A 72,089-nucleotide genomic window follows, 5' to 3' on the forward strand; every position below is an offset into this window, starting at 1 on the left:
TTCTAGTTGTACTTCCTTCTGTGCTGTACCATCTTTGACTCACGCCCTTATTGTCCTATCCCCAGCCAGGGGCACACCTGTCTGGCTTTCCTGTAGACATCACTCCTAATAGTGTGTTTCCTGGCAACCCAGTGCCATCCCTCGAACCATTCCAATGCCACTCTGGCATCAGAAAGGTCCGTGTCTTCCCTCTGTCATGAAATGCAGCTTTCTCTTAATGCTTTTTTAACAGTGTCAAAGCTGAACCTATGTTTTTGCACCATAAGGATCAAATCCCAGAATGATTTTATTTCAGTGTTTTCATGGTGTAGCTCGCTTGCTTTCTGGTTGCTTTCAGGAACACCTTACTTTCATGATAATTGAAGATTCAAGCCAAAATCGTCCTTGGTTTGGGGAGGGACTTCTGTCCTGTGAACACGCTCAACAAAGGCAAAGTTGGACATTCCTTTTGGTTTGGGAGTATTAAGGATTCAGACCTCCATGAGAAGCTCTACACTTGGACCCTCCACTCTCTCCGGAGCCCATACGCCGGTTCAATGCTAGTTCTTCTTCGTGGTCCTCCAGTCTTGCTCGCATCACAGTACTGTCCTGTTAGAGCTAGTCACCTTCATTTTCCAGAATTTGTATTCCAGCCTTCAGTGTGGTTAGCGACTTTTCATGCTCCTAACGCCTTTTAGGGTATCATTTATATTGAGATATAATACAAATGTGACTGAGTCAATCGTAGACCCAGGTGAGCTTTTGGTGTCTCGTACTGTGAATATATTGTCTTTTAAGGGGGTTCTTCTTCTTCTTTTGTCAGTGTTGGCTCTGCATCAGCACCTTTATCTACTGCCTCATTAGCACCACTATCACCTCGACCTTGCAGAAAGGCATACTTGCACATTTGCTTTGCTGGTTAAGCCTTGATCCCTGTCTGCACTCATTAAGCAGTTGTTCATTTTCCAAGTAGTCACACACAACCCTGAACATTTCCAGAGGTTTCTTTTTCATGTGTTCCCAAGTCCCGGTCAATCTCTAAATCATCAGGATATCACGTCAAGAGTGCTCCTGGGCCCAGTTCTGGTAATTGCCACTTCCTACCTAAGGAAGACCTCCCCTTCAGCAGCTCTCACCTTGTAAGCAGACGGGTTTCCATTCTACCACTGCCCTGCATCATGATCTGCAAATCCTATCCTTCCTTACTGATTCCAGTGAACAAGTGCTTGTCTAGCTACACCACTGGGGTAATAATATACATAGCCCAGGGTCAGATTAGGAAGGCGAGCAGCCGGGAAAAATTGAGTGATGGGCCAGTGCTTCAGGGGCACCTGTGGTTCTTTTTTTAAGAACTTCTATATACCGGCCCAAGAGACTTACTGTCTTCCCCAGTCCTCGTCAGGCCACTGTAATGTGGCTCCAGCATTATTGGCACTCCTGACATGATGTAAATTGAGGCTTGGAGCCTGGTGTTGCTCTGGCGTTTAGGGCATCTCACCTCGGCCACCTGCCTGAGTGGCCTCCCGGGCCAGAAGCAGTGCCACCCCACCAAACCATCACGTTCAGGTGCCCCCTGGAGCAGCAGCAGCTTTGTGCTTTTCTTAACCCTTCTCCTGCCAGGTCATCGCCCTGAGGCTATAGTAGGCTGGGGAGGGGGTAAAAGAAGCAGCCTCCCTAGAGGCCAGATGTTGTCACCTCGGTCCCAGTGTCTTTTAGCCTTGTTGGGGTTGTGCGCTTAAATAATTGGATGTGATATTATGGTCAGAGCTGCCAGGTTCGAGTTGGGCGTCAGCTCAACATCCTGTGATTCTGGTCAAATAACTCCCTACCTTAAATAAAATGAATTTAATCTTGTGTAATGAAAATGGTGTTCATGTGAATTGCTCCAATGCCTTTGGGTCGAGTTACCACTGTAACAAACTACAAGAAAAATAACAACAAAACACTAGCCAAATCCTGCAAATGCTGGACAATAATATTTAAAGAAGACTCTCTATATACACGAAGTCCCTATTCCTTTTCAAACACGTATTTTCTGACTTTGTTTAGTTTAACTACCAGTCACAACCCATTAAGGCATCTTTAGAACATATTTTAAAGTGCTTTCGCTTTTATTTACTATTCAAAAGTACATACTGGGGGGTGTGGCTTGAACGCCGAGGGAAGATGGCAGACCCTGCTTGAGCTCCGCTTCGTCGCAGGACTCGGAACCTGCTAATACCGTCGTTTCGGCAGTGGTGCTGCTGTGAGGGACTGCAAGGCAATGGGGACATCGCGGTGAGTCTTTTGACCGCCTCCGCTCCAAATTTCCACACATTTGGCGGCTTTTCTTCGCATCGGCGGTTTCCCTTCCTCAGAGATGCGAGCGGCCGCCAATTTGTTCCGTTTTTTGCAGCGCTCGCTTCTCCCTCTCCAGACTTTGTCGACTGCTAAATTGAGGCTGTGTTGCCTCCAACCAGTTTTTTTTGTGATGCCTGAAGCCCACCTCTGGATGTATTATTGCTATTTTTAGCCGTTTTTCACCTCTTCCTGATACTACAGTGCACTGGCCCGCCTCCTACTTCAATATGCAGTGCTTCTCCTCACATGTGCTGTACTTCATGAGGTGCCCTTGCGGTTAGTGTTTTCTCCAATTTCTGCTGCTTTTGCCAGGTGCTCTTTGCCTATTATTGATGGACTACTTTCATTCAAGGCTTGGGTCCACTGTTTTTTATTACTTACATCAGTGCATTGTCCTTGGGGTACCTCGATCCTGTTCAAGCCCAAGCTCAGTCCATTTCCAATCGCCAATTCCTGAGTTGATTCAGCGCACCTGCGTGAGTGGCGTACTTACCTCCTTACATTGCAGTTTCGTCAAAAATTTTGCTGCTTTGGATTTACTTTCTCGTTTAACTTTCTGGTTTGACTTTCTGTTGTTTTTGATGAAGGCTAGCGATCCCCACTTGTCCAGACCATCGGTTTCTGGCACAAAACCGAAAAGGCACAAAAAAGATCCACCTTCACCAATTTTATCATCGCAAAATCCAATCCTGGATACCATTTTGGATGAGGTTCGAGGCCTTCAGCCCTTCATGACTGCCACCAATGACAAGCTTAAGCAAATTGAGGAAAGATGGATTCTTATGGAAAGTAAAGTTCTTGATCTTGAGCAACGAGTTAGTGACATTCAAGATATCTCTACAAAGATTCCTCTTCTTGAACAAGAAATTTTGAAACTAAAACTCCACACTGAGGATCATGAAAATCGCAATCGTAGAAACAACTTACGCCTTTTTGGCCTGCCGGAAAATGTTGAAGGGTCTGACCTAGTCTCATTTCTACAGAAATTTCTTCCAGAGCTTTTGGACCTTCAGTCATTGTCTAATCCTCTCAACATACAAAGAGCGCACCGCTTGGGTCGGCTTCAGCCATCTGCTAATAAACCTCGTGGTATTATAATGTTGTTCTTGGAATTCACCGAACTCATGCAAGTTTTGAAGGCTGTCAGATTTAAACGTCGCCTTATTTGGTCTGGTCATAACATTTTCATTTCTCAAGATATATCTAATGCTACAAACGCCAGACGCAAAGAATTCCTTGCTCTTCGGCCTCAATTGCGGCAACTCAACATTCAATATGGAATCCTTCATCCCTGCCTCTGCAAAATCACTCATGAGGGTCGCTCTCGCTCCTTTGAGGATCCGGATAAACTCAAACTTTTTCTTCATAACTTTTCTTCGCATGGCATGGATACTGGTTCTTGATTTCATTTACATTATTGGATTGTTCCTGCTTTAATGGTTTTATTGACTTGCCTGTTTTCTTATGTTGATTTTCTGTCCTTCTTTATTCTTGTGAGGCTTATAGCCCATTTCTTATTTTTTCTTCTGCCCCTGCTTTCATTGTGGTCCGCGTCCTTCGGTGTCACTACGTTTCCCTGCTCTTAGATCTTCTTTCTTTTTTCAGAACTGGATGTTCTTCCTTGGTCTGTTTATTTTTCTCTTCTTCCCTCTTTCACACCTCTTTCCTCTTCCTCTTCCTTCTTTCTATTTTTCTTTTCTTCGTTCTTCCTCATTTTTAATCTTGTTATCTAGGTCTGGATTATTTCATAAGACTTATTGTAACATGTCTTTCCTTTTTTCTTCTTGTCAATCCTGCAGTTTTATGGTCCTATGTTCGTACGTTCCCCTGTTCCCGGAAATATGGTTAATGTCGTGTCGTGGAATGTTCGTGGTCTGGGCCACCCCGTCAAGCGTAAAAAGGTATTGTCTCATCTAGCTAAACTTAACACCCAGGTTGCTTTTTTACAGGAAACTCATTGCAATGATAAAGAATCACTTAAACTTAAACGTCAATGGGTCAATCAGATTGTTTTCTCTCCTGCTAATGACCGACACGGTGGTGTCGCTATTTTATTTCATAAATCCACTAATGCTCAAATCTTATCATCTGAGTGTGATCCGAATGGTCGATGGATATTGGCTGAGGTTATCATTAATAAACGACAACTGACTTTTTTTCAATATTTACGGGCCTGTTAAACCAGACATTGATTTTTGGAATTCTATAAAATTGAAATTATTATCAATTCCCAATTCTAATATTGTGATTGGTGGTGATTTTAATAATTGGTTGGATCCGTTCACTGATAGGCAATCCAAATACAAGTTCAAACCTGACAAATCCCACAAATCCTTTCAAACAGCCATTTCCTCTCGTCCGCTATTCGATACTTGGAAAACATGTAACCCTGATACCTCAGAATTTACTTTCTTTTCACCTGTACATCATACTAGATCTCGTATTGATTATATTCTTATTTTTAAATCACTGCTACCTTGTCTCCAGTCATCTGAGATTGGATCTATTTTTATTTCTGACCATGCTCCTGTCTCCACCCATATTGACTTATCTCTCTCCACTTGCAAACAAGGTAGATGGCGTTTCAATAACTTTCTTCTATCAGATCGCACTTTTATTTCAGAAGCGACCTCTTTTATTAAGGAATTTTTTTCTTTTAATAAATCTTTAGACACCTCCCTACACAACAATTGGGATGCTTTTAAAGCATCTTTCAGAGCTTTTACTATTGCCTATTCCTCAAAGAAGAAAAAATTGCAGCATGCTAAATATAAAGAAACTTTAACCCACATAAAAGCGTTAGAGCATAAGTATTATTCTTCCAAATCCTCCTCATCTCTACAAGAGTTAATCAAAGCTAAATCCACCCTGAATAAGATTGCTACAACGGATGCCTGTAATATTCTCCTCAAGGTTAAGTCGAAATATCACAGAGGCCAAAATAAAGCCGGGAAAATGTTGGCAAACTATCTAAAAATTAAATCAGAACGAAATGCTATTGGCCCAATCCATTCAGAATTTGACGACTCTCTCCTCTCATCTGATTCAGATATTATTGACACATTTCAATCGTATTACAAGCTCTTATACACAGAAACCACCAATCCCTCTGAAGATGATTTTGCTACTTTTTTAAGGGATATCCCTAAGCCTCAAATTTCCCAAGATAATTTTCAACCCCTTGAAGATGAAGTGTCCTTACAAGAATTATCTGATGCACTTAAATCTATGAAGAAAGCAAAAGCTCCTGGCCCAGATGGTTTTTCAATTGAATTACTTTCTGCTTTCTCCTCAATTTTTGCACCCAAATTATTAGAACTTTTTAATTCTTTTATCTCCAATTCCCAAGCATGTGGTTCTTTTTTGGAAGCTCTTATCATTGTAATCCCCAAACCAGATAAAGATTCCTCCTATTGTAAAAATGTTCGTCCTATTTCATTAATTAATTATGATTGTAAAATCTTTGCAAAAATATTGGCTTCTCGTTTAGAGAAAATTATTCCCCTTCTCATCAATCCTGACCAAGTTGGTTTTGTTAAAGGTCGCTTGGCCTCTGATAATGCCAGAATGTTTTCCAATATCCTTGCTCTTAGTACAAAATATCCCTCCCCATTAGCGGCTTTATCCCTGGACGCTGAAAAAGCCTTTGACCGTGTTAATTGGGAATTTCTGCTTCACACCTTACGATGGTTTGGCTTTGGTCCAAAGTTTATTTCTTATGTTAAGTTGTTATACACCAACCCCAAAGCTTGTATTTTTGTTAATGGTCTCTTTTCCCCTTATTTTTCCCTTCAAAGAGGTACACGCCAGGGCTGCCCTCTTTCTCCATTACTTTTCCTGTTATGTCTAGAACCATTTCTAGAACGTATCAGAAGTAATCCTCTCATTACTGGTTTCAATCTTAAATCTCAACAAATTAAACTGTCCGCATATGCTGATGATGTTCTTATTTATATGTCTAATCCTGTATCCTCCCTACCCCCCTTTTTGAAGGAAATTGCATCATTCGCTAAGGTTTCAGGTTACAAATTAAACTTCTCTAAAACTGAGACTTTACCTTTAAATCCTTCATGCTACAGATATATGTTTGAATTGTCTAATTTCACATGGTGTCCCCAGAAAATAAAATACCTTGGTACATGGTTTACCCCCACCATTCGTGATACACTTGCTCAGAATTTCTCTGCCTTAAAATTTAAAATTACTAATTTGTTAAATCTCTGGTCTCCTTTGTTCCTCTCTTGGTGGGGCAGACTTGATACAATTAAAATGATGATTGTTCCTCAGATTTTGTTTATATTGTCTATGTTACCCTTCAAAATTCCTAAATATTATTTTTCCCAGATTAATTCGTTATGCACAAAGTTTCTATGGAATAACAAGCATGCACGCATTGCTCTGGCTAAATTGATTCGTCCTAAAAATGAAGGAGGTGTAAGATTCCCTGATTTTAATTTGTATCTTAATGCATTCTTGATTCGTCAATTTTTTGCTTTGTCTAGGGATTATCAAGACTTGCCTAAACCCTCTTGGGTTAATGTTGAATGTTCCTTGCTAAATGAATTTTCAATACGAGATGTTGTACACATGACTAATTGTACTTTTATTTCCAAATATCCTATTTTGAAACATTCCCAAATGTTGTTACACACACTTTTCTTTAAGAACCTGAATAATTATGAATCTTTTCTAGCGTCATCACTTTGGTTTAACAAGTACATTAAATTTCGCCACAAGTCATTCTATTACAAACAATGGAAAGAAAAGGGCCTTCTTTTTGTACATCAACCAATTGTCAACAATGTAATTCTCTCTTTCCATCAGTTACAAGTTACCTTCAATCTTCCTGATTCCTGTATTCTGCAATATGATACGTTAGCCCCAATTCTACAGGAGTGTCTACAGAAATTCTCTTCTCCTCCAACTCCTTCTTCCTCTCTTTTTGACTCGTCATTATTTGATACTTCTTCCGATACTATTCCTAGTGCCTCCTATATCTATAAATCTCTATCTACTCCTATCTGTACACGGGTCAAATCTAAGGTGGAACTGGAGTGGGAACATGACCTTTCCTTGACTCTGTCAGTATCACAATGGGATAAGTTTTGGCAGAAACTATTCAAAACCTCCAAAGCTGCAAATCTCACACAATCCCTCTTTTTTATTTTTAATAGAGTCATCATTACTCCTCTTTTGTTACATAAATTCAATCACTCTGTCACATCATCTTGTTGGTCTTGCCCTAATGCTGAAGGCTCCTTAATACATTTACTATTTTATTGTCCTAAAGTTTATGCCTTTTGGAAGGAGATATGGTCAAAATGTACACGGATCTTTCCTAATAATGTACAACTTAATATTCAAAATGTATTTTTGGGCACTGTTTCACCAGATTTTGATCTAGCTACTCCTGCCTCTCCGCTGTTAGACTTATTCCTTGCTGTGGCCTTTAAAGTCATACTCACTTGCTGGAAAGACAATTCTAAATTATCCTTTCTTCATTGGTGGAACTATATCTGTGACGAACATAGAATTGCCTCTATTCCTCAATCCTCCATTCACGTACAAATTAAATCCGACCTACTATGGCTACCCTTTACATCCTTCTTATCATCAACATCATAGTCTCTATCTACTCTTAACATCTTGTTCTTCTTCCTTTTCTTTCTGTCCTCTCTCTTTCCTTTACTTCTCCTTTTTCTCTCCGCCTATCCTTTTCCTCTTTCCCTTTCCTTCTCTCCTTTTTGATAAAAATTTTCACTCTTCTATTTAAATAACAGATTCGCATTATTACCTTTTTAGGAGTTTTATATTTCTTTGTGGTATACTATGCTTTGCTTCTTATTTCCTGTTCTTAGCAAACTTTTAAGTTTTACAGTTTTATACTGTTTAAATTCTGTTTCCTCCTTTTGTAGGATTAGCCTATTGTATAGTCAACATCTGTATTTGCTGACATGTTTTACAATTTACTTACTCCTACTGGCTAAATTTGTATTTGTTATCCTGTGTGTTTTTATCTTCAATAAAAACTACTTAACTAAAAAAAAGTACATACTGGTCAGAGGAAAAAATACCGGCTTTATGTGATTATCTTCTGTTTCATACCGTCCAGGACTATAAAATATCATCCAGATAGCAACCCTAGAGAGATCAAGTGTTGTGGCCCCTAGGATATTTTGTTTCTACTCGCCCACCGAGCCAAAATGCAGTACTTCTAGTTATACCGATGTCACTCGCTGTACAAGCTATTTAATTTACCAAATATTTTTCAAGAAAATGAGTCCAACGAGACTAAGCAGATGGTGGTCGATGAAAGGGACAATTCAGGAATGTGGGACACGTTTTTGGGCGTGCCTGGGCATAGTTTTGATCCCACTCCGTCCCTGACGTAGCTTTAGGATGTGGCGGAGTGAGTTGCATGCAGCAGAGCCTTCGTTCTCCAAAGCCTTGAGCATGCCCTACTCCTCGTTTGCAAATGGCCTTCTTTGCAGTCTGGCAGTTTGGGCTGGACTGATCCCATTGGCGCAGGGTCGAGCCTGATTTGCATATGGTTGGGTCCAAATTGAAGTGGCATGTTGTACAAAATGCCAATAAACTGGGATGCATGCTCAGATATATGAAAGTAAAAAAGTGTAAATAAGCAAATTAGTACTGTAGTAGTAGTATTTCTTCTATTCCTACTGCTACCCTAAAGAGAAAGCAGCAAACTGAGAAGGTGCACAGAAAGACACAGAAACATCTGAAAAGGTGGCAGAGTAGCGGGAAAGACAGAGAGGGGAAGGAAAGGGCAAAAAAAATGGTAACAAATGTTAGGGAGGAGCAGAAGATGAAACAGAGCGGCAAAAGAAATCTAGAAACAGAAAGAGAGCAGGCACGCCACCTAGGATACGAAAACAAAACATGCATCTCAACATGAATGTCAGGTCGAAAAAGGAGGAAGAAAAGAGGCAAATATGAAACGGGAGGCCTCAATACACAATTTGCCCAAAATATGCAAAAAGAGTTACTGAAAGGAGGATCAAGGCAAAGGTAAGGGAGAGCAGGAGGCAAAGAGGGAACATGCTCAGGCAATCGAATCTGTGTGATTCTAGTTAAAGATAATTCAAAATAAAGGTAATTCACTACGCGTGTGGATGGCAGGATATTGCGCATGCTAAACTGTGTGAGATCATTGCCCTGCATTTTAAACTTACTGCGTTGTTGCACAATTTGATTTTACGGCTCTGAATTCTATGAAATTGATTTTTAAACATTTTAAATACCTGGAATCTTCTTGGGATATTATAAGTGGGCTTCCCGCTCGGCTCCCATGGCACCCGGATGTAAAACGGGACAGCATTGCACTGGGGTTGATGCTCTAGTCTTTCTTCTCTCCTCCACTATTTCAGTCGCGCTGGAGCCCGTCGGCGCCCGGAGCGCGACCAGCGCCAGAACCCCTAGTCGAATGTTGTCCCAAACTTACGGTAGGAAACAATTGCTTGATCTGGGAAGAGTTACATGCATTTCACACAATATATCTCTGCAAAATTTACACGGGAAAGAGGCCCTCTGCTCTAAATGCTCATTTCGGATCAATCCTGACCTCGATAATGTTTCTAACCTTACTAACAGGACATGAAAAGGGTTGGAAACTAGAAAGCCGGTGACTCATGGAGGCAGAGAAAGGGGGCATAGGGACAATAACACAAATGAGATTGCTAGAGATATAAAGGCAACACAAAAGGCATATGTCGAGTGTCTTCTGCTAAATGCCGTTCTGTGGTAAAACACAAATATCAGCTGGAAGATTTAATTCAACTTTCCACGCCAGATATAGTCTTTGTGACTAAAACCTGGACAGATAGTACATCATGTCCTGATTGGAATATTGCTTTACCAACAGGGTACGCTGTCTTCTCACAAGACAGGGAGAAAGGCAAAGGGGGTGATATAGCAATTATTTATCGAGATTTTTTAAATGTGCGCGTAGAAGTTAGTTCTGTTCTACCTGCAGAAGCGAAGCACTTCTGTGTAAAATTAAACAATCTCTCGACCTTTCAGGGGATATTAATATACCGCCCACCCGGGCCCAAAGTGGCTTTCTCCCAAGCACTTTTGACGCTTTTGGAGTCATACATGATCCCCACTCCCTTACAATCCTGGGTGATTTTAACTATGTGAAGCGTACTCTGCATCCAGACCGGTCGGTGGCGTCGGGGAATAAAGTATACCACACTACGAGATCTGAGAAGATTCTTACACTAAGACCTTTATATCCTTCTACATTGACGTCACCCGCCCAGAAACCCTTTGTGGTTTGGAATTATCACCACATCAATAAATACTTTGTTCGCATTAAATAGCCGTGAAAAAGTCGTGGGACTACCACCCATTTACGACGAAACACGTGTTGGCTGTAGAGGACTACTCTTGAAGACTTGCATTTATTTAACGAAACTTGATAGAAGAGAGAAGAACCACTAAGTGTCCATTATTTATTTTTGTACTCACGGTTTACACCATGTACTAAAGTCACTTCAATAACTGATAAAACGTGTGCTAAGGAATGTTATATGTTCTCATAAAACTTAGGTTTGCCTTGGGGAGTTAGGTGGTTCTCCCCTCCTTTTAGCACCGTTAAACGATTGTTCGAATCATAATTTTTTGTGTGAAGATTCCACGTGGCGCCAATATACCTAAAACATAACACCACTGTCCGGAAATCTCTGATTTTAACTATCAACTAGAATTAAAAAGCAACTCGGACACAATTAGATTGCTAGACAATCTTGAGGCTTTTAACCTAAATCAACTCATAACTGAATCTACCCATCAGGTGGGACACACGTTAGATGGTATTTTTACAAATAATCCTGATATTAATCTGACCAAAATACTAGCCCTGCCGTGGACAGATCATAAGGCTGTCCATTTTAACATTAAAGTTACGCAGCCATACCATCGCACACAGATGAAGCCATCCAAGGTACAAATTAGGCGCTGGAATAAAGTTAAAGGCAGCGACCTAGAATCGGCCCTTGGTCACCTCCCTGCCCCATTAGAAAAGGATAGAAATGAAGCAGCCTTTCAGTTTCACGACTGGCTACTGGCAGCAGCTAAGCGTGTTGCACCTAAAAAGCTGATGACGGTAAAGAGAGCCAAGATATCGTCACCTTGGTACACCTCAGAGCTTAAGTGCCTAAAAGTTAATTGCAGGAGAGCTGAGCATCTCTGGAGACAAGACTATAGTGATCAAATGAAATCAATGTATAACTTAGCTATTCAACAATATAAGGAGGCAATTATTGCCACAAAAAAGTATTTTTTCACAACGAAAATAAAGGAGGCAGGAAACTCCACCAAGGAACTTTTCAAATCCATTAATTTGCTGGCTAAACCGCAACAAGACAACGCTTTTAAACCTGATCAAGCTATGTGTAATAAACTCGCCTTATTCTTCCAGGGTAAGGTGCAAGGAATCTATAACGGCCTCCTGAGCTCTCTGTGATTTCAGGATAAAAAAGAACAACCAATATGTCCAATTCATTGTAGACTATCCTGTTTCCAGACAGTTACAAACGACGAAGTACAAAAACTTCTTCTCTCCATAAAATCTGGCTCACCCACAGATCCCTGCCCCCCTACCATTATGCATCAGGCCGCCCAGAAGATCTGTAATAATCTCACACCTCTTATCAACCACGTTCTGGAATCAGGCTACTATCCAGAAACCTGGAAAAAAGTATCTATTAGATATCTTCTACAAAAAAAAAAACCTGGATCCAACCGAACCAAAAAATTATCGTCCCATTGCCGGTCTACCAATAGTGACAAAGATTTTGGAAAAATGACTAAACACAGCGCTGACTGACTATTTAGATGCAACCAACCTACTGAATACTACACAGCATGGCTTCCGGTCATGCCATTCCACTGAATCAGCCCTGATCATCGCACCCGAAGAGATCCGCAGGGTGGTGGATGAGAGGGATAGGGCGGTTCTCGTGCTCCTGGATCTATCGGCCGCTTTTGACACCGTGAACCACACTGTGTTAGTGCAGTGGCTGAGGGATGTGGGAGTGGAGGCTTCTGCCCTGGCCCGCAGGGATCCGCCCTATCCCCGACAATGTTTAACAGCTACGTCACCCCATTGGCTAGACTTATCAGGCGGCATGGTTTTGCCCTGGTCTCTTATGCTGATGATTCTCAACTTGTCATCTCTATTACTAATCAGCCTCAGAACACAGCTGCCAGGTTCCATGTCTGTCTCACTGAGATCATGACCTGAATGAACCATAGCTTCCTGAAAATTAACACCGACAAAACGGAGGTGATGGAGTTTGGTCCGGGCCGGCCCCTATGGAATAAGTCCTGGTGGCCATCCGAGGATGGAGAATGCCCACGCCCTGTTCCCAAGGTTAAGAACCTTGGGTCATTTTTGACGACGAATTGAATTTCTATGCCCAGGTAAATAGTCTCTCCTCCTCCTGCTTTTTTCTACTAAAAACTTTGAGAAAAATGTTTCCATTCATCTCACAAGAGTTGCAAAAGACGGTGATGGTAGCACTTTTCTTGTCCAAGCTAGACTATTGCAATGCCCTATTCTTGGGCATTGACAAGTCCCAAATGCGAAAATTACAATGTTTACAGAACGCTGCAGCAAGACTACTTCTGGGCATACCCAGAGGACAGTCAACTTCAGCAGGAATTAAATCGCTACACTGGCTCTCTGTCTTACAGCGGGTGGAATTTAAGTCTTTATGCCTTCTGCATAAGACACTGTACGGTGGCGGTGCTGAGGACATTCAAAGACTATTCCCACGTTATATTCCCAAACGCACTCTTAGATCTGCTAGTCTGGGTCTTATTAGGACCACAAAGATCAGACGGGCATGGTGGGGAGGCAGGGCGATATCACAATGTGCTGCAAAGCTATGGAATAAAATGCCTATAGTCATGAAACTTCAACCCAATTTGCAGCTTTTAAGGAAGGGTCTGAAAACATGGTTGTTCACTTCCGCATCGGTCCCCGGTTAACACAGTGCGTTGATCCTGTTTACACACCCCAGCACCAAGACGCCACGGCAATCGAGCACTATAGAAACATATAAACATAAACATAAACTATATTGGATTCGAAACCCTAGTAAATGTTATTCAGTTGTTTTTTTCCTTCAAAATATGGGTTTCATGCAATAGGTTTGCCAGAGCTCGCTTTACCACGTTGCTTTTCTAGTCAAGATCACAAGAATCCTCACGATGTATCAGCATTGATGGAGATCCAACTGTGAGCTAGTGGTCATCCACAGATTATAAGATAAAATCTTTGTATGACACAGTTGGTATTCTATTCTTTCAAGGTCAAAACAATCAAAAATATTATATTAGTCAATAATAAGACCTGTTATTCATGCTCGAGGAGGCAATTCAGTTTGTGGTGACCCCTGACTGAATGTAGAATATTAAACCATAATGCCAAAGTGTCTTGAAGACATATACTCCCTCTGTAGTAAGCAGTTTTCTCTCTTCAGCGACCAATCATTAATTAATCGCTACCTAGAAGATTGTATTTGGGTGTGATGGACCCAGAAAGAATTAGGTATCATATGTTAGGGAGATAAAAGCAAATCGTCATTATACAGGTTGGACAAGGTGAGCTTGAAAATAGCAGCCACCACCCCAGGATGTGAACAAATGTGTCAGTAGGCCTCACCTGGTAGCTAAATGTTATTGTGAAAGAGATGGCAATACATGGAAAGCATATGTAACATGTTTTAAGCAACAATTCAGCAAAAGAGAAAAAATACAGTTTCTATTTGTTAAAAATTGTGTTGCTGGTTGACCCGGGGTGTGAGCACTGGTCAAGCAGCAACCAAAATCCTAGTCAGGGTAAGGCACAAGCAAACCCCAAATTAACCTGTGCTCACCCCATGGTAGCTAGGTACAGAGGAGTCAGGCTTAAGTTAGAAGCAATGTGTAAAGTATTTGTGCAACACTTCAAACAGTAAAACTGTGGAAACACCACATAAAAATATTCCCAGGTTAGAAAATAGAGAAAAATGTAATAAATAGGACAAGACCAAAATTACAAAAATCCAATCAGTAGTACTGGAGTTCTGAATTTTTAAAGAATGAACTGTAGTATAGCGCCTAAAAGTTAAAAGCATCATCCACAGCTTTCTGGTCATGCTGGACCGGGTCAAAGTCAAAAGTTCAGGTCATCTGCGATGGAGCAAGGGTCGGTCGGATACAGTCCCAAATTAGTCCTGCTAAAGTTTTAAATTCTCAAGTGTTGAGCCAAAAGTCCCATTTGCATTGGAAATGGTCACAGGGAGCAAGGAGAGCGTTGTGGGTGGTGGTCGGCGTGGCGCGAAGAGCAGGCCGGACATCATGGAATGGCAAGCTGGAACTTCACAATGGTGGTCTTGGGTAGTGTCAAGGCTTGCAGTGCACAGAGATGGGCTTGCGGCAGCACGTGCTGAATTACCTTGCGAGCAGAGGGGTGCTGGTGCAAACGGGCCCGTTTGTGGTCACAAAGAGCCCAAAAGCTTGATTTAAGTATCCACAGGTCCAGAAGTGCACTGAAGTGGTGGCATCTGAAGTCCTTCTTTAATACACAGTTGTGCCTTTGACGTGGGTAGAAGCTTCTAGAAACATGCCTTCAATTGTACAGATTCCCTGCCTTCCCTGACCTGGCTCTAGACTAACTACGGGGGTATGCAGCCTTTTTGTATGGAGACAGGACACCTCCTATTAACGGGTAAATGAGGCTGTGCCCAGCTCCTCCATCCAATCCTGCCAGTGATGGCCTATCCAGTCACACCTAAGCTCCCATTCATTGTGTGTGGTTGTCTAGAAGGAATACAAAAATTCCAACTGCCAACTACACCCATTCATGTGACCAGAGACAAGCTGCCGGCACCAAATGACTAAGCCAAGAAAATACTAACTTTCTAAAAGTGCCATTTTCAAAATTGTAATTTAAAATCTAAATTCATCATAAATTAGGATTTTAAATTAGGATTCCAGAGACACCAATCATGAACCACTTATCTCTTCCCATTTGGAAATTACACTTATGAAATGTAATAAGGCAACTCCAATGTTATCCTATGGGAGAGATATGCCTTGCAGTAGTAAAAAATGAATTTAAAGAGTTTTCACTACCAGGACATGTGATAACCTAAAGGTACATGTCCAACTTTTCACATACACTTCACCCTGCCCTTGCAGCTGTCCAGATCCTACCCTAGGGTTGACATATATGTATTTAATTAAAAGGAAGGTTGGCCTGGCAAAAGGTTTATTTTGCCAGGTCAACATGGCAGGTTAAAGCCGCACAAACAAGGTCTGCAGTAGCAGCCTGAGACATGTTTAGAGGGCCACTTAATTGGGTGGCATAATAAGTGCTACAGGGCCACTAGTAGCATGTAATTTACAATCCCTGGGCACATGTAGTGCACTTATAAATAAATGAAATATGTCAATTGGATATGAGCCAATATTACCATGTTTTCAGCAGAGAGCACAAGCATTTTAGCACTGGTTAGCATAGGTAAAGTGTACAATCCTGCTGCCAATAAAAACAATTTTAAAAAAAAGTGGAGGACAAAGGCAAAAAGGTTTGGAGGTGATCCAACACAACCCCCTTCTAGCCTTATGTCAGGGGAGACTAATGAATAGCTTGATGGACTTCCCTTCTTGGGCGATATGATGTTGGCACTTGTTAGTTCTATGACCTTCTGAATTCAGTTTGAACCCTCTGTCTATACTCTCCTGAGCCATTGAACTGACCCATGGGGAACCCTTCTCATCTGTGGCCCCAATCTGTGTGACACCTGTGTGCTCATAGATGCATTCCAGTAGGCAAACAGAACCACCATGGCCAACAAAGTCATATGGCCTTCTCCATCCCTTGAATGAGACTTCTGTCTCCAACCCTAGGAAATCCCTGTCCATGAGGACAGTAACCAACAGAGTCAAATGACAGCTATTAGTGTTAAGAGCCAGGCCCCAGGCCATCTAGGGCTCTCTGACTAGAGACTAACTATTAGGGGTGGGTGATCAATTCTGCTATGCCAGCCGAGTTTGCAGAGTTTTGCTGACTCCACCTTATGCTTGTTACGCAGAGTTCCAGCAAAACTCCTCCAGCCGTATGGTGGAGTTTTTTCTTGTGTGCTGCTTGCCAACGTTAACTCAGCGAGCGAGAGTTGGCGTCCATAGTGTGATTTTCAGGCACAAGGATGCCATTTTCTCCTCATGGGCATGATTGCGATGAGAAAGCTGCCCCTCGCGGCGAGCAAGCTGCCTCTCGAGTAGAAAATCTACTTGAGTTGCAGCAGCAAAGAATTAACACCCTCTGTAATGCCGTGTGGTGCAGTTTGTGTTGATTTTGCAGTGTGGAACAAGTTCCCAATGATAAAAACCAGCGCAATATGCCGATTCTGTCCACTCGCAGAACTCTTCAGAATTCCACAGTATTAAACTCTATGAGTTACACCCATCTCTACTAACTATGACCCTCCTCTGGATCCCTACCCCAATCCAGGGATACCGGGGCTATGGGGTGGAAGAAGCCCTGCCCATAGGCCTGAGTTACCCTACTCACCATGCCATTGTACTGCTCTGGAGAAAATAGCCTTTCCACTAACATGGACTGGCTAGCACTGGTGTCTGTCAGAGCAGTGATTGGGATCCCATTCGCTTTCAGCTGGTGGAAATGACAACCCCCACCCTCACCCTCTGAGCCTACCTCCCAGCTAAGGAAGGTCATGGCATAGCCTATGATCTGCACCTGGGGCCTACTTACCCCTAAGGCCACATTGGCAACCCCTGTATAGGTTCCACCAGTGGGTGGTTTCTTGGGATAGACAAAGTAGCCCTGCGTGTGTCCTAGTTGAGAACAATCAAAGCAGAGGGGTTAGACATTGTGCACCCTGGGCCACCACCCACCAGAACCTCCTCCCTGTTTCTCACAAGCAGCATGGGAAACATCCCTCCCCTCTTACTCTGGGACCTGTCTGTGTCTCTCCTGACCTCCCCCTCACTCTGCTGGGGAGAACCTGAACGACCCTTAGTGGGGTCACTCACAGGTACCTTCGTTTGGACCCTGGTGCTGAGCCAGTGTTCCGCCTCCTTAGCAATTTCCCTGGGACCAGTGAGCTTACTAACAATAAGGTGTTGGCGTGTGATCCTTTGCAATCAAAGTGAACAGCTCCTGATAGTTCTTTACTTCACTATCCTTCACCCAACCATCTAGTGCCATGCAAAAGGAATCCACACAATCCACCCAGGTCTTTTGGCCAGTTTCCGAATGTCCCTAAACCTCTGTCTGCACTTCTCTGGGCTCAGAGCATACTTCCTGACAAGGGTTTCCTTCATGGAAGATACCTCAGCCTATCTCCCTTCTCTAGGGTCCAGTAGGGTGTCCCTCCCTTCACTAGGGATATGCTTCCACAGACTATACCCCAAGTCCTCTCTAGGGATCTTGTGCATCTGTAAGACATTCTCATAAGCCTCAAACCACTTGTCTAAATTGTCTCCACAACAAAGTCAGGCACTAGACCTTTCAGAATATGGACCCTCTTATCTCTAGAGGGCACTGATCAAATGCTGCCACCATTACTGCTGGACTCTGCCTGCCTTGAGGCCCAGCTCCTCAAGACTCAGTTCATGAGCCAACATCAATTTTCTCTCCTCTATGGCCAATATCTTTTCATCTGCTTCCATGGTCAGTCTCATTTCCTCCATCTTGAGATTAGCTATCTCCTGCCTGTACTCCCTTTCCACCTTCCTGTTTACCAGCTCCTCTGGGGGCAAGTTGTGAGAGGACACACTGCTCCCGTCAAAAGAACATATACAGATCCCTTAGTGACTCACAAGGCGTGGCATAATACACAGTCTTGTACTAGTGCAGTCTGTTCTTGGGGAGGAAAGCAGTTACTAAGAGCTCACAGAACACTATTTAGTGGAGGATGTGTACAATGGTTATAACTGACAGCATGTTTGCTAAGTGCTATGATATGTTTGTCAAGTGCTACCGCTATGCATTGTGTTATGAGAATGATTGACCAATGCTGAGTGTGATAATAAGGCATGCAGGAAGTGGAGCAATAGCCCCAGCAGAGCACGTGATCCCATGAGACTTCCAGATCTCGGCAGCCATTTTGAAGGATTATAAATGACACGCCCTGTCCACTTGCTAGTCAGCTGGGACTCTGTGGTGTAGACGGCACTCACCTGATCTGCTCCAGTCTGCGTCACTGCATCCAACTGGTCTCCCCACATATTTGACCAGCGAACCTGCAAGAGAAAATAAAGAGTGTAGTAAGTCACATGCCGCTGCATGCATCCCTTGGCTTCAAACCAGTACCAATAATTATCACGCGCCTCATTCTGGTGTTAGTTGACTAACTCAGCACCACCACTTCTTCCTGAGCACAGTCGAAAGCTGCAACGCAATACGCACCTGTCCTAATCCACTATGCAAGACTAATTGCACATATCCTAGTATGCCCATGTGCAACAGCAGCATATAAGACATTGGATATAAAGACTAACACTGCACACTGCGTTAATGGACTAATGTTGTAACGCTGCATATAAAGACTAACGCTGCACGGAGACATTGTTCTAACCACAAAAGTCTAATGCCCCATAAGTCATGTGAGTAACCACGGCAAACGTACATATGTTATTTCGCCTCCCTTGTGCCTCCTAAAGACTAACCCGCATACCATATAGCACATGGGCACACCGCTTGTCACCAAAGACTAATCTGCAAGTGCGCAGTAACCAAAGGGGAATACGCAAGTATGCAGTAATCAAAGTCTGATCCAAATGTGTGCAGTATCCATGCAGTATCTCTACACCCTCCAGTGCAGAACTGGCAATTTAGTCTGTAAGAAGAGCAGGCTTCACGAACAGAAAGTTAGGTGCATTTCATATTGCTGGGGACAGTACGGAGAGAAGTAGCTGGGTTGTCACTTAAAGGGAAACCCAATACCCCAAGTAGTAAGGGAAATCCATGGACATTTTCCCCTGCTTAACATATATAAAGCAGCACGTTCTATAACCATGCCTCTGTTCCTTCACCTCCACTAGGTCTTCCAGGAGCTGGGACCTCCGTACATCCCACACAGGCACATACCATACATGCAGTACAATCCCCTACAATTCCAGTGGTGGCCCCAGAAAGATTTATTGGTGAGCCGAAGAAGTATGCTATATTTCTCAGTCAATGCAAGTTACATTTTAAATGTAAACCTATGGTTTCATCGGGGGAGAGTAGTGGTCATAGCTAGGAGGACGGCGAGGGATGCACCTTGAGGCAAGTGTGAATACAGGGGCACCTCTTATCCTCTTCCTATGGGGCAATTAGGACTCTGTTTCAGGGTTATGAAACACCATTTAGTTAGAGGATGACACAGGTCACCCTAACATAGTTGCAACATATGACCGGATTTGGTAAGATAGGAGCCTTATTTTCCGTCCTGATGAATGCCACAGACCCTTTGGGCCAAAACGGCAGAAACATGTTGACGATAATGGTGGTGATGGGGTATTAGTTCCCCTAATCCCAACACTTTAGTTTTCAATACCAAGTAGCACACAGTGAATAAATGTATTTGGGTTCTTACATTGGTTTTTTAAATCACTTTTTCACAGGCCCCCACTTAGATTTTTAGAAGTGCCTCCCTGTTTTCAGGTGTAGGCCCGCTGTCTACCAAACGCGGTTTTTAGAGAGCGAGGACTGCCAATGATGAAACATAACACCTGGTGGTGTGTGAGGACAGTCCTTTATATTTTTTAAGATGCCTAGCACCCCACTGATTTAGTGCTCAGTACTTGTGAGGATTTGGTCGCAATGCTCAATGACTAGTTATTCAGTGTCGCTTCTTTTTGTGTGTCCATGATAGGTTTGGAGGCCAGCTCACCCTCAATACCCCGTAGCCTCTAGTTTCCTCCTTTGGAAAGCTCCAGGGTGTTGTGTGTTGATAAACTTATGGCTTTCCCAGAGCAAAACAGCTTTTATTCTTTTCGATCTAGAGGGTAATGCTGCCAGTTGATCTACATCCATTATTGAGCACAATGACCACATTCTGTGCGACTTCAAGGCCAGTTATGATGATATGGAAAACCAGTTTGACAGAAAAACACGGTGGCTCGCCTTGGATAGAAAATTGACCGCCTGACGCCAACGTACACAAGACCTGTTGTCTACATCACTACATTTAATTGACTAGTGATATAGACAGCATGACGTGAAGCTAAACGTTCCTCCTTAATATACCGGAGTCTTTGTAGTGAGCTCAAGGACATTTTAGCCGAGGTGTTTAATCTACCAGACAAGTGTGAAGAACTAATAGATTTAACAGTACAGTTAGATCATAGGTTACTGGAACGAAGGGGATAAACACCCAGGACAGACCCTAAGGTGATTATGGTTTGGTCTAAGGCCTCCATGGGATAGGAAGATAGAAAAAAAAGTAGGGGTCCCGAACCTATGCCGCTGAACTAATCATTACCCAAGAGAAACATGAGAAGCGGAGAAAGCAGAAGTTACGCATGGACTATGGCAAGGATGGCCAATTCATAAAGGATTGTAGGACTCCTCCTAAACTAGATGATGGAAGATTGGGTAGTAAAGATCAAGGAGTAGTTCATACTCAGTCAACCCCAAAAGAGAAGGAAAACTAGTGCTCTCGAGTCTGACAGAGATTCCAGACTTGAGAGAAGAGGTTGACAGAGAGATCTCCATCTTCTTGGCTAACAACCAACAGTGACCCACAGTAACTTGACTGTTACCCTGACCTTGCCGGATAGTAGGCAACTACAGATAGTGGTACTCATTGATTCTGGAGCCACCGGTAATTTTATTGATCAGTTTGTTGTTTGTCAGCTATATGTACCTTCTATCGAGAATGCAGTCCCCCACCGGTCAGGTCAAGGCACTTTTGCGGAGAGGCTTTAACCTCCGGGCTGGTGCGCTATCTTACCAAAATGCTGGCCATGCTACTAGGGCCTAGTCATTATGAACAAATTCAGTTCGACCTTATCAACACACCAAGCTTCAAGCTTATCTTAGGAATGCTTTGGTTGAACTTACATGATACAACTTTCCACTGGGCTGCACGAACATTTAACCTCGAGTCAGTTTATTTTGCCCAACATTGTACAAAACACATGCAAGAGCACAGTCCTGCAGACAGTTCTCCTGCACATTGTTTGTCATATGGTAGTGAGTCACAAATGTGTTCTAATACCCACATAACCTCCTAAGTATTAAGAGTTTTACAAAGTGTTTAACAAACATGTCAACCACCTCCGCATCGTGAATATGATTGCAGACTTGACTTAGTCTCTGTAGCTAGTATACCATGCAGCAGAAATTACGGTATTACCAAGCCAGGCAACCGACACCTCCAAACATACACCCATCCCAGTCACTGACATCTTTGCCTCTTTTGTGTTGTATACATAGAAGGCATTTTAATCTTCTCAGACACCATGCAGGCACATGTGCGACATGTCAAGGCCATGCTCACATGCTTAAAGGACTAACTTTTTACAACATGTATTTTACCTCTGACACCAATGATCACAAATTATTTTATCAGCTAGCCTTTTTAATGACTGCGGTTGAAAAATCAATTTTTTCACTTTCTTATTGATTTAGAACTGAACGAACACTACTTCATTTTGCAATACACATATTATATAAATAAAACAGTGACAAATATTTACATTTATACAGTGACTTCATGACATATCATACAACACTGCAATAAATTTGAAAACAAACAAGTATAGAGTTTTTATATAACAATGATCGCTTGTCCGATGTGGTGTATCTTTGGGAACTGGAGCTAGTTAGCTCTTATAGTTCTAACTATTATTGCGGTCCTGGGCAGAGTCAAATATTTGTGACTAGATGAGTTAAGCGAGCAAAAAAATGTTTTGTTTCTGTCTATGCTCTTGTGGGAGTTCTGGTGTCTGGATTAGTCTCTCCCAAAGTTTTCGGGATCTCTGCTTGTTTGAAACGCGTTGGCAAACAAGCGGAGATCCAGAAAACTTTTTTTTGCTCGCTATACTTGTTTGTTTTCAAATTTATTTACTGCGTTCAGTTCTAAATCAATAAGAAAGTGAAAAAATTGATTTTTCAACCGCAGTCATTAAAAAGGCTAGCTGATAAAATAATTTGTGATCATTGGTGTCAGAGGTAAAATACATGTTGTAAAAAGTTAGTCCAGATTCCAGCCTCTGTTTACCGTATTGAATCTTCCCCTATTTTTCATATCTCCACATGCTTAAAGGAGCATCACCTCTTTGCTAAGTAGGAGAAATGGCAGTTTCACGTATCAGAGATTGAGTTACAGAGATATGCCATCAGCCCTGAGGGAATCAAGATGGACGAATAAAAGGTGTCTTCCATCACTCAGTGGAAGGCTCCAACGAACGTGAAACCCTTGCAAAGCTTTCACAAATTTTTACTGAAGATTCCTTCAGGTTTTCGCCGTTATAGTTCGCCCACAACTGCTGCAGAAAAAGGTGGACAGAAGAAGCAGAGCTGGCCTTTGGTCAACCTAAGAGCTGATTACCACAAGCTCCTAACCTACGACATCCTGATGTGACCCTGCCCTTTCAGTTGGAGGCCGATGCGTCCTATCATGCTGTTGTTGGAGTTCTTTCACAGAGACATCTAGTCACCGACCAGATACACCCAGTGGCCTTTTATTCCCGGAAGTTCTCTCCTGGTGCACAGAACTATAGTATTACAGATAAGGAATTACTAGCTATCAAAAAAGCCTTTGAACAGTGTAGGCAATACTTGATTGGAGCTTCACAGATCATTGAAACTTGCAGGTTCTGAAGTAGGCAAGAGCTCTCACACCTGCTTGGTGCTATTAGCTAGCCTGGCTGATGAAGGCTGATGCCCTGAAACTAGTCCCAGGATGCTTGTTTCCGGTCTGGGGGTTACCTGGCTTGGCAATTCAGGCTGGACTGTTACCATAAGTTTAGGGTCATGATTTGCATATGGCTGGGTCCAAACTGGGGTGGTGTGGTGAGCAAAAGAATGATGGATTAAACCCAGATCCTTCTGGCTGGGGAAGAATGTTTTCATTGTCCAGCATTCCGTCCATCAATTGTTTCTTTTGCATTAGCTACAGCTAGTCACACCGCACCAACTAAGATAGTCTTTGTTCTTTTCCGATTTTGATTTCCTTATAAAGTACTGTCCGGAGGCACAGAATGGCAAGGCAGATGCCTTATGCCAGACACATGACCAACCAACCTCCATGACAGAACAGTTATCCAGTGAACCACCATTCATAATGACAATAAGAGGTTAATTTAGTACATTTTAGAGGTTAATTAGTACATTTAATTACAACTCCTCCCTTTATTACTAACCAGATGCACTATGTATTCCAACAGAGGAAGACTTCAGTCAGAGTTTACATACTAGTGATTTAGAGGCGTGGTTACAAAAGAAACCCCTCCTGTATGGAAATAGGAAAGAGGATACAGGAAACCAGAAATATAAAAAAACGAAAACTTCACTATTCATACACAATGTCATCACAATTTGGAACAGATGGTAAGAATATAAATTGTCCACATAAAAGTAAGTATGTTGTGCTTGTCAGCGGGTGTTTACATTGCGCGACCGAATAATTGCTGAATGTTCCTCACTAGACTGGCTTCCTAATGTGACGATCTGTGCCTGTCAGCATATGTAACTAGTGGCTGTAAATTCCAAAGCATTCCATGCTAAACAGGCTTCCAACAGGGACGAGCTGTGCCTGTCAGCATTAGGGAAAGCTGTGCCTGTCAGTGTGACCTGCTGAATAGCCTTGTAGAGTCATTCAGTACAAGCATTGCAGACGAGAGAAGAAACCACCAAGAAAAACTGCAATGCTCAGGAATTTTGAATGAAAGATAATTGGCGAGAGGATGTAGCGTTACAACTAGAGCAGTCGACTTTGGAGCTGGCGAACTTGGTTTGAGTCTAAGCAACAACGCTCCACATCCTGTGATTCTGGGCAAAACACTAACAGGCACATGCATCAATGTAAAAACCGGTCGCAAACGGGCAGATTCTCAGAATCTGCCCCTTTGCGACCTGTATTTTGGCATTTGGGATGCGTCATCCCAAAAGCAAAAATCGCAATTTAAGGAATCTCTAAATTGCGATTCCTTAAATTGCGATTGCATTTAAGGAATCCCAAATTGAGATTCCTTAAATGCAATGCATGAAAGTGAAAAAATTAGCGATTTCGCTAATAGGGGGAGCAAATTACCATGAAGTTGAACTTCATGGTAATTTGCAAAAACTTTGAAAAATGCACTTTTGTGCATTTTTCAAAGTTTCATGTTGCACACACACATGCCCTTAGAGCATGTGTGTGTGCAACATATGTGCACAGATGAATTTCAGGGGTGCAATAGGGTGTCATTTTGACACCCTTGCACCCTTGAAATTGCATGAGCAATTTGCGAGTACCTACTGGTACTCGCAAATTGCTCATGCAATCTCCAATTCATTCCTATGGGCCTGGAGGCCCATAGGAATGAATGGGACAGCATTCCTTAATTGCGACTCGCAATTTGCGAGTCGCAATTAAGGAATTTGTAGGAATCGCTATTTTTATAGCGATTCCTACATGCATAGGCTTTTGCACTTCCTTAATTGCGATTCCTTAAAAATCGCAATTAAGGAATCGCAAAAGTCTTTGTTGATGCATGTGCCTGTTAATCTACCAGTGCCTAACAAAAATGAATGTGTCCATCTGTAACGAAACTGGTGCTCATATAAAGGGCTCTGATACCCAATTTCTCGGGTCTATTTTTTTTTTTTTTAAATATCATTTTATTGTACAGCTCGTAACAGCAGAATACAAAGCCCTAGCGTGCCTTAGCAGGTCATTAACAAGAAATATGCAATACAAGCATTTTTTACATTAAACCAATACCCAACCAAGAAGCAACCCCCCCACCACCCCCTCCCAGAACCCAGCACTGTTGAGTTTCCTGAACCTGACATACCAAGTGACCTGTATACCCAAAGCAGCCCACTGAAAGCCTCCCAGCCCCTACATGTTGAAGAGACAGGCTATCAGCTTGACCGTCTATGATAGATCTGGATTGCTGAGTAAGTACCCTGTTAACGGGGCCCAAAAATCCTTGGGCCTCGAGGCCTCCGGTAGTTCCTCTGCATAGATCCCCAATTGATCCCTATAATATAGCAAGTCACGCATCCATTTTTTCACTGTGGGGACAGTTTTAGCCCCCCAACATTGCGCAATTGCCCACTTGGCAAAAAGAGTGGAGATGGCTACCAGTGTCCGATTGCACAGCTTTAGGCTCTGTACCCACCCTAAGAGGCATACATCTGGTGCACACACCACATCTTTAAGCACCACTTCAGTGAGCACACCCGTGACACGAGTCCAGAATCCATGTATACCAGCGCAGTACCATGCGAGGTGCATAAAGTCTGCGTCCTTCTGTCAGCACTGCACACATCGAGCATTCTCCCTGAGCCCAAAACAACGCAATTGAATAGGGGTGTAGTACAGCTGATGGACATACTTGAAATGTATGATGCGGAGGTTACAGTTGGCTGTCAGGCATCCTGTCAGTCTGCAGCAAAACTTCCAGGCTTCTTGGGACTGCAGCCCTTTTTTTGTAGGAAGGATCGTCAAGTGGATCCCGCTCCCTCAGGGAAGCATTATATAATTTCGTTATCAATCCCTGACGCGAGTTGCTAGCCAGCACCACCTGTAACACCGATAACGGTCTCGGCTCTGCAGGGTAGTCGGGATATAGAGCACAGAAAGCTTGCCTCACTCACACGTAAGTGAGCCCCAGCATCATGCCACGATCCCGCCCCTCCTGTATGACTGACAGCAGTCGGAACCGGCTTTGCGTGTAGAGGCCCCCCATCCGAGTAATTCCAGCATTTCCCAATGATTGTAGGGCGGCCCGCTCTTGTGTTGCGGAGATGCCCGGGTGGGCAGCAAGCGGTAGTGCCGGTGCATAGAGATAGTCGAGGTATGCCCTTTTTGCCAGGGATTTCCATGCCCACGCCATACAATGAACCGGGTTGATTTCAGTTCATGGCCCGCCATGCCCTCCCAGTAACGCCGCCGCCGCTAGTGGCATAGGTAGCACTGAGTCTGCCTCCACTGTAATATGTGGCTGAAAGCGTTGAGGGTGGTACCAAAAATTAGCAAACTGCGCTTGTGCGCAGAGGTAATATAACCTCATGTCAGGGGCTTCAAACCCGCCACGCTCAAACGGCTGCGCAAGCACATCCCAGCTACAGCGGGGCTTCTTGCCTCCCCAGACAAAGGACAGCAAGGCTAACTGAAGTGTGTTGAATAAAGCAAGATTTAAGCGAATCGGGATGTTGATAAAAAGATAGAGGCGTTTCGGCAAGATCGTCATCTTGATGACTGCTATCCTATCCGCTAGGAGAGCAGTAATTTGGCCCATCTCGCTGCTTGTTCTGTCACTTTGGTGATGACGCGGCCATAATTCGTAGATATCTAGCGCCTTGATGCCCTTGGGTGACTGCTGCGCTATATAAATATCAAAATCAAAAATCAACTATCACCACTTCAGGGTCCCTGTGCAGCCACACGCCCAGATAACGCACTGCGTCACTGGGCCACTTTAGTGGGAAGTCCAATTCCACTTCGCGTGTATTGGCCGTTAGCGGGAACACCGTCGACTTTCCCCAGCTAATGCCTAACCCTGAGTACCTTTCAAAGTTCACGTACTCGCAGAGCAATTCTGGCAGATACGTAGCGGGTTCGCGTGCATATAACAGCATGTCGTCCGCATATAGCGAAACCACCAGAGGCCACTGATGAAATTGTAGCCCCGCTTTGGCATGGCGCTGGCGCAATTTACATGCCAAGGGCTCCAGTGCGAGCGCAAAAAGAATTGGCGACAGGGGTCAACCCTGCCGTGTGCCTCTATTTATTGGAAATGTCTCCGATTTCCAGCCGTTCATGCGTATCCGTGCTACTGGCGCCTCGTATAAGAGATGGATCCATTTTAAGAAAAAGGGTGGCATGCCCATCGGGAGCAGCACTGTGAACATATACTCCCAGTGCAGGGAGTCAAATGCCTTTGCGGCGTCCAGCAGTACCATCACTGCCTGGAAATCCGCCTCAAAATAATGTAGGGTGGTGAAGACAGTGCGCAGGTTGTGCATGGTCGATCTGGCGGGCACAAATCCCGACTGGTCAGGTAGAACTAAGTTGGGGACCAAGGGCAGAGTCGACTGTCAATCATTTTGGCCAGGATTTTGGCATCAAGATTAATCATAGACAGTGGTCTATAGGAGTCGCACCTGTTGGCTGCATTGTCCGGCTTCACCAACATAACAATGAGGGCCTCTTTAAGCGTGAGGGGAAGCGCTTCGGTGTCATACGTCTCTGCAAAAACATCCAGGAGTCTGGGGTCCAGGTCTCCGGCATAGGCCTTGTAGAACTCACTCGGGAGTCCATCAGGACCGGCCACGAGGTTGGGAGGGACGCAATGGCCGTCTTGACGTCTTTTACGTCAAACGGCTGTGTGAGATACAGTCGCTGGTTGAGCGATAGCCAACCTATTGCTACATCCTTCAGGTAGGAGTCCACTTCATCGGCCGGGCCGGAGGGCTGCTTCTCATAGAGGGCAGTATCGAAATCTAGCACCACTTTGCTTATTTTGGGCATGGTGAATGCGCCTCCCCACCTCATCCAACATTTCAGTGATAGCCTCCTGACTACGGGGCACCGCCAACTTTTGTACAAGAGAACGGCTGGGACGTCCCCTCTCCCCGTAATAGCGCGCCACGCTTCGGCGTGATCTGTGGGCCATTTCCTGATCCACCGTTTCATTGTGCTCTGTAACTAGATCGCGGATTGCGGCTAGTGTCCCAGGATTGCGGTTCCGCTCGTAGTCACGTTCCAGTGTGGAAATTTTGGCAGCCAATTTACGAATCCTGTGTCGTCTTTCAGGACCCACGCTTGCGCGCCTATGCATACCCCACGAAGCGTAACCGTAAAAGCTTCCCACAGGACACCCGCGCTGTCCACAGTGCCCTCGTTTTCCTTAACAAAATTCCCAGTTGCCTCACCCACGGTGCACCTGAAGACCTGATCCGTCAATGATGTATGTTGCAGTCGCCATGAAGACGGCAGACGGGCGCATTCGGGAATACTCATTTCAAGCAACACTGGGGAGAGATCTGAGAGCGTTTTCGCCAAATGACAGACACCCGTTGCCCAAGCGCACGTAACTTCAGTGAGGAGCCAATAGTCCAAATGGGACCATGTGCCATGCACGGTTGAGATAAAGGTGCCTTCCCCCGCCATACGGTGCCTCATCTGCCAGACATCATTGATGTTCCCGGCCTCCAAAAGGCCGAACAAGGCGTATATTGCCAGCCTGTGCCTTGGGAACCCTCTTCCCGATCTATCTTTGGTTACATCTAGACAAGAGTTGAAGTCGCCCCCCAAAAAAATTTCGGCAGGAGGGAACTTAGATATATACGGCGCCACACATCAGCGAAGAAGGAGAGGTCATCCACATTCGGCCCATTCACATTGACCAGCAACACTCCTGCACCTCCAAGCTTTCCATACACAGTAGCTAATCTACCCTGGCCATCTGTGTTTGAGCTCAGGACCGTGAAGAGAACCCCTTTCTTGATAAGTATGAGCACCCCATGAGAGTAGGAGGAATATGAGGAAGAAATCCTAACACTAGCCCACCGTGCACCCACAGTTTTCTCAGAGATGTGGGTAAGATGCTTCTCCTGCAAGAATGCCACCTGTACATCAAGCCTGTCCAGATAGTCCAGTACTGACCGGATTTTCTTGGGTGTGTTTAGGTCTGCACGTTCCATGTAAGGAACTTTATATTACCACCAGGATCTTACTGTTGTAATGATATGCACAGTAGTGTTATGATGGTTCACAGCATTGTTGTGCCTGGGATTAGGGTCAACCTGAGGTCTCAGTGCCTTCCAATGCCCACCCTTCTCCCCCTCCAACTCCCCACCCACTTCAGCAGCCCCAACATGCCAAAGCCCAGAACAAAAGGTGCATAACATGTAGGGTACTCCCATATGGGGAACACCAGAGAGCTACTAGCCTCCCTCAGAGTGAGAGGTTGCCGATCAGGTCTAATTACTTTGCAGGATAAAGGAACGTATAAATCAATGCATCGTATCAAGAACCTGTACCTCCAGAGGACCAGCGTCACAATAGTTAATCTGCAGTGGGGAGTCGTAAAGGACCGTATATAAGTTTGGGGCCGCTCCAGCGTTTGGGATAGTAAACCAAGAAATACAGTCTATCATCACTCCGCTAGCAGGCACCTACTTGAGGGATAAAATGACACATGTGGAGTATGATATAACATAACCCTCAGGGCCAACGAGTCCACACCATCGTGACGACCCCCTGGGAAAAGTTATATGACACCTAGCATAAGCCCAGTGCCAGATGTGCAAATGTGGTAGGGAGCAATAATCCAACTTAGTGGCAAGGTGTGATCCATAATACAGGGCGCTAACATCAACATAGTACGTCACCACTTGGTCCGTTACTGCTCCTCCTCGTTCAATTCAGCCGGGGTCTCACAGTGCCATCTCTTCTGCTTTTTCAAATGCTCCATCGCTGCCTTGGGGGTAGTGAAACTTTTGAAGTTTCCCTCTTGTCCAATCCGTAAGCGGGCGGGGTACAGCATGGCGTAAGGAATGCCCTCGGATTGCAGGAGTTTCTTCACAGCACCAAAGTCCCGCCGCGCCTCCTGTACCGCAACGGTAAAGTCGGGGAAGAAAGACAGAGAATTCCCCTGGTGGGTGGTGGTGCCCTTTTCCCTGGTGAGTCTCAGTATAGCGTCCCGGTAGTTTAATAGCCGAGTAATTATAGGGTGAGGTGGAGTGCCCGGTACCGGCCTCGCCGCCAGGGAGCAATGAGCTCGCTCGACTATGAACATTGCGAACAAGTTCTCAGCGCCAAAGGTGTCTTTGATCAGCGCCTCAATGAAGGTCTCCATCCTGCCTGTATGGGTGGACTCCGGCAGGCCCGTAGTTCTAATGTTGTTGCGACGGGACCGGGCCTCCAAATCTTCATTTTTTGCTTGTATAAGTGCCAGTACCTTTTCAATGTTGTTCGCCTTGTCCGCGACCACGCTGAGGCCGTACTCATTAGTGGAGACCCTCTGCTCTTTCTCACCCATTCTCGCATTCTGCTTTTCCAACTGGCAGGACATATGGTCGAGTCTGTGGTTAATTGCTGACATGTTCCCCTCTATGGCCTGAAGACGTTTCTGCATGGCTATCAGCGTGTCTCCTGTGTGGAGGGGCCATCACCCTGAGTGTCCGCTTCCGAGTCAGAGGATGCTTTTTGATGCATTTTGGTAGTTTTGCTAGCCTCAAACGTGAGGCGGGGGGTTGTGACCTGTCTGTTTTCCCCATGTTGCCTAGTAGTCCGGGCAAGATTTGCAAACAGCAGGCTGCGTTGCAGCGCGGCACAGGTGCGATGATCTCTGGGCTCTGTGCTGTTTATGGGTTCCTGCAAGCAAGTGGCAATGTGTCATTGAAGTTCTATGCAGCAATCGCCCAGGGTGTCTGGGCCAGTATAGGACTATATGTTCCAGTCTGCAGTATTGTGAACATCTCAGAGTTAGTGGTGCCCAATAGTGCCAGTGTCTCTCAGTTGTCAGCGGTTGGATGCGGAGATCCACCACCTAAGGGTGACCAGTATGGAAGGGCCGGTCTCCACGAGAGAGGGGCTCAAGCAGCTCAGCCCTACCACCTGTTGCACTCAGGCCCCACGGCCCCGCTGACAGCTGCATGCTGTTCGGGGCACGAGATTGATGCCGGTATCTGTGCCGATGTTCAATTGTGACACGGCGTAGCCCTCTCCGCCACCCGGTCCGCAGGCAGGCTGCAGCTTGGCCCACTGCAGCGGCAGGCCCAAGCAAGGCTGCACCACACTCACCACCGCCAGCTGCGAGTACTGGGAACCTCCAGGGTAATGATCTGGCCTCTCTGGGGTCCAGTGGCAGCGGACCTCCAACCGGCCTCCCTCCAGTCGTCGGGGCTGATGAATCGGCGATGTGTGGGATGCCAGCCCTCCAGATAGATGGAGCCCCAGGGGGCCCGCCGCTCAGTCCTTGCAATGTTGTCCCCATTTGCCAAGGTTCTCCACAGGGACTGCTGACCCTCTGCTGACGCGGCAGAGGCATAGGTCAAGCAGCGCGGGCAGTATCAGAGCTCCTTCGCCGGAATTAGTCCCGCAGAGGCCCGCAGCCAGGTGTGCACACCTCCCGCCAGTATCCGGTTATCACACTCGATTGGCTGCTACAACCTCCGTCCGGCCGCTCACCCTACGACTCCGCTCAGCTGCGGCTTCTCGTCTCCGGCTCCCCGCACTACAGCCAGCGGTCCGGCTCAGTCCCAGATGCTGTCGGCCGCCATGTTGTTTGCCACCAATAACAGCCACTGCAGAGGCCCCCAAGTGTCAGTGGGCTCTCAACCGGAGGTAGGGGTGTCGTGCCGTTCAGAGCAACCCTTTTTAGGAATATGATGCGTTATATTGGCGCGGATAGTGGTTGGATTGAAGATCAGCCGGGCAGAACTGCACTAATGTGCGGCCATCTTGCCTGGCGCCCTCTAGTGCCCCCCTTCTAGGATCTAGTTCACGCTATATAAAACTAAAAACAAATTGGCACAACCAATGAGTCTTGGCTTTGAGGCCTTATAAGTGTTTAGCCAGGTAGTACATTATCCTGGGTGCTGTGGCACTAGGGATTGACGGGTTATACAAATCTTATGTTGGAAGGTATTTAAAACATAGGAAAAATGTGGTGAAAGTGCATTTTTCAGCCCACATTTCCAGAACTAGGGTGCAACTAAAAAATAAAACTTTCTTGAAACCCTGGTGGAAATTAAAATGGCAAACAATCTTTAGTCTGCTGAATTCTTCTCTGTGAGTTTGGGGAGTGCTGACTGTAGCCCTTACTGTGACATTCAGAGGTTTGGATTTCCCCTCCTTTTATGCTGGTGATGTCTGTACAAGCACTGAACGGCTACCTGAAGCACCAAACCCTAAAACTCCATGTTGTGTTGTGAGCTGGTAGCAGATGGACTTTCGTCACCTCACCAGAAACACAGCTGTTTCCCAAGCACCTATTCAAGGGGAATGCAGCTCCTATGTGCGCGGCAGCTTGACCGTCTCTTAAGCTAGAGACCTGCCGCAGACAGTATCAAATAACACAAGGCGCATTTGTTTTGTGACAGCCCCGCTGATTTCCTCCCCGGAGAACAATGATTGGAGCTCTTGTCGTGGAATGAGGGAGGCTACCGATGACCAGGATTGAACAGACCAGGCCTGTGGCTGCTGCTGCTGGTGGGTGTCTTGCCTCGGGACAAGGTCTGCACAGAGCTCCTCTGTCAGGGGCGTGAGGGCTGCTGGTGACTCATGGAAACAGGCTGAGGACAGGTGCCCGAGGCCCGGCTCTGGCAGCAGAGTGCTAAGGAAGAGCGGCGTAGAGAGAGTGGTGGCTGGCTGCAGGGGAACTGGCATGGCCCGGGGAGGGGATGAATCTCCGGTGAATGTCAGGGAAGAGGGAAGGACGGCTGCTGTGCTCGAAGACAGGTGGTGCTGAGCGGGCTGTCTATCCAGCCCTTCCCGCTCTGCTGTGCCTGTGACCACTGGTGCTGAGAATACTGCAGTCAGCTAAGAGGAGCCCGGGCAGCTGGAGCAGGCATGGGTGCCTCGCATTTTAGAGGAAGATTCCGACCTTTATTGACAAAAATGCTTGTGTATCACATGTGTTATACTTGCATGCCCAGCATCTTGCTTCTAAGCCTACAGTTATTAAAAAAAAATGTCTAGGCAAGACCAAAAAATGTAATTCCAACTAAAAACTTTTATCACAACTGTAGTGTTTTCATGCCCCCCTAATGGTAATAGCACATATTTAGCAAAAACCTATTTAGGTAATGTACATGCAGAATGGGAGAGTCACTGGCAAGTGCAGCATTGGCCACTGAAAATGCAGAAACTAAAGTCAGGGTCATAAAGAAAAAAAAAAGGAAGTGAGAGGAGAATTACATGCGAAGCTTGAGAGTGATTATTCAGTGCATTCATTTTATGCATTTAAGTAGCTCGCTCAGTTTCCAATTTCGTTTGGAATTCCCATGTTTTAACTTAAACCTCCGCTCGACTCGAACCCTGCTAAACTGCTCCCAGGACGTATCAGTATAAAAAGTGTGCAGCAAATGAGCATGAAGAAAGAAAACACAGCTGACAGCTCAAACAAGAGATTACCTAGAGTCAAAAATACATACAGAAAAAGGGGTCGTGAGAGGAAATAAGCAATTAAAGGGGTTTAATAGAGATTGACTAGGGGGTGAACAAGTAGTTCTTCATTCAATCTTCTCCAAACAGCATCTACTCATGTACACAGGTTGCTGCAAATTAGGTTACTTCTCTATTGCAGACACTCGTCACAAAAATACAATCAAACAAAAAACATCCTACATAAACTTTTCCTGAGGTTCGGTTTTACCCTGCTAGCGCACAAACTCTTCCTGAGATTCGGTCTTACTCGGCTAATGCAAAAAGGCAGAGCTGCTGAAGGCACGCTTCTGCAACAGACCCACTAAGTGCAAGCGTTACTTCCTCGCCACTACCATTGTTTCTCCTTCCCTGGGGGGAGATGTGTGCAGAAATGCGCTCTCCTCCCAGTTAGGACACCTCAGTAAAGCAGAGACCACAGTCAAACGCAGTTCACCTGTAGCAACCAAAAACCTGTACAGTCTGCAGGGCGACAGTGTTATTACCACCCCACCAGAAGCAACGCGTCTCGGGGAGAGCAGCACTGCAAGCAGAGACAGACAGCATCAGTTGCCAGTACATCATTACAGTTTAAAACGCCCCTGGGGGAGGCGCGCACGTTCTGCAGCCCGTAAATGTACGGTAGCATTTTAAGAAGTTTACAGTTAGTAAAACGTTGACTTTTAAGAGGCTTAAAAGGAAGCAGGAATGAAAGCAAACACTGACGAGCAGCAGCGTAAAGTTAAAAAAAAAAGTTCTCCCACTCAACAGCTGAAGAATGAAAGATTAGGGAATCTGTACTTTAGCGGTGCGCCTTTCCTTCAACGGAAGTGATGTATCAGCAAAGCGAACGGGTTAGGAGGCAGAAAAAAAGAGCGACATTGCAGTGAACCAATAGTAAGTTGCAACTGGGAAAAAAGTAATAGTATTGATTACAGCAGGCCTTGCACACAGCGCTTGCGCGCTGTAGCTCAACCTTAACAAGCATTTTCAATGCAACGGTCTCGGCATTGTTAAAGTTAGAGCTATTGGCATTGCTCATGACAATGCCGTTTCTTTAAATGTTTTAAAAACAAAAACATAAACAAAAATAATATCATGAGCAATGCCAATAGCTCTAATTTTACCAATGCCGAGACCATTGCATTGTAAATGCTTGTTTAGTGCTGAACTAGACTGAACTATTGACATCCAGGGTCACATGCCGGCAGCAACAGATGCGACCCAAAGAAAGTCGAAGTGAATCGCTGGCTCTGTCCGAGAGTCGAGTCTGGGATGTCCGACAACAATTTTGTGGGTGGGGGCAGTCTCGCTTGCTTTGCCGACCTCGGGCGTACAAAAATTGACTCTTCCCTCATGCGACTGAATTCGGCAAATAGCAAAGGAAGCCAGCGCCGGGCATTTTAACACTTTGTACTATCTTACCAGCTAGGAGGTGACTCGCTGGTCTCAGGCCCCCTCAATACATCGTGCCACATCTGTTTCAAAAGCGAAGAGTTACGATAACGTGAGGATATCACTGCCGCTGTCCCACCAGATCTGCAGAAAATCGGCCCCTTCTAGGCTCCTCCCTGCATTGTTTACAAGATGCGACGGGTGCAAGCGGCAGCCCCCTTTCGAGACCTAAAAAGGGGCTAGATAGAGAAAGGAAGCTGTAGATGGTCATAACTTCCACAAAAGCGAGTAGCACCAGATGGGCTAATAGACTGTGGGAATAGGGCAATAGCCTGTAGACGACAGGTACACCAACAAAAGATTTCTAGGGCGTTTGTTACTTCTCAAGTGATACTAAATCCCTGTATTTTCCAACGTCGTAAGCAGTTCAAATCTTTACCCACCGGTCAGAAACCTCACATAAGTCCAAACTGGAGCCTAACATTGTAAACTTGATCGCTGGGAGCCGGATCACGGGCACCAGCAGACAGCTGGAAAGACACATAGTGAACGACTCAAACTCACCTTCCTCGCCGTCGTACATGTTGGCGGTGTGAGGGGCCCGGGGGCTGAGGGGTGGTGAAGATTTTTATTAAGGTAGAAAGCCAACTGCGCACTGCTTAGTAGGCAGTCCCCACTGCCGGCCGGGAAAAAGCGAGCAAAAACACTAACGCCGCACAGGAAATGACGTCCCGGCGCTTGTTCGTAACGTGTACACTTTCGCCCCGTGAACTTGCGCGCGCATCGCAACGCGTTGCCTGGCTTGGACCAGCGAGATTGGATGAGATTTTCTACTACGTTGAAGTTTGTTGTTTACTCATCACCTTGGACCTAGAGGAGAGATACGCTAGAGACACCGTCTTCAATGTGAATCTGCAGAGATGTGAATGGCAATACTTAACTCGTGTTGCTTCAGAGTCCTAAAAAAAAAAAGCCGAGGGCACCGGAAGACCCCACCGCCTTTCTCCAAGGCAGAGCAGAAATACCTCGGAGAAACGCAGCGTCCTTTTCGGATTCGGGGGCGTGTTTTGCTGTTGTCTCCTCCTTGAGACTTCTCGCAAAAAACACGCCCCCGATCCGAAAAGGACGGGGCCTAATCAGAGTGACTGACCTCTTCTCCAGTGGCTGGCCAGCATTTACGAGGCCAGCCAATGGAGAACAGGGGAGAAGAGGGGCTGGTTCAAGCCCCTCTTCTCCAAGTCATTAAATCTCCGACTTCCGGTTCTGCCTTTCGGCAGACCGGTAGTCCTCGACCTAATAAAGGAAAATATACCCGATTCCGGCCTCATTAGAAGTGAATGGGAGAAATACATTTTCCCGATTTTTTTTTTTTAAATCTCCCACCCTTCTCTTAGGAAATATTGGCATGTATGCCACACAACACACAAAACCATAATATTGGTTTTGGTGGTAAAATCATAAAACTGGGCATACTCATTAATACCACAAATGATATGTTTTATTATTAGAGTCACGTTATTATGGGTCGGATTTCTTAGATCCAATCAAAGGCAGTATGAACTGGTCTGATTCTAACATGGGCTTTGCGTAGACGAGTCATTACTCTAAGTAATGGGCGTCTCCTTCTTAAGTCCATTGTGTTAGGGGCGGGTGAACGAAATGATCGCTTGCGATTGGGAGTGAGGGTAGCGGCCATCTTCGAACGGGATGAAATGGCTTATTTTAAATACCGGATTAGACACATTTTAAAATTGCAATCTTGTTAAAAAAATAATAACGATAAAACATTCTGATTGTGTAGCTACAGTCACCGGTGACTGTAGCTACTGGTATGACCTGTGACCCCGGAGCAAAGTTCAGAATTATTTCATCTTCAGAAGATGGCGGCCCTGGCTGTGCCAGGGAATGACTGATGACGGCCGCCGCACAACCTGCCCTCCAGGTTCAGTCATGGGGGTGCACTATTGCCCGGTTTGCCGACAGACCTCCTTCACTGGCAAGGGACACTCCTACAGCAAGAAGCACCAGCAGAAGTTGAAACATGCGCTAGGTGGCTTTCTGCTCAAGGTACAACGTATATGCTATGTTGGGCGTGAGTGTGCCGTTCTTGTACAGGTGTGTGGTGTCTTGCGTACCTATTTTACGTGATTCCTCTGCTGTACAGGTGTATCGTCGCTGTACGTTTGGCTCAGAAGGCTGTGTGTTTATACTTAGTTGGCATGGGGGTGCATGGTTAATTCATATCCGCCCTCTCAGAAATGTTGATATGTCATTATGGGTCTAGTGCGGGGATTCTATAACGGTTGTGACAAGCGGTTCCTGCTGGTTGCTGGACGTGTTGTTTCCTTACCTCTTCAGTACTTCAGTAAATAATATATCCCGGAGGAATTGCATAACAATTTTGGCAACGATTATACTCGCGCATTGTTTTTGTTGTTCATCTCGTCATCCTGCTGTGTTCCCTTTCAAGCTTCAGCTTTGCTGCGTACCTTCAGCTTCGTTGTGGTCTGGTGAGTGGGAGACCAACACGCATTTCCAAATTACCTTACTTTCACCTGTGTTTCGGCTGGTGAATATTTAAGTGACGACTTGTGCGCAGATCGCCTCACGGTTTGTTTCGGCTGTACATCTGTTTCCGTAAGGGCTGCACACTTTTACCGCCAACTTGGGAAGGCTGCGCCAGTGAGTTAAACGCTGTGCTGTTTCAGCTCTTCAGCAACCACATCGAGCACTTAACGTGGCCATCTTGGAAGTGACTTTAGATGCTTGCGTGCGTCATAGCGTGAATTAACTGCCGCAATTGGGTCACCGTTGCAGTTTCAGCTCTTCGATTGCGTCCTCATTCACGCAACATTCGGCCGTCTTAGAGGTACATTTTGCTACTCGACGTGCCGCCAATGTGGGCATCAGGTTTGCAGCATAGGTGCTCTAAATTACACAGAAGGAGTCTGTTGGCAATGTTTTCTTCAACGTGCGAAACTTCGGGTGTTTCGTAGTTTCGTCAGCTGATCCAGGATTCTTCTTCCGACGGCTGCGCGTACTGCTATTCCTTACACCTGATATTCTTTACTAACTGGCACAATTTATTACCGCAACTGCAAGCACGTGTCAGTTTCCTAAATTACTGAAAAAGCCGAGGGCACCGGAAGACACCACCGCCTTTCTCCAAGGCAGAGCAGAAATGCCTCGGAGAAACGCAGCGTCCTTTTCGGATTCGGGGGCGTGTTTTGCTGTTGTCTCCTCCTTGAGACTTCTCGCAAAAAACACGCCCCCCGATCCGAAAAGGACGGGGCCTAATCAGAGTGACTGACCTCTTCTCCAGTGGCTGGCCAGCATTTACGAGGCCAGCCAATGGAGAACAGGGGAGAAGAGGGGCTGGTTCAAGCCCCTCTTCTCCAAGTCATTAAATCTCCGACTTCCGGTTCTGCCTTTCGGCAGACCGGTAGTCCTCGACCTAAAAAGGACACAGTGCACTCCTTGCTCTAAATGAAAACACAGCAGCTGAGAGGCTATGAAGCAGAAAGTGTTACTCTGGTACAGCGTCATGCCAAGGCTACACTAAGGAAATTCTTTACAGATTCCAAACCTGCACGGTCCCGACGTCAGTTCAGGAAAATACTTGGCAACAAATAAAAATTAAACACAGACCGAGTAACATGATGCCATAGACTTGAGGGAAGGACAACGCAGTGCCACCAAGTAGGCTAAAATAAAAACTAGTCAGTGAGGATGTTCTTCAGAGCTAAGAGGAGCATGGTTTATATATAAAGTTTCAGCTCCTAGTAGCCAAATGGATGTAAGAAACAGCGGCGAGAAAAGCGCTTATACCAATATATAAAAATAATCTTGATTTAGGACACACTGTAAACTGATGCTAGGGGCGCAGGTTACGCTAAGCAAAAAAAGTAGCTTCTGAGATGAATGTAGAGAAACTGTAATCTCGGCCTTGGAGCAATTCAAAGGTGCACCGTACACCAGCCAATGGAGAAGTAGTTGGGGGTGATGGTGTGGCTGTCCCCACTCATCAATCAATCGTCGCCAGTGTTGCAAAGAGAAGAGGCAATAGGTTGAACATGAGATATTTATTCTGCTTCCTCCACCAATACAAGGCTCCAGTCAGCTGGAGTCAGCTGTGGGATATTCATCTGACAGTTGGTTAGGGAACATTCCAAGAGGGGAGAAAGGAAGGGGAAATGGACTGAACTATTGAAGCTAGAAGTAAATACAACAATCTATTTAGTTGCATATAATAAACAAATGCTTTACATATGTCAATCAATCAATAATAATCTTTATTCTGCAGTAATCACAGCCATAATTGATATCACAGTTAAATAACAGCATCAGAAAAGTTTGTTAACAGCATGTTCAAGACCAACAGCCAACTCCCTATATACCATACCAAATTATCCAGACAATGGCAAAAAGTCACCCCTCTGGCTTGGGCCAAGGCACATGTGCCTTGCCTCCTCTGCCTTCTGACATCACAGATGTAGACTTAGCACTCTCTAATTTTAACATGTCATTGAACTTAGTTTTTGACAAAATTGCCCCTTACAGTCATGGCAAAAAAAGCTCCCATAGACCTCACGCTCCTTGGTATACTCCCAACCAAAGGACTGAGAAAGCCTCTTGTAAAAAATTGGAAAGGAGATGGCGTTCAACTAATTTATCCGCTGATAAAATAACCTATAAACTGGCCATAACAGTCTACCACCACAACATCAAGACAGCCCGTAAAACTAATATTGCAAAAGCTATTGATGAAGCTGGGCACTCATCAAAAACTCTTTTTAAAATTCTCAATTGCTACATAAACCCAGCGGCCTGCACCTTGGATCCAAGTCCATCCCAATCTCTCTGCGACGCTCTGGCTGATCATTTTGAGGGCAAAATAAAGGAGATTTACCTAAACTTCCCGCCTATCATCCCTAAGTCTCATGAGAAGCCTATAGCCCCTTCTCCTTGCATTGACTCTCCCATTAGTCTCTGTTATTTTACGGTAATCTCCACAGAAACCACCTCTAACCTAAACGATGTGAAGTCTGACTCTCCTTCAGCTATCTTACCCTCCAACAGTCACTTCTGGGAAAGTGTCCTTAGACTGGAATGCAGCCTTGACCAGGCCTATTAAAAAACAACAACTCTGCTCCTACCGATTTGGCTACCAACCACACTATTTCCCTCCTCCCTTCGTTGGCTAAGCTATTGGATAAATATATTTACTATCTATTGACAAACCTACTGTGAGACTAACAGGTTATTAGACGGCTCTCAGCCTGGTTTGACAGCCCTTCACAGTATCGAGACAGCCTTACTTGCGGTCACTGACCATATTAAATGTTCGCTTGACACTAAGGTCTCGACAATATTGGTTTTATTAGATCTGTGAGTGGCATTTGATATAGTGTATCACCCCTGACTTCTCAACAGACTCCATGATCTGGGGATTCAAGGAATGACCCTTAATTGGTTTGCGAATTTCCTGTCACAAAGATCCCAAACTATCATCCACGGCCCCTATAGGTCTAGAACGATGCCTCTGACCTATGCAGTTCCCAAGGGCTCCTGCCTGAGCCCTACACTCTTTAATATTTACATGGCCCCACTCGCTAAGATAGACAGAAGTTTAGACTTTTCTCTTTTGGCTCTAACCTGTCCAAATCCAAAGCTCTGTTCTCCTCTGGGATGAAGGCCATAGTCAACTGGATGTTTGATAACTGACTGCAACTCAATCCTACAAAAACCGAAATTATGCTATTCGGACAAGCCAGAATGGTGGCCAGTTGAACTGGGCCCCTGGCCTTCACCCAAATTGGTAGTAAAAAATCTTGGTGTCCGCTTAGATCAATCCCTTTCTAAGAAAGAACACATTCCTTCAACCACTGCATCTTGCTTTCATATGCTGCGCCACTGCCTGCCCTTTAAAAAATGAATCTGAAAAGTTTCATTTTTATTTTTTAAATGCATCCCGTTTTCCTTTAAAGAAAACGAGCTGCATTTAAAACAAGCATTTTCAATGCAATAGGTCTCGCATTTGCGAGTGTTTAAGCTATTGGCATTGAAAAGGACAATGCCTTTTATTTATGTGTTTTTAAAAGGAACACATATAAAAAAGGCATTGTTGTTTTTAAAGAGCTCAAACTCTCGTAAATGCGAAACCACTATAATGGTGGCCACGCCCCTTTATTTAGATGCAGCCCACATATTCAGGTTACTGTGAGCAGAGTCTAAACAAAGGGGTGCGGCCAACATTAAAGTGAAAGCAAGTATGGTTCTTGCCTTTCACCCAAAGTTTTTTTTACACGTCATTTTTAAAGATTCTGTAGCGCGGCTGCTAAAGTGAAAGCGGTGCCCACTTGCAATTAAATAATTAAATACGCGTGGCCTCTAAAATGAAAGCGGCCAGCGCTGGTAATTATTAAATAATTAAATAGACCTGGCAGCCAAAATGAAAGCGGACCGCACCATATATTAAATAATCAAATAAGTGTGGCCGATATAAAGTGGACCATGCGGTAATTTGAATAAAAATACATTATTATTAAAATAAAAGCAGGCGGGTGCTGCAATTTCGTGGGTGGAATAGGGGTAGAGCATTACAAAAAATAGTGCTCACTAACTTATAAAGCGGACCCTGTAGCAACCGAAGTAAAAAGGCCTGTCCTCATGGGAGCTTACAAATGGGGACAAGGCAGTACTAAGGAGGTACTTATTTTTTTTTTTTATTGAAAAAAAAATGTTATTAAAGATTATAGACAGATACATTCAACAATCGCCCAGATTGGCGTAGAAAAAAAAAATATCTTACTGTGGAATATGCATAACTGGCCCATACTGTTCGTGTGGTTAAGAGAGAAAGAGAAGAAAGGAGGAAAAGGCAGATAATTTAATGTTGAAACAAGATAGGAAAGGGACAGGTCATTAGGCATTGTAATCGCTTGGCAGTACATGTAGCGGTTGCTATACTTGCTATGTACATTTGACAACAAAAGTTGGGGTGCTCGCCGTTCCTAAGAATTGATGTTTGCAATGTTTGCAATGTTAGAGCTCGGTCTTTTTGGGTCGTATGGTATAGAGTTTAAAGCTCAGGTACAGTGTTTATGGAGGTTCATAAGAGTCTAGATAAGTGTCCATGGTTTCCCACATCCCCCTTGTTGACGCTTTCCATGGTGTGTACTGAAGTGTCAGGTTGTCTGCTCCTCTGAGGTGTGTAATCCAGTTGATTCAAACTTTGCAGCAAGTTTTGCTTGTATCTTTCCAGTTGTTGAATACCATTTAACAGCTGCTGATAATAACAAGTCCATTAGGTCCTTATCCTGCTCAGTTCTTAAGTTTGTGCGTAGCAAAGCCAAGGTGAGGGAGGAGAAATCCCTCGCAATTCTGCAGTCAAACTCGTTGTTTATGAAATCAAAAACTTTCCCCCAAAATGTCTTGAGTGTTGGGCAGTGGAAGACTAGGTGAGCTAGGTCCCCATTCTCTTTGTTGCAGTTCCAACATAGCGGGTCGTCCTTAAGCTTTAGTTTGAGTAGTCGGGCGGGGGTCCGAAATGCCTTGTGGAGCAACCAGAATTTAGTTAAGCCTATGTACGAATCAGAAGCCAGCATTTACGAAGGACACTGACACAAGCCAATGACAAACATGGGTGGAGAGTGGGCGGAGCTTCTCTTCCATACTCCACTACAGCAGTCTCGCTGAGCAGCGCATGCATGCTGGCTCAGGCTCGACCTAAAAATAAAACTACTTTATTAAACAAGCATTGGCATAGTCAATAGGTCTCGCCTTTGGGACCTTGTAAGTGTTTAGCCATGCAGCACATTATCACCCACTGGGCAGATTTTTTTAATGGTACTAGTACTTATGTAAAGCGCTTTGATACCTTCATTCGCGCTAAATAAAGCAAAAAATAAAAAGGAATGAGAGGAGAAGTGCTTGCAGATTTCTTAGGTGGGGGAGCGAAAAGATGCACTCTGTAGAGTTACTCTGTGCCTACCTGCTGTAGATGTTTGGTTTTTCTCCACAACAGTTAGGGTAAAATGTTGATTGCTAACATTCTTCTGTTTTGTTTAAGCAGAAGCATGATTATCCGTCAACAAATGGTAGCTATTTACTGAAACCCCATGAGGATCGTTCCCTTCCTCCTCAAGACATGAGTGGTCTTTAAGGAGTTTCAACTGCTGTAGAAGCTGCTTGTTGCCTTCCAGGGTAGGCTTGCTGGCCAAGGCCCGCTCATTAGACGGTACTGATGATTCCGCTGAAAAGTAAAATGTCACCGTAATGGATTTTGTTTCTGTTCCTTTGTGTTTTAGAGAAAATGAAAGCGCACTCTTGTGGAGGTTGGGTGGTGGGGACGCACCTTCTATGAAAGCGGCAAGGTCTGGAAATGAAACCTGACCCAAAACAGATGGCAACCTGTGCGCCGCCGCTGCTGGCTCCTATTATATAATGCCAGTACCAAATCAGTACCAAATCAGAAAGCGAGCAGAGTATAGAAAATCAGGAGCCGAATTGAAAGGAGGCGAAAGTGAGTTATCCCAGTGTGCAAGTGAAGGCGGGGCTGGAGTATGCTGCATCTTGGTGCCGAATAACAGATGTTTTTTGCCAACCAAATGAATGTTAATTAGTCCGTCGGCCTATAGTAGGATGAAAGGCTGAGCAGACACGCTAGGGTTCGAATCTGCGGTTGTGAGGTCAAACATAAGATTAATAGGGTGCTTGCCTTAAAGTTAAGATTGCATTATAGAATGCCAGTACCAAATCAGAAAGCGAGCACAGTAGAGAAAATCAGGAGCCGTATGTGTAAGCAGAGGCCTCGCTACCTCTGCCTCAGCCGCCACTGTCAAAACACAATTCTGCTGCCTTCCTCCTTCTACAAGTCAACAGCAATGGGCCAAGAATGACAGCGAATGCACAAGTTTCTCATTGCAAATAGAGCATTGGCAGGGCTGTGCATGTGCATGTGGCATGTGAAGCACGGCAGCGCGGCGAACGCGCTAATTAAAAACAGATGGTGACATGACCCCGTACAGATGGCGCCCCTGTTCGTAACTGCAAGCCGTAGGCCGTGGGTGGAAAGATTTCCTGGGAAAGGTGGGACATGCACCCACCTTTTCACAATTGATTGCTGTCTTTTTAGAAAGACGCACGCAAAGCCCAATAGAAAAAATGCTGACAAAAAACCACACGCACAAGCGTGTGAAAAGTCCAGAGTGCGCTAGACTCGACCTAAAAGCAGTCACAGACGTGGTGGTCCGCTGACCCCAGCAGGCCACCATCCCTGGGAGTGCTAATCATTCCCAATGGGGTCATAAATTGCTACAGCCTCATTAATATTCATGAGGTATGCAATTTGTGACCCCATTGGGAATCGCAAACAGTGTCTGAGACACTATTGTACATTAAGTTTGGTGAGTCAAAAATTGCGAGTCGCAATTTTGAGCAATTCACGACTCACTAAACTCAATGGTCGTACACCTTGCCCTAAGATCATTAGTGCAAAAACACAGAGATCCCTCTAAACATCAGTCCTGTCTCGAGTTTCTTGATTTAAATACTGCTCTTAAAAAACTTCTGATACTAAAAATGGTTTGAGCATTTGACATTAATTGCAAATGTAAAAGTGCTACACGAGCCTGCCTAAACCCCATTTCTTTTAGGTAAGGTTTAAGATACAATCGCCTGGGAAGGGTATATTATTTACATAGAAATACAAAAAGTAAGGTATCCTGTGGAGACCTATTGTCGCAGCCACAGGGACCTCTGTCTTCTATATGCTGAACAAAACCTGGAGGGGATGCCAATAGATGGTGGAGCATATTTAATCTAAAACGAGTGATTAAAGATCTGTCATGGGCACTGGTTAAAATGGAGAGATAAGTCTCCACGGGGCATATTATCAAGGACAGCGTTAAAGATTATCGCCGGTTTAGCGGCAGAAAACTGCAGCTAAAGCGGCGATAATGGGCTTGATAATATGCCCTTGTGAATTCCCATAGAAGCCCAGGTTCTGGTGTGAACATGGGCTTCTATTGGAATTCTCCAGGGCATATTATCAAGCCCATTATCGCTGCTTTAGTGGCAGTTTTCTGCCGCTAAACCGGCGATAATTTTAACGCCGTCCTTGATAATATGCCCCATTATCCTGTACTGACTTAACTAAGGCAAATCCTCTCACCGTAGAGTCTCTGAATTCCATGCTCTCGTGCTCTGCCATGGCTTTTTAAAGAAACAAATCTTTGACTAGATTTTTATCCTGTTTCCGTAGTTGGTCATACTTTATAAAAATATTTGCTCTTCCCAGGGCCGATAGAATCTCCTTTATATACCTAAGCCACGGAATTTTGAGAGCATTGCCAAGTGAAAGGCAATCCCGGATTATTGCCTGGTTAAAAGATACCTCTTCATGGGACCAGACGTTCACACAACACAACAGGGGCTTAACAGCGACTAAACTGGATAGATACATTGGGGCAGATTTACAAGCCCCTTGCGCCTCTTTGCGCGACATTGCGTCACTTTTTTTTATTCAACGACGGCGCAAACAATGCGCCCTATTTACAACGTGATGCATCTATGGAGATGTGTCACGTTGTAAAGCCCTGCGTCACATTATACTTGCATCAGGTATAATGTATGCAGGAGGGTGTTCCTATGCAGGAAATCCTCGTAAAAGTGACGCAGTGAAATCTACAAGATTTCACTGCGTCACTTTTAGGACGCCACTGCGTCAAAACCTTCCGCCTGCTTGAAGCAGGCGTAAGAAGTGACGCAGTGTAGTAGGAATAGGCCACAAAATGCATTGTTGGAGTTGCGTCGTGCCTGCGACACCACTCCAGCAATGCGTGACTTTTGCCCCAACAGATGTGTCATAATTTCTGACGCATCTGTCAATTCTTCCGACATGGTGCGCCTTATTGTAAATACGGCGCATCCATGGTGGCGCAAGCATTTTTCCGGGTGGCGCAAAGAAAGTGACGCATCTCTAGAGATGCGTCACTTTCTTGCAAATCTGCCCCTTATTACCTAATTCATTGTGTACAGTATAAGATGGAGTGCCCTACATATGCAGCATGCGTATGAAGCTTGTTACTTTCAGCAGTGCTTAACGTGGAAATGTAGCACTCTTTGCACTTACTATCCCAGAGTACCTGTTGTAATACATATAAGTGCCAGTATTCTCCTATCAAAAGCGTTGCACCACTGCTGAGAAGTGCAGGTACTTAGCACCTGAGAGTACCTGCCCATTTAAAGTACTGCCTTTCTGACGTCTATTGAACAGTGCTGGAACTCTGGAAACAGGTCACATTTTCGCCTGGGCACAACCTGCATTAGCATTTCCAACATGATTTCCAAGAAATATTGTGCTCAGTCATGCTAGGAAAAAGACAGAAAATAACTCGGCTAATGAAGCCCAAAGTATCCAAGAGCTTAAGTTAAGATCTACTTATTTTCTATTCCAGTCTCTTTTTTGAAGGCTAGCTTACAGTTACAAGTGGAAATCTCTGCATTATCTATTTTTGAAATCTGTAGTACATAAGTCCCTCTTATGCTGCAAGTGCACCGTTATTATTACTTAAGTCTTTTGCCTTCAATCCAAACTTATTTTCTCACATATATTTAAGTTTTGTTTTTTATGTATATAGTCTTTTTTAAATTTTACCATAGCACACATATCACTTTTAGCACGGTGTGCTTGCCATACACTTTTATTATTTTCTTTTTTTAACAGCAACCAGATCCCCTAGCTTCCCTCTTCATACATTTAAGTTATTAAGTTATTTTGAAATGAAAGACCCAGTTGCCTATCGTGGGCACAACAAACCAGGGGGCTATGCGTGGGTTAGGTTTCAGATGCCAGTCATCCAACAAACACTGTCCGCTGAGCACACGCCCACTCTGGACTTACTTTAGATGCAATGACCTCCTTTAGTTAGAAGGTCAGTATCATGGACACAGGCACAGAATCAAACTGTGTGCCTTTTTACGAGCATAAGCTGTCTGCAGGGCATACATTAACTCAGAAGCGCTCTGAAAGTCTCCCGTTTAGTGCATGAGCCGCAGCCAGTACAGCTCAATAAGACAGAGCATCAGTCATGGCTCTGCACTGTCTGCAGCTCCTGCAGCAACTCATGGAGTAAACTCAATCTAGCTTAAGCAGTCAGCTCCAATGTGCCTTGGTCATGGCAGGCAGTTCCTTCATAGCCCACCTGCAGAAGAAGCTGACCCTCCGGTTTTTGTTGAAATTGCGCTGTTCACAAGTTTCCTTTCAAATGTCCACCAACTGGACAATGTGTATTCACACAACACTTTCTTTTGGTTGTTTTATCCTGGTGATAAATCCTGCCCTCAGAACCCTACTGATATATGGGAATGTTTTTTTTGTTGGTTTTTTTTACAGTTAATAATCAATTTACTAATTATGTCAGCCTTCTTTGCCTCTGAGGGCCTGGTTTAGAGTTGGGTTGTATTGGCAATTCCTAAAATTAATAACATAAGGGATTTATAAATAGAATATTCGACTGATTTTCCGCACGTCCACTGTGAACAGTTGAGGTTAAGACCCTCTTTAGAATGAGGTGCAATATCATGAATGTGTGCTCAGGTGCCACGCGGAACAGTGGCCCCCGTGTAAAAAGTAAACATGTTGTCCAAATGCGCATTTACTCAAAAACTGGGCGAGGTAGTCCATGAAATGAGACAGTAGAGCTCGAAAACTCAATCAGAAGAACATAGAAACAAGTACATGTCAACTAGTATGTCTGACTGCTGCTGTATGCAAGTCACGCGTTAGCGTAATGTTACATGCCGCTGCACATGCTATAGACAGTCCACTGTCATTCATAAGAAGTGTAGGGGTCGTGTCATGGTGGGCTTTTCTGGCACAGCACAGAGCCAAGGGAATGCTTTATGTGCCAGTTCGGAAACAATGGGCAAGGTTTGTCTCGTTCTTTTTCTGAGCTAAGCTGACTGAAAATAAAGTACTAACTCAGAAGAAAATATCAGGTTAAATGAGTTCCCTTTATGCATAATGAAGAAACCACGAGATGTTTCCAGCAGAGGTGTTGAACTTACAGTAAACACTTGGTATTCAGTTTATTGATGTTGAGCCCACTAGGGCATAAAGGTGTGAGCTACATTCTGGCAATACATATACAAGTTTTTTTTTTGTCCTCATTCACCTCCGACAATAACATACATTCCAATCGCCCGCACCCAGAGTTCGTAGGGCCAAGGTTGGGTAGAGCCCACCTTCGGGTACGCAAGCAGACAGAAGGACACTGCCCCAGAAAGGTAAGTCTCTCTCAGGTTTGTCCAGGTAACTGACAGCGGCATGTAAAGTGAAAGAAGAGGGAAGACCATCACAGCTTAAAGAGATTTTCTTAGGTGTAAGCATTGGGCAAGCAGATGTATCATAGCTTATCTCTCAACTCTTCCCTTTACCATTTCAATAGAAAGCTCCAAAACTTCTTCTTTTTGCTTGCAGTGTTCCCCATTAAATCCATTTTAGACACATAATGCAAAGAGTACAACCACTCTACATGCTGAGGAGGGGATGTCTCCTACCCACTTGTGGCAAATCTCCCTTCTCGCAAGTATTATAGCATAAATGAGAAACTGTCTAGCAGGGCTTATAATAGCCTTCTCCACTCCAAAAATAATCAATGAGAGGCTTACCCTGTACCCCCAGTATGCTTGAGATGGTCTTAACCACTTTGAAGGAAAATAGGATCTGCTTTTATGGTTACCCCCACTTTTTGCCTGGTGCTATGCTATTTCTGACTTGTCTGACTGGGATACTGGACCCCATACTCTCTGGTCTCTCCCCAAAATTGTTATGATAAGTACCTAGGTACATCCCAGATTGGATACTGGGGTACTCTTATAAGTCCCTAGTATATGGTACTAAGGTACTCAGGGCGTAGGTACCCCAGGGGTCCTTAATAGGCTGAAGCATGTATTATGCCACCTATTGGAGACAATTCAAACTGTCACAACAGGTCTGCCATTGCAGCTTGTGTAAGCTGGTGCTAACACCACTTACGACAGATATAGGTTTACTATGTCTTGGGTCACTGCACTTAAAACCTATAAGTCACCCCTACAGCAGGCCTCTTCAATCCTGAAGGCAGGGTGCTTGGTTCTAAGTGTTAGGGTGCCCCTGAATGAGCAGGACACAAACCTGCAGCCGTCAGAGTCCATTCTCCCGGGTTGTAAGTGAGGCAGCCATATAAAATATAGAGGGGCACCGGGTCATTACGCGGTGACGATCTTGAAACTGGCTGTAACAAACCCAGTCAAGTTTGGTATCAAACATGTTGGAATCCTACCCCTATACTGTAAACAGTGTGAGAGGTATGATTCCAAGCACTAAAAAGGCACTCCGTTAGGCCCTCCCAGTACCAGTCTTCTAGACCTGGACAGCACAACCTGGTTGCTGCTAACCAGAGACATGATTCTGCCCTCCTGCTGCTGAGCCAAGCTCGAGCAGGGGAAGGCAAAATAATAGGTATCCTGTCACAGGGAGGTGTGACCACCTCCCAGGCAGGGTTTAGTGTATTGGGGCCAGGTGGGAGCGCTAACCAGAGCCACTCAGTCTGCTTAAAGGGCACATTTGGTGCCCTCCTTGCATAGTCCAGTTCAAATCAGCTCCGTTGGCTCCTGCTCAGGTGCAAAACTGAACAAAGGACATGGGAGTATCCTCCCCACTGTCCAACTCCTTTCCTGGAAGGGAACTCTGGATCGTCCCAATCCTTTCCTTAGGGTACTTAAGGGCTTACCTGAGGGTGGGTCCTTAGATTTGTCGTGGGACAGGATTCAATTCAGACACCACTTCAACTCGAACATCTGGGCACTCTGGACTTCGCTCGGGGCAGTAAGGCTGCAACCGGAAAGACTTCTGCTGTTCCTAATCTCTTCACCCTACTCGTCTGCTGCAATGTCTGCACTTGTGCTCCATTCAGGAAACCTTGCAAGGCCTGTGGGCATCCGAGACACCTGAAGGAATCTCCCTTGAAGTGAAGGAGTCACTCCCTTGCATTTGCAGGCCCCCCAAACTAAGCTGACTGGTATGCTGATCCTGGGCTCCCACAGACTCCAAAAGGCTCAGCAACACAGGTCGTGGTTCTTCACATCCCTTGAGGCCTGCCCGTCCTCTCACCAATTTTGAGGCCAGTATCCCTCGTCAGAGCCACAGGCCCTGAACCCCTGGTCACCGCGCCAACTTGCCGTTGCAAAGGCTTGTTGGCTTCCTTCCATCAAGATCTTCGGGATCCAAGTAGCCCCAACCGCAAGCATCTCCAGTGACCAGAATCTTCGACACTGCATCACTTGCACCGTGGGCCTGCTTACTTGGTGAGCTGCTCGAGGTCCTCTTGCGACTCCAGTGCCTCCAGCCTGTGGGTCCTGTTGAGGGTCACCTTTGAATTCTTTGGGCTCCCTTGATTGCTTGGGGCCTGCCCTGAGTCCCCTACTTGTGGTGAGTCCCCTGGACCTTGCTGGTCCCAACACTGCACCTTCTTCACTTTCCACCTTGTTTGCAGTTGCCAAGGCTTGTTGGTACTCCTGACGGACACCGTAATGTCAACTCTCGACAACCGACATGGGACAGCTCGTAAATGGCTCCTGGTCTTCCCCGTCATCGCCTGGTCCTCACAGCTGCAGCTCCAAGGTTACAGTCATCTTTCCTGCGACACCCAACTTCAGTGGGCACTCGTCTTCCATGCCCCCTGGTCACCCTCAAGTGACCTAGACTCTGTCTCCTCTACTTGCGAGTACTCTCCACCTTTGGGTTCCACCGGACACTTTCACCTTCTTTAGCAGTGGCATCTTCCTGCGGTCTGCCACTGAGTTCAATGATGGTTTCTGACGCCACTTCACACCTATGCACCTGGATTCCCTGGTGCAGGGTACCTGGTTCCAAGGGTATCCACGGGTGGGCTGGCTCTCCAACCTCTTGTCTTCCACAGGGTTTCTTTAGGGTCCACTGGGAAGGGTCTTCTTTCTTTAAAATTGCAACTGCCACTTACTCGTTGATTTGTACAGAGAACGTGGTTGTGTTCCTACACTGCACACGACCTCCGTGGGTCTCCTAGATAGGGCTCCTAGATACTCACATTGGGTGGTTCCTTGGGTCCCCGGCACTTCTACGTTCTCTGAGTATCATCTTCACTCGAGTCGTGGTTCGCATACTACTATTTTAGTATATGGTTCGGTCTCCCCCTGGGGACCACTGTGTATTCTGTGCTACTTACCTGTTTCTATTGCAAAGTATTGAGTGCATTGTGTATATCTCCGGCTAGGAGATATCTGTATGTGTTAGTGAGTGTCTTATAATAAATACATATTTTTATAAATACAATTCGTGATTCTTTTTCACTTAATCTATACCTATAAGATTATGATCTGGTAAAACAAGCTGCTTTACACTCCTTCTGGACTAAGCCTGAAGCCTGCTCTCCACATCTACCACTTAGAGAGCTTTCTAAGGTTGTCTAGGATCACTAAAACCTCCATAAGGGTTGTCTGGATCAGTGCAAGGTTTCCACTTACCTAAGTGTACATCATATACTGAGCCTGCCTCTCAGACACTTCCTCCCAGAATTTCAAAATGGCCGGTCTGTTGAAACATATGGACATAGGATGCCTTTGCTAGTCCACATTTCCTGCATTTGGCCGAACTTTCCCTTACCATCTTGTACACCTTTTTCAGAGTTAAGTGACCCCAATGGAGCGAAAAAAGGTGGTTTCTTCTTAACCAAGCAGGCTTAACCATTGAGTATAGAGTGCGCATTGATACCTGCCAAATGTGTTGCAACTGCTCCCTTGGGCGGTCCTCGGCCCGGAAATCCTCAGCCAGGGTGAACTCTCCATCGGTAGCCTCTTGAAGTGCCTACTACCACATTGATACTTCTTTGCTCCCAGGAGGTTTTCCTACCAGCTGATCCTCCAGAGAATTTCTGCTGCCCAAAGGGGATCTGCAATTTTGGTCCCAACTTTTCAGTTGAATGTATTTAAATTTTGACAGTTTCTCCCTTTCATCTTTTGATTCAATTCAACCCAGGGCAGGAGTTCACCATTCTGAGCTAGTTCTCCCAAACTGCAAACATCTGCCTCTCTTATAGGGATAGCTAGCTTGTCTTTTAGACATTCCGGTGTCCCTGGGGAGTCCCAAACAGGAGCCAAGTTCGAATAATAGCCTAAGCTTGTCAACCATCTAATTCTGGACCAGATTTTGCCATGGATTGCAGTACCTTCAGTTTAATCTTTTTAAAGTACTTCGGATCTCCAAACTTTAATAAAAATGGCCTGTACCTACTTCAGCTCCCTTCAGCCTAACACTAAATAGGGCACCCAGATCAGAACCATCTGGGGAATTTAGCAGTATTCTAGAATGTGTCAACTGAAATGCCCATTCATAGCATTGAATGTCTGGGAGGGATCATCCCCACTTCTCCCTTTTCCTTGAATTGCCCAGATAAATGCGTTAATGGCCTGCTGGAATCTATCCATCCGAAAGTTTTCAAAATGCAAGGGAATTTTGTTAAACAGGTAGGTGATTTTAGGCACGATTACCATCTTTACCAGGTTCACCCTCCCAAAGATTGTTAAAGGGAGATGTGCCCAGCCCTTCATTATCCGAGTACATTCCCTTACAACGATATCCAGATTCACTCCTGTTACTTTATCAATATCTTGTACAAAATTCAATCCCAGAGATCTCATTTTCATTTTGATTAACAGGCTATCCTCTTCAAGATTCCAAACCATTACCTCTGTTTTCCCTGCATTAACTTCACATCCTGACACTTTGCCAAACTCTGAGGTAGCCTGAAAGATGTCCAGGAGGGCAGCCAAAACATCCGAGGTGTATACCATTAGGTCATCTGTGTAGAGCGCTATCTTTTTCTCCTAACCCTCAAAACCAAAGACCTCCCTGAGATCTCTGGATTAACCTTGTAATCCTTCGGGGGTAATAGGTCTGCGGGGAGAGAGGTCGCACCTTGAAATGGGTTCAGAGATATATTACTACTAGAACCTCTAGCTCCTTCCTCTACAAAGGCTAGTTTGGCGCTGGAGCTTGTCTGGGCTACCTCTTGGCTGATGCTACCCCCCGGTTTCATTATACTCTCCTCTGCAGCCAACGATGTTGGCACTGTCTGTTTTGTAGGCTGACCAACCCGCACCATAGCTTGTTTCCTAGTGTCCACCACAGGGGGTAACATACTGAAAATGGACCTTGGTCGAGGTGTAATTTTCAATCTGCGATCCAGCCCTTCAGACTTCCTTATACCTACACCCCCACTTTCCTTAGCCTTTAAGGGGCGTTCCTTAGGTCTTCAGACTAATGTCCTAGGTGGCTCGCTAATGTCAGCGCTACTGAAGGCACCAAGTTGGGGGGGACACTTGCAGTTTTAGGGGGACAACTATTATTTATGTTAAGGAGCTGATACCTCCCCCCCATCTTGGCCGATTTTTTAAATCCCTTTGCGTCCCCTTCTTAGCCCCCCTACCTTTACTTCAGCCTGGGGGCTCCAAGGGCTCCAGGTTATTATCCCTGGCTCCCTGCTCTTGTTGCCTCGACTGGTCCTCCAGGTCCTGGGGCTCTTCTGTGAGGGAGTCTGTCCATAGCACTCCCAAAGCAGCCTGGGCAGAGCTTGTGCTGCCACAGCCTCCCACGCCTCAGATTAGACCAGGGCCTGCTGGCCTGCGGCTTCCCCTGAGCTCCGGAGCGGCCATGCCCCAGTGACTGAGCTACCTCAAATGCCGGAGAGCCCTCAGTGCGATGAAAACACATTCCAGAGACGGTAAGCAGGCGGGGCGACGGAATACGGTTACCGTGCTGCTGCATTTGCAGTTTAGTGGCGGACACCGTCAGCGGACTAGCAACCTGCCGGTGCTGCTGCCGCCATGTTCTCCTGCCCAGATATAGCAGATTTTGGGGCAGATCTATATTGGAGATGCGCCACTTTTACGTCGCCGTTGCGTCACTTTTGTGACGCAGTGGCGGTGTAAACCCTGCGCCACGTTGCGCCATATTTACATCGTGACGCATCTATGGAGATGCGTCACGATGTAAAGCCCTGCGCCACGTAAAACCTGCGTCAGGTTTCACGTGGGCGTGTCGACAGAGGGGGGGGGCGTTCCGTCGCAGGAACGCCCCTGAAAAGTGACTCAGTCAAATCTATAAGATTTGACTGAGTCACTTTCCCAACGCTGATGCGCCAAAACCCTGCGCCTGCTTGAAGCAGGCGTAAGGCTTGACGCACCATGTTAGGGATAGGGTAGGTTGGAACAGTGCTGGAGTTGCGTCGTGCTTGCGACGCAACTGAAGCACTGCGCCAACCTTACGCCATCGGATGCGTCACGCATCTGTTTATTCCTGCGCCATGATGCGCCGCATTGTAAATGCGGCGCATCATGTGTGGCGCAAGGGTAAACTTGCGTGATGCATCATTCCTGGCGCATCCTTGCTGATTTGCAGGGATGCGCCAGGAAACATAAATCTGCCCCTTTGTGATCTGTCCAGACCAAGAAATATACGAGGTTACTTAAAAATACTTTGCCAGGGGCGTAACACAGGCCCCCGCAGCCCCCGTGGTGCGCGGGGGGCCTCCCAGCTACAGGGGGACCCTCAGCACAGCGCTCGGGTCTGAGTACATTGCAGGGGGGCCCCTCTGTGTACATTTCAGGGGGGCCCCTTAAACTTTCGTTACGCCTCTGTACTTTGCCCATTAATCTGCTAGATACAAAAATACTTGGAGAACAGTATATAGGCAATTGAACAGTGCTTACCACAACGGAATGCTTATAGATATCAAGATTTCTCTTGGAATTATGCTTTGCTGATGTTGACCAGAGACTCATCGTTTGAGGAATGTAATCCTGTGTGAGTGCGGTTTTGCGTTCTGCTATATTTGAAGCAGCAACATTATCATATATATAGATCATGGCATCAGAGTGTGGCTGTCAGTAATTATCTTCCTCCCTCTCCCTCAGAGTGGGTGGACTTTGGCTGTCTCTATCTGCCCATGAGTGCCACATCCCAGTGCCAGGTAGCTTACCTACCACTGCCATACACACCAGCCTTCCCTGGAGCTGCTGAGCTGCAACGGGTAAATGGTAAATTCCAAACAATGGGGTGACCCAAAATTAACGCGAAGGACCTGGTAACTTATGATGCAAACAAACATATGTTATGTTTCATATATTGTTAGGAGATATTGATTTAATCATCTCTCTTTTTCTTTTGTGTTTCCTCCGATCGGACCCCTGTTTGTCTGTATTATAGGGTAAATGGTGAAGCGAGAAACAACCCCCGGCCCACTGCACAGGGGCTCTTTGAAGGGAGAGGAGCAGCTGTGCCTCCTTTTGTGCCTCACTCTTGGTGGCCTGTGGTCACTTTACAGAAGCATTTCCAAGAAAGTTGTGATGACCAAAGCTGAACTCTTCTGTACAGATCCTCGGTAGACTCCATGAAGGGGATCACGGTAATGGCTACTGCTAGGCAAGAGGCTGCCCTGCTGTGGGTAATACTTGTATTAATGAGACCTGCTGAGCGTGTATGCCAGTGAGCACTACCCCAAACAGGAAGTGACGTGAGGGTGAAGGAGCCACATTTCCTCAAGTACTCGTGCTGCAAAGACATATGAAGAAAGGGACAGAGAAGGACAGTCCAAAGGGCAGGGGCTGAGGTTAAATTTAGGTCGGCTGCCCTTATACACATGGAAGAGGAAAGCTTGAGGGGGGTGCTATCGTGCTTGTCTGATAGTGAAATGCCCTGGGGAGGTTGGGAATTAAATGCTAGGACCAGATATAAACCTGTGTTTGAAGGGCAAAGAGGTGAGACACAGAAGTTGTCTCAGAAGATTGGTGACGAGGCTGATTAAAGGGATTGAGTTTTGGGAGCTACATAAGGAGCAGCCTGCTGTTAACATGGAAATACTGGCCTCATTTCAGATTTCCATTTGAATTCATTATGGATAATTATGAGGCTCACGGCAGAGAGGTGCTCATTTCTGAACTAATTACCAAGGCAACATGAGTGTCACATAAGTTATGATTAAAGACTCTAAATCAGTAGTACTTAACCTTTGGCTTCTGTGGACCCCCACTTAATCATTACTGGAATTTGTGGACCCACACAGAATTATTACTGGAAGCCGGGGACTCCAGCGTAAGCAATTCCAGTGATTTGAATTGCAAAACAATAAAGAACGATATGGCCACATGCATTCATCATAAAATACACAAATAAGGAAATATTTAATTTAATTCATAAGCAAATATACAAAACTGACATTTTATGGAAAGATTGAAGCATTTCGACATTCAAATGAGGCCACCCATTATCCAAACGATATTGTGTTTGATGCGCTTAGACTGGCCCCATGAATCAATCGGAGGATAGCTAGTTACCTTTTAGACCCCACTTTCAAATTCTTTTACAGAACATTTAAAATGTTCATGTTTATATTTTGTTTCTTTATTTAAATACACTTTATTAATGTGGTAATAATATTGAATTCTCTAAGCAGCCACAGACCCCCAGAGTAGGGATCATAGACCCCCAGGGATCCCCAATCACAGTTAAGAACCGCTGCTCTAAGGGGCAATTGGGGGCTGGGCATTGTGAACTTCTTTATAATCCCTGCCTGGCCCACCTGTGCCAGTCTTACTTACTGCTCATCAGCAGCCTTGCAGAACCCTGCCACCCTGAGCAACATTTCACCCCCCTCTCCAGGTCAGAACCCTAGTCCACATGAAACAAACGCCCCAGCGTGAGCCCCCCACACATCTCTCAATGGCTGCAATATGCAGATGGGGGCAGCTCTGTCTCGGCCAAATGTGAACCATCTTGTCATAATGGTGGTATTTCTTGGCATAATGTGAACAACAGGGTATGATGTGTGTGTCTAAAAAACCTTTTAATCAAGTCCTATTGGTCATCTAGCCATGCACTTCCTCATTCACCTATCCACACACTCACTCACTCATCCATTTATCCATGCACTGAATCCTGCAGTCTATCGTCCAGTAATTCATCCAAACATTTGCTCATTCTTGTATTCACCCACTTAGTCCCCCACAAAAACACACACATAAAGCAGCCATTTTATGAAGCAACACTTTTTTTTATAAAGATAAAAACAGGCCTGTTGGTTTTGTAAATGTTGTTTATTCGTTGTTTTGTTTTTGATGCAAAATGTTTTTTTCCCAACACATACAGTTATTGAAAGAATGCTTAATTCAATCTCAGGACAGGCAATCAATCCCCTGGACTGCATTCCGCTTCATCTTTTATTTGCAAGCGTTTTCACTCTAAGCATCTCGGCCTTGCTAATAAGGAAGAGTCCAACCTGCACTTTCACAGTAAGACCCCTCCGGATGGGAACTGAGGCAACTCCAGCCTAGTTTCAGCCTACTTGCATTGCCTGCAAGGGAAACGCTTGCGTCCCAGTGCACACTGAGCGCAGCACTTACCTCTCTACACACTTAGAGTAGCTACTGCAAGAAACGCCATCCTGATGGCAGGAATGCCAGACTATACCCGCGCCGCTGCCAGCCACTCAGGTTGCATTCCAGGTCACCGTGTTCCGCCCAGTGCGCCGCTTTACTCAGAGCCCAATCATATGCAAATGAGGCTTGACCGAAATTAATGCAGGCAATCCTTGCTTCACTCTCTTCTTCGTGGAAGAAAAAGTACTCTTGGCATAAAATATATTTTATGTTAAATAATGCTCTACACGTTTCACTATTTAGATTTCTAGATGACCAAGCAAGGTGGACTCACTTCTAGGCGCTTCACGCTCTACCTCCGAAGAGAATAACCAGCCTCTCTTTCGTGCACTGCTCAGAGGAAGGCATTGCACGCAGCCTCGGGGCAACAGGCACTGACATGGAACTCTGAATGTTACCCATGTCTGCTTTTCTCCTCCTCCATTCCCTTATGCCTACTTCAAAGCACTAGGAAGATGTCAGGAAGGGGCAAATGCATCACCTGCAAATACACGGTCACATAACCAACAAATATATCTGACAAATGGCCCGTTCTGTTGCACCTCACCCGCCGGCCTGACATCGGATGGAACTATAGCTCGAGTCAGCTTTGCAAACAGCCCTTAAACAGCAGCGGATTCCAATCCTTGTAATTCATAAAGACATTGGCTCCTATCATAACATACTGTTAAACGTAACTCCATGATTTACAATGCAAATGGTTGTTGTACGTGGCGCTTTCAATGCGTTGCTGTGTTTTGTTAATGCGCAACGCCTTCCAGTCCAGGGCAATGCGCAGTCCATCCCTTCAGCAAACACTTTGTGGCCGATGTGCAAATGTTTACCCTCAGCCAATGTATTTTCAAGAAAAGGGCATGTCAGAACCTGTTCCCTATGCAAAATATAAGGCTCGGAAATGTGGTGTAGGTGCCAAGAGGGAGGGTGGACACAGAAAGCGCCTGCCTCGCCTCGACAAGCGCTTCATTCATCTCGAGGCAGGCCACGCTCATTTGACTGCATTTTTTCCTTATGGATGTTTGTTCTTTGCAGTGCAAACTGAGATTAAACGACTATTGCACCCCGGAAAACATTTCAGGTGTAACTGTAGTCTGTCCTAGTGAGCTCTGGTGTTCCATAGTTGTAACCGGGACAAAGACCTGTCTTTCTTGGGATTACAACCCAACGGTACAATTGTTATTTTTTTATTTGTAAACTGTATATCTGGGCAACGCCTCGCAGGTACTTCGGAGCGCTACACTGCTCCCATAGAAACTCTACGATTGTTTAGGAAGGTCCTGGATGGTGGGGTAGCAGGACCCCAGTCTTCTACACAGCGTGGTCCCTGTGAGGTAGTCCTCATTGGCGTCCAATAATGCCGGTCTAATCAAAGGCTGTCTGAATAGCTTCGTTTTAGGCGTTTCCTGAAGGGCAGACAGTCGGATTCTGCCCTCATGGCACATTGAAGTTATTCCACTATGTCCGGTCCTGAACTCTCCTGGGCCTGCCGCCATGTTTTTTTCTTGAAGGTTTAACGAGAGGTCCAGTGCCATGTTGCTGCTCAGAGATTGCTGTTTGCTGTATGACTGGGTTATGATTTTGCAAATGCCCAGGCTTATCTTCCAGAATGCTTCATGCTCCGCACAGAGAACTTGAAAATATCCTGTCTTCTACCAGCAGCCAGTGAATTGTTTCCAGTCCTGGCTTCTACTGCTCTTGCTGACAGAGGTCACGGCACAGGCTTCCTGTATGGTTCTATAGTTGTTGCATTTTTGTCAGTTGTTTTTGGAAGTCCACTATAAAACCCTTTGGAGTCGTCCAGACTTCCCATCATCAAGGGTGTCATTACTACCTGTGGAGCAAGGGCAGGTTCTTTTGGAGCCGGGTTTGCAGGGCGAGCTGCAAATATATCCCCTCAATCACCACACTGGTTGGATGTGCAAAGGACATGCTCTCATTGCTTTCAAGGTGGGCTTCCTGGGCTCTGTGCCCACGTGAAGGGGGCAGAATTCTGATCTGTGCTACCAAACACTAGGACCTTTGTCTTTGCTCCATTTAGATACAGGGCATTATCCTTCATCGAGTGATACTTGAGCTTATTCCAACCTTCCTGGACTCATCTAGTAAATGTGCAACTAGGTCTCATCAGCATAAATTTAAGAGGTACCCAGTGTCCCAGTACCTGGTCTCGGGGGTGCATGTAGAGGTTTAACAGTAATGGCAAGAGTGCTGCTTCTGGGGGTATTCTGCAGACACTCAGTGACCAGATAATGTCTAAGCCCCAATTCATGCGTGTTGGGAGTGAGCACTGAAAATTAGGGGCATCGAGCACTGTGCGTAGTATCGCAAAGGGTCGAGCTGGAGATCCCGATCTTGATGCAGACATCGGTGGGACATGGGGTTTCCTGAGGAATGGTGCGGATGGGTCCTCATACACATAACAGACCTTCCTACACAGTTTAGTTGGAATGACTCAAACTAGCTTGCTAGAGGATCAGCTATCGGGAGGCGAGGCACAGGGCTGGCAGACCAGTTTGAGGTAAGTGGTCACTACAGGCACCTTTTCTCATCCACCTCTAATGGGTCATCCAGAGTCTTATCACTCAGCTGACATTCATGACTATGAAAGTAGTTTCAGCATGTGCAAATCAAGGTGAGCTAAGGTTATAATAAAATGTATTTATTTTGGAGTTATGTATATGTTCAGGCTAAACACAGTTACACTGTTACTACCAGCAAAACCTCACCCCATTGAAGGCAGCGCATATAACCGCACATCCAGAGAGCCTTTCATGAGGAAGAGGGGCACCTGGAAATGCCAGCAGTGGGGAAGAGCGCCGAACTGTGGTCATTTGAGGAGTGGAAGTCTACACATCTTTGGGCTCAAGAAAACACAGATATCATGAAGGAAGCTAGAAATCACTCTGGTGGGGCGTGCACTTTTTCTCACCTTCTTTCCTCCTTATGGAGTGCTCCCTTGGTTCCGATTCCTCCCTGCTTTGTATCTGTTTCTTGCTGTCTCGAATTTTCTCATCACTTCTGATTTAGTGACTGATCTTGTAATGCTGTCTTTGGGGATTCCCTCGAACTAATTCCACTCACTTGTACTTCTCTCAGCTACCTATCACTCTTCAGAGGAATTTATCACAAATTCTCTGAAGTTGCTACTGGTGCTTCAGACTATCATCAGCATTGCATTATGCATCAGGTAGTTCATGTAGGAAGTCCAGGAGAGGGGTGGGGGTGAATTATCAAGTGCATAAACTCACATTTGTGGGCTATTCTGTACCTGAAACGGGTCCTAGGATCACTCATTTCAAAGACAACTTATTATATTATTCTTCGTTCCTTTCCAGGTGCTCCCCAGGTTGCACTTCCCTAGGCTGTTTCGGACAGCTTTATCCTGTCTTAACAGAACTCGAGTGATTACCAAGATGGCATCGTTATGCTACTCCTGGGCCTTCCTACCTGATTGGGTTGGATACATTCTGGGCAGCTCCAATCTTGGACTGCTTTGGGTTTATTAACACTAGGTGATCTGTTTGTCAATTGCAATTGTAATTGCCAGTCAGTCAGTCAGATAATCTTTATTTCGGTCAAAGACCATCAAAGATACAAAAGTTACAAGCATGTAAATATAAAAGCAGAAATATAAAAACAGGAATAAAATTGACCATAAAAGTTATCTACAGTTATGAATAAAATACAGATCCCCTGACTGGAAGCAAGAAAAGAAGAACACATGGTTATATAAATGTTTTTCTCCTGCGCCACATAGCATTAATAAAGCCGGAGACAGAAAAAACGATGGGCGTGGAAGTGTTGGTGTGTAAAATACTAAGTGCCTGTTTATAGTTTCTGACTCCAAGATTCCTACAGGGTGGGACCAACCAACGGTGACGTATCTGTTTATACCCTTTACAAAAGAAGAATACATGAGCTACGGATTCTTCCTTAGCGCCACAGGCTGGACATACCCTGAGTTTGTCACTTGACCATTTACAGGAAAAGGCCCTTAATGGGAGTGTGCCGTATCTAAACTGTAAATACAGTTTTCTCGCTGAAAACGGGACAATCTCATCAAGGAATGGCTCTACTTTATAATGGGTTTTATGAATGAAGTAGGCCGATGTTAATGAACCCAGCCTAGGATTAGAAAGAATAATCGAGATGTTGTAGGTGCGATATAAGTTGACCAAATCAGCTCGGGACATCTCAGCACAGAAAGAAGCTGGATTCGACCAGAGGCCTGGGATGCCTAATTTTGCACTTACGTTCTTTATGTGGGCAAACCAAGGCAAGTTATGGGTACCCGCGAGTGATAACAACTCTTGAATCTCCAGTCTGAAGTGGAGCAATTCGGGTGTTACCCAAAGTCTTCGCCAAAACAGTAAGGGACGCAAAGAAACAAGTTCTTCAATGGGTCTAATGCCTAAGTCCATTCTAATAGGTATTAGAGGGGTGCTCAAGGGTAGAGCCAGCAGTGATCTAAAAAATGCGTTTTCAGTCATAGAGATTTCTAAGATCTTGGAATGTCCCCACAATTCGGCGCCATACAATATAGCACCACGTGCTTGGCAACTATATATTTCCAGGATGGGAGCTACAGGCTTAATGGGAGACTCTCTATGAAGTCTAAGTATACCGCCTATGGTTTGTGACAGCCTTAGTTTGGCTTTAGCCAGTTGGGGTCCCCACTCCATTCTGTCATTCAGGATGATGCCCAGGTATTCAAACTCGGTGACCCTGTCTAATAATGTGCCATTCAAGGAAGGATTGGAGCACCTGGTCTTAGGGGGATTACAGACCATAAATTTAGTTTTTTGGGTGTTAATCTCCAATCCTCTTATGTGACAAAAGTTGGCAATGCTATCCAGGGCACGTTGAATACCCATAGGTTATTTAGAGAGTAGTAAGGTGTCCTCTGCGAACATCAAAGCAACCACCTGGTCATTGAGTAGTTTTGGGGCATCAATATCCTTAACCCCTTTAAGAGGACTAATTAATCCATTCACAAAAAGGCAGAACAGAGTGGGGGCCAAGACACAACCCTGTCTCACTCCCCTCAAGACTGTGAATCTAGATGTTAGAACACCCCTTTTACCGCTCCTGACCTGAGCAAAATTGTCCGTGTGAAGACGCCTAATAATATTTAAAAGATATACTGGCAATCCCATGTCCTCCAGCACTGCCCATAGAATGTGACGAGGGACAAGATCAAAGGCAGATTTAAGATCTACAAAAATTAGGTAGAGGCTGCCACCCTCTACACTAACTGTTTTCCAGTAAAGGAGAAGAAGCCTGAGTAGTTGATCTAGCGTTGATATCTTGTCCCTGAAGCCAGCCTGATAACAACTAAGGATCGAATGGTCGGCCATCCAAGACTGTAACCGATCGAGAATTATGCGAGAACATTTTTTCTGGCTGACATCGATCAAGCTGATCGGGCGGTAATTAGCTGGGAGGAGAGGGGAATCCTTTTTAAAAATAGGGATAATCTCGGCACCCGCCCATGTGTCCGGGGTTTTGGATCCCAACATAATGGCATTAAATAAATAACAGAGATAAGGGACCCAGATAGCCACTTGGTCCTTATAGAGGTCACCAGGGATGTTATCAAGCCCAGGCGCCTTACCACCAGGGAGCCTCGTGATGGCCGATTCGACCTCTAGTAGAGTAACTCTAGATTGGAATGGTTCGGTTGGTGTCTAAGTAATAATGGATGGCTCAGCAAACTGCAATGAGGGGCAAAGAAAATTTTCGGAGATAGAATGAGGGACAATGGGCAGGGAGTACAAGGATTGATAATGTTCTATCCAACTCTCAGAGGCAAAATTAGGATCATCTGCTGTACAAACATCCCTGGTTCCATTTCTGACTATTTGCCAGAATTCCCTCATATCTCTTTTGTCCAGTGCAGATTTTATGTCCTCCCATTTACTATTGGCCCAGTTCAGCTTAGCCTCATTTAGCACTAGCTTGTACTGAAGTCTCTGATGCCTGATCAGTGGTCTATCCATAGATTTAATGGCTGCCAACAGTGCTCCCTTTGTTGACTTACAGCTATGGTCAAACCAAGAGCAAGGTTGCCTAGATTTTCCTCGTTTGGCCAATGGTGGATTTAATATGTCACCAAGGGAGGTCACTATGTCCAGGTGAATATGATGTATCTGTTGGGTAAACGAGTCTGGACTCTGTTCAGACTGGATAATTAGATCGTGTAGTGCCTGATGGACCACTTGATATAAGGATGACATCATTTCTGGGGATCCTTTGACCAGTGGCCATTTAAGTCTTCTTCTGTCATTGGAAAGTAAAGGTGTAGCATTTATATAGCACTTGTTACCCCTGATGGGGTGTTGAAGTGCCTTTTTGGTGAGAAGCACGCTACCCCGGAACCCATAAAGGATTAGTGTTGAATTAGTACAGTGAAATATGCAAGTAATTTGAGTGGTGGATAGGTTAGCCACTTATTTGTATTCAGAAGGATAGTGGAGAGGTAGAAGAGGGAAAAAGAGGTTTGCATTTATATAGCGCTTGTTACCCCTGATGGGGTGTTGAAGTGCTTTTTTGGTGAGTCGCACGCTACTCCGAAACCCATAAAGTATTAGTGGTAAATTAGTATGGTAAAATATGAAAGTAAATTGAGTGGTAGATATTAGTCAGTTATTTGGGTTGAGAAGGATAGTGGATGGATAAAAGAGGCCAAAAAGGTTTGCATTTATATAGCGTTTGTTGCCCCTGATGGGGTGTTGAAGTGCTCTTTTGGCGAGTAGCACGCTACTCTGGAACCCATAAAGGATTAGTGTTGAATTAATATAGTGAAATATGATAGTAATTTGAGTGGTGGTTATTAGGTTAGTCAGTTCTTTGGATTCAGAAGGCTAGCCGAGGGGTAGAAGAGGGAAAAAGGTTTGCATTTATATAGAGCTTGCTACCCCTATTGGGGTGTTGAGGAGCTTTTTTGGCGAGTAGCACGCTACTCTGGAACCCAGAAAGTATTAGTGGTGAATTAGTATAGTGAAATGTGAAAGTAATTTGAGTGGTAGATATTAGTCAGTTAATTGGATTGAGAAGGATAGCGGACGGATAAAATTGGGAAAAAGGTTTGCATTTATATAGCACTTGTTGCCCCTGATGGGGTGTTGAAGCACTTTTTTTGGTGAGTAGGACGCTACTCCTAAACCCATAAAGGATTAGTGTTGAATTAGTATAGTGAAATATGAAAGTAATTTGAGTGGTGGATGGGTTCGTCAGTTATTTTGATTGAGTAGGGTAGCAGAGGGATAGAAGAGAGAAAAAGGTTTGCATTTATATAGCGCTTGTTACCCCTGATGGGGGTGTTGAAGCACTTTATTGGCCAGTAGCATGCTACTTCGGGACCCATAGAAGATTAGTGGTGAATTAGTATAGTGAAATATGAAATTTGAGAAGTGGACATGTTAGTCTTTTATTTTGATTGAAAGGCTAGAGGAGGGATAGGATAGTGGAGGATTTAGAACTTTTTGTTGTTGTTTTAGATGTCATAGCAGTAGGAGGAGGTTTGGGATGAGTAAAAAGGGATGTGGAGGGGAAGAGTCAGAGTGAAGAGTTTACAAAGGCTTGTTTTAGGGGATCGGTATAGTAACAGAGGTGTCAGATGATGCAAGGAGGGGTACAGTAGGGAGAGTCTAGAAAGGGTATTTTGGGGATCATAGTAGCGGTATGGGGTTCAGGATGAATGAGTGAGTTACTGGAGTTCCCGGTGCTTATGCCACATTATGGCCTTCCCTCTGGTACATTTCTTATTTATGAATGTAATAAGAACATACTGGACAATTTATTTCACACTCGCCTACATCCACCAGCTACACACAAATTATTATTCTAGATTGGCTCTAGAAGCTCGAGTCGATGGTACTTTTTCTTAGCATGGGAGAGAAATCGTTAATAATGTCAATCAATCGAATTGCGGTTCTCAAGGTCCATTAGGAATCACAGACTACCAATTAAATTAAGTTAGTTGATTTATTACACAGCCAAAAACAACTCGATAAACAGACACCTCAAGACTAGGGTGTAGAAATACACTGGGGCCAATACAAAGCCAAATCTTTGAATAAAGTTAAGGTGGTGCAGCATAGGCAAGATGAATAACTCAAGAATTAGGATACAAAAGATTAAAGAAAAATAATCCAGGTTCCTTTGCATCGAAGGTTCATGAAAATAAAGCACTAATCTGTCCCTACACTAGCACTAACGTGACATCCCTACTTAAGTATTTTGCGGGTCAGGATCACTAACGGTGTTAGTGTGTGGAGTCTTCTTTGAAGTCTCTTCACTTCTATTGGGTCAAGTAGCATGAAGCTACTGAGACAGAGCTTGTTCTAAGATGCTCTCTTTCCAAAGGCAGAGAAGAAGTGGTTTCTTCCCCTACTTACAATGCTCCCAATATGTCACGTATCTTCCCAGGATGCATTTCAGGTCACGCCATCCGATCAGGCCACATTCTCATAGGCAGTTTTCCATGAGACGACGATTTAGCATGATGACCTTGATTCCCAGGCCCTCTCTGGTGAGAAAGTGCAACAATTCTCTTTATCGGCGTTAGCTCCCAAGGTGTCCTCTTCTCTCCTTGCCTAACTCCTAAAACAAAGAAATTATTCTAACTAACAAGGGCGCTTCTTCCACCTGAAGCATAAACGTGAGGAAGAACAAAATATAATATGCACATTGAATTCAACTATTATTTTCTAATGTGACAGCTTCCGGGGAAAAGCATTTCAGGCCTACAATATTCAGCTGACATAAGAGAATTGAGCATGAGCTTTACGAAGTTACATAAAAAATTAAGACATGTACAGTTAATATTTTCCTCTACATATACAATGACACGATTAATAAACATATTCAATAATAAAATGATTGTTCGTTGCACAACACAAGTGCTTTCTGTTTGTGTTCTCTGCAGTTTACATTTGATTTTCCACAGAATTCTTCGTATATTCTATGCTTTGGCCTGCACATGTCACATTCATGTTATTTCATTACAAGATCCCTACACTCAAGTTAACACGACAAAAGATTATATGCAGATGCAGTCTACACATGTGATTATAGTGCCCCCTTACAATGAAAATTGGATTTGCGCTACATCAGTCTCCCCTCTGATGATCTGTATCATAACAACATTCATGAACTCCTGTAGAGTAGACCAACCTAAACTGTTGTAGTAGCTAATCTCCTCTGTCTAAATTATTCCAACCACTTAAGATTCTCGTAATGAATGTCTTGAAGTCTTTCCATTCTCCTCTCTCTCTGATGGAACTTTCCAATTGTCTCGATTTGTGCCATTTGTATGCCCTCACTTTTCCCAACAAGATGATAGCACAGACCACAACAGTTAATGTCGGCTTCAAGAAATATCCAAGAATTCCCTTTCCAAGATTTGCAAACCAACTTCCAACTTTTCCAAATCCTTTCCCAATCTTATCCCAAATTCCCTCAGTTGCCAGATCATGTATCTCATGGTGTATCTCAGTGATGTTACTTATATATTTCCTCAGGTCCGTACTGGTACCTGGTATGTAAGTGCAACACTGTTGGACCTTCAAGATTTTACAGACTCTGCCCTCTTTTGCTAGTATCACATCTAAAGTAGGACGGTTTTGCGTTACCATAGCTCTTATCAAAACCATCTCTTCATCTACAACCAATAATGACTGAGCTGTATTAACTGACAACTTATCCATAATAGTTCATAACCTCCTAATCATGATGTCATTCAAGACCACTCCCAAACTAGGTATCATTGCTCCAAATATATCCCCCACAATTTCACCAGCACTCATTCCACATTTCTCTCTATGAGCTGACTTTCCTTCCAAATCCTCCAAATCGTCCACATGATATATCTTTGGAAACACAACAGTTATATAACAAGTACCATACCATTTGTTCGGAAGCCAAACATATGCATTTCTCCCACACACACTTTGCACCACTTGAACAGCTTCCTGCAAGAATTTCTTCGAAGGAGCATCAATCATGAAATGTGTGTTCACACGCACTCTGTCCCACAAAAATGGTGTCATTACGTGTCTGTACCTGTTGAATGCAAAGCTTGCCTCGTTGTTCCCAATCTAGAGCTATAGGACCATAACTTCCCTTAACCTTGTGAGCTAATTCTTCCTTAGTCCATTAAACAGTTTCCTCTCTACTATTAAGTTTAATTATTAGCTCCCTATGTCTCTCTTCTACTTGATCTACAAACTTTTTCTCTATATCCGTTAGTGTACAAGTTACATTGTGTCTCTGTGCATAAGCTGTGTCTAGTGTGACTGTGGGTACAAAATACTTTGCCATTCTTGCTTCTAGTATTCACATTGTTCAGATGTTTGTAAACTGGAACCTCTGAAATCACCAAATCATAATTTGAGAACTAGTACTTGTAAGGCCCTTTCCATAAAACATGCTGAGAAGCAGACTGCAACTAATTCCATATGGCAAGGGCAGATGGTGATACCCTATACCTTCCTTGACCGAAGCAGACAATTGCATACACACATACCATTCTCTCACATTCATAGTGTCCACTACGCATACAATATTTTCACATAAGCATCCAGCATATAATCACCTTTAGACAAATGTACATGTAGCAAGCGACTAGTTTGCTCTATTAAGTCTCTAGCAGATCCTAATGTACCCTCTTTTATGGTGTTAGTGGTAGGGGTGGATGTCCCATGTATCTCCACTCCCTTAACCTCATCTTTATGTGCGTTCATAATGAGCTCAACAATGGCTACAGCGATAACTATGATTACTCCTACAATAAGTTTGCCTATTATAAATATATGTCTACAGTTCAAATTTCCAGACTCCATTTTCCAATTGGCTCTGTTAGTAGCTGTAAGAGGATAAACACAATGTCTCTTTCTTTCGCCTCTTATTTCTGCTTCTTTGGGATTGTGGAAATTCTTTAACAGTCTCTGGCACAATATGTACACAGCCTGGAAAACTTTCCTAGCCCTCTTTCTTCTTTTAAGGAAAAATCCCTATTTTTATTCTTTTTCCACTCTGGCCTAGATTATCTTCTTTCAAGCAGGGATTTTTCTTTACAGTTCAAAGTTCAGTTTACATCCCATATGAGATCAGAGCCAATTTAGTAGATGGCTCGCTTTAAAAAGTAAGTTTTAGCCCTGACATAAAGTATTTTTATGCTGTGGCAGGCCTGATACATATTTAAAGTGCTACTAAAGTGGGGGCACAATGAGTGCTGTAGGCCCACTTGCAGCATTTACTGTCCCTAGGTACATGTAGTACCACATACTAGGTACTTAAAAGTAAATTAAATATGCCTATCAGGATTAAGTAAATTGTGCCTTGTTTTGAGGAGAGAGCAAAATCAATTCAGCAGTGGTAAGCAGAGTCTAAATGCCAGCAAAAACAAAATTAAAAAAACAGGAGGGATGAGGGCAAAAAGTTTGAGGGAAGACCACACCAAGAATGACAGTGAACAAATCAAGGGCACATAAGAGGCTGAATTTATGGACAAGATACTAAAATGTGCAAACAGGCATCTTGCAAGTCCATGAAATTAGTATACAAATCTCAAGTGAAAGAAGTGAATTATGGTGCAAAGAGGCATCATGATATCAAGCATTCATTTTGATATACCTAAGGTACAAAATGGACCAATAGCTTTTTGAATAAAAATCAATTTTGAGTATATTTTCTGTCTTTAATATTTCTTTGCCTATTTTTTTAAATAAATGTCTGAAACTGCTTCAGCAGCGCTGATATAGCTTGGCAGTGGCATCTATTGGTACCATGGCTTGAGAAGATTGGACTACAACCTCATTTGAAATTCTTCTCAGATTATCTTTAGAGCCCATTGATCTGTAATATGCACTCTCTACTTCAGGAAGAAGGACCACAGATACCCTTCAACTGGAGATTTGCAGGACACTTAATTTGCATGTTTAAATCCTTGGTTGGAGGGGTTGTATGTCACAATATTGACAACAAAAATACCGCAACGTCAAAATATGTCTGTCTATCGATTACAACAATATTGCCTTTTAATACGCCACATGTAAAATACCATAATATAGAAAATACAAATATCAACAAAAAAAAACGTCAAAACAACATCAAAGTCAAAACACAATAGAATTGAGTGAAATATCAACATGATAAATATCAACATAAAAAATATGTTAACAAAACCCTGACTTAATCTGAAACCCAAAACAAACTTTTCTTAACTCTTGAAAATGCACCTTTAAAATATGTATTATTTAAATGTAACATCCATGAAATTACACAGTAAAATAAATTCAAAATTGTTTGCTAAACCAATCAGAATCAAACCTACAATGCTTAACAAGTGCAAAACCTCAATGTATAATTAAGAGATGCAAATAGATCACACAGTCATAGCACTGGTCAAACATTACTATGCATTACAAAAACAAGTTCACATTTGTTTATCTAACTATCAGACATATACTTAATATAGACTCTCTCAACAAACTCCTCAATAACTAATTTGAAATATATATTCATACAATAAATATCCCCTTATTATATTCCTATTATAGGCATATCAACGGAAAATCATTCAGACTCAAAAACTTCCAAGGAATATTTAAGACTTAAGAAGAAAAACAGCCAGCACGTAAGAAAAAACCCAAAAATATTATATATCAAATATCAAGTGAACAGACCTCTGCAACTTCCCAAAAGGGAAACCACTATTGTCTAACACTGGCTAAACCTACTCTAAAGAAAACATTGAAATTGACAGTGTGCATTTACAATACATTAAATGCTACTTCAATGGTTGTTTTGGACAAGCTTGTTATATTCCATATAGGTACCCTATATAGGCGCAGGTAACATTGCAACTTTCCACCTATATTCTTCGCTACATTACATACATAACGGTTCTTAGGGACTGACCTTTTACCTAAATACCACACTGCCTTCAGAAAGCAGGTTTTTCCCTAGTTCGAATCTCATACATTATGCATGAGGCTTCCTGGAAGCATAGCAGGACTAACAGCAGGACTAATATCTCCTGTATAATATCTCTGTATAAAGTTCAGGCCCAACGTCATGCTTTAGGCAGACACAGTAACACAGCAAGGTAGGACCCCTGGGGAGACCTATGGGTATATATACATCACATCTTGCTTAGAAGGACAGAAGAGACTGAAACTTCCCGACTGACACACTGACCAGAGACGCTGAGGTTCCTGCAAGCAGACTCCCCAGCTTGCAGTGGTCTAACATCCCGCGCGGGATGTCCAACTCGAGACCAGGACGGGGTCCCATATTCTCTCATTCTGAGGTAATGGGGTTGACTAGGTCCTAGAGGAATTCTTGGCGTAACACCTACACCAATGCTAGGTACATTTAGGTACATCTAGTGAGGGAGACATTGTAGGAGTACACACTTTTTATCATGTGTTTTATATACTTGTATGTGTTCATGATTATTACAAGATGGTAGAACTTTACCATCCCTTTACTTGCGTAGTATTTCTAATCATATATCTCTGCTACTGTCTAATGGTTGTTGCAGCTCATCTATTCTACACCAGAATAACAACTGTTCAATACATTCTTATTGAAAACGCCCAGTCTGCTTATTCTGTGTATCTCTCTGAGACAAACTAAGTGAGCACAAGCGACTAAGCGAAAAGTAGTACATTGTTTCCACGATTCTGAGGGATCAGGGTTGTCATGTTCTGAGGTTGCCAGAATCTATTCTCTCCTTGGTAAGAGGAGATTATAGGCGCACTGTGAGCTAGCTGATACAGACAGGCTAACATACCCAGTGGGGGTGCACAGAATCAGTCTGCCACCAATCCCACAGTTTATGTTATCCAAACGTGCAGATCCTGTATAGGTTATATAGGAACTACACGAAAAGCTACTGCTATTAACGTAGCTGCTGATATTGAAATAAGAGGCATAGTAGAAGGCTTAAAATCCATGGCTTCTACCTTTGCAGCTTCTACAGACACTATAATAAAAGGGTATTTTCCCCTAAATCCCTGCACAACTAGTTAAGCAAATGCCACCAGTGCAAAACTTTAAAAGAACCATCAATAGAAAAAGAAGAGTAGAAAAAAAGGCCACTTCATTACCCTGCACACCCTTATACGTCGTATCACAACAGCACCCAAAACCTTTCAAGAAATTGACATCTCCCTTAAGAATAACACACATTTAGAAGAGTTCATACTCTATGATAATGACAAAAGAATACATTTCAGGATTGCCAATAAAATATGGACAATAATAATAACCTTAACACGATGACCGATTTGGCTAATGGACGGGACTTTCAAGTAATATGCCCTTTTACTCAAATCTACACAATGCAAAAACAGTATCTCAATAACATGCCCTTAGACTATGCTCTTTTCCCTAACAAGCAAGCTACTACCTACTAGAAATGTATAACAAAAAAATCAAATAACTTTACAACAGTCAAAAGTATCATGAACTTTGAATATGCAATGATGAACACAATGATCAAAACCTACCGTGAAACCT

This window comes from Triturus cristatus, chromosome 2_2 (genome assembly GCF_964204655.1).
Source record: "Triturus cristatus chromosome 2_2, aTriCri1.1, whole genome shotgun sequence".
In the NCBI taxonomy this organism is placed as follows: domain Eukaryota; kingdom Metazoa; phylum Chordata; class Amphibia; order Caudata; family Salamandridae; genus Triturus; species Triturus cristatus.